Source organism: Phocoena sinus, chromosome 4, assembly GCF_008692025.1.
Source record: "Phocoena sinus isolate mPhoSin1 chromosome 4, mPhoSin1.pri, whole genome shotgun sequence".
Taxonomy (NCBI): Eukaryota; Metazoa; Chordata; class Mammalia; order Artiodactyla; family Phocoenidae; genus Phocoena; species Phocoena sinus.
In genome coordinates this window covers 48,732,348-48,804,436 of record NC_045766.1, presented here as the reverse complement: position 1 = coordinate 48,804,436, position 72,089 = coordinate 48,732,348, and the positions used below count along the sequence as shown (strand labels likewise).

The 72,089-nt window shown below is 37.4% G+C and overlaps 2 protein-coding genes across 4 annotated transcripts; both read left to right on the top strand.

Annotated features, from left to right (window-relative positions):
- The first annotated feature begins 22,865 nt into the window (after window positions 1-22,865).
- Window positions 22,866-40,342, top strand: EIF5A2 (eukaryotic translation initiation factor 5A2). 3 transcript variants are annotated; one of them, XM_032631362.1, is made up of 6 exons: window positions 22,866-22,972; window positions 23,655-23,854; window positions 24,397-24,501; window positions 34,943-35,074; window positions 35,661-35,752; window positions 36,549-40,342. In XM_032631362.1, the coding sequence occupies exons 2-5, from the start codon at window positions 23,690-23,692 to the stop codon at window positions 35,718-35,720; spliced, it is 462 nt and encodes a 153-aa protein (XP_032487253.1). In that variant the 5' UTR covers window positions 22,866-22,972; window positions 23,655-23,689; the 3' UTR covers window positions 35,721-35,752; window positions 36,549-40,342. The 3 variants fall into 3 exon arrangements, with proteins under 3 accessions (XP_032487253.1, XP_032487251.1, XP_032487252.1); XM_032631360.1 differs by having other exon boundaries at window positions 35,661-40,342; XM_032631361.1 differs by having other exon boundaries at window positions 22,876-22,972; window positions 23,684-23,854; window positions 35,661-40,342.
- A 10,986-nt stretch (window positions 40,343-51,328) lies between these two features.
- On the top strand, window positions 51,329-55,910 carry RPL22L1 (ribosomal protein L22 like 1). The gene is made up of 4 exons (XM_032631666.1): window positions 51,329-51,430; window positions 53,118-53,210; window positions 53,368-53,489; window positions 54,840-55,910. The coding sequence occupies exons 1-4, from the start codon at window positions 51,422-51,424 to the stop codon at window positions 54,982-54,984; spliced, it is 369 nt and encodes a 122-aa protein (XP_032487557.1). The 5' UTR covers window positions 51,329-51,421; the 3' UTR covers window positions 54,985-55,910.
- The last annotated feature ends 16,179 nt before the right edge of the window (window positions 55,911-72,089 follow it).

The window sequence follows — 72,089 nt, the reverse complement described above, 5'->3', positions numbered from 1 at the left end:
CATAATAATGCAAGAAAGAGTGAACACTGGCAAAATTTAAAAGCTGGATTTATAGTCTGTGACCCCTCCCACCCAAATTTTTCCTAAATAAATATCCAATTAATTGCCAACAGACTGTTGACCTGTTTATTTAGCTATATTTGAAAAGCACGAGCACCACCTGGTGACAATAACTCAGATTGCCCCCCCAAACGTCCTGAATTCCATCTTTTTTCTTTCAATTTTTCATATGAAAACATTTCACACATACATAAAAGTTGAAAGAATACTAAAATAAACACCCCTATACCACCGTATACCATCATCTTTATTTACCAGTTTTTAATGTTTTGTCACATTGGCTTTAGCTCTTTCTATATGTGTATATATGCTAAGCCCTTTGAAGGTAAACTGTAGACACTGAAACACTTCAACTCCAAAATCTTCTGCATGAAGTTTCTAAGAAAAGAATATCCTCTACATAAACATAATACCATCACCTTACCTGAAAAATTAACAATACTTTTACATCATCATATAATATGCTATTCAAATTTCACAAAAAATGTTTTCAAGTTTGTATTTCTTAATCTAAGATCTAATCAAGACTTATGTTTTGCACTTGATTATGTTTCTAAGTACTCTTTTAATCTAGAACAATTTTCACTACCTTTTTTTTTTTTTAACTTGCCATGACATTGCCAGTTTTTTAAAGCATCCAGGCCAGTTATCTTGTAGAATGTCCCACATTCTGGATTTGTCTTATTATTACCCTCAAGATTAGATTCACATTTAATATTTTGACAAGAATACATCATAGATGACTTTGTGTATTTTTTATTGCATCACTCCAGGAAACATAATATCCGGTTGTCCTACCATTGGTGTTGCTAAGTTTCATCACTTGGTTAAGTAGTGACTGCAAAATACACCCTACGTAAGTAATCTCATGAGTGGGGTGTTACTTTGAGGCCATATGACTATCTTGACCTTAAAATTTTAGCCAAAGGTTTAACATACAATGACAATCCTTACTTGAATCAGTTTATTATACTTGGAATTGCAAAATGATGATATTCTATCATCCTTTTTTTTTCTTTTTTTTTTTTTTCCGCGGTACACGGGCCTCTCACTGTTGTGGCCTCTCCCGTTGCGGAGCACAGGCTCCAGACGCGCAGGCTCAGCGGCCATGGCTCACGGGCCCAGCCGGTCCGCAGTATGTGGGATCTTCCCGGACTGGGGGACGAACCCGTGTCCCCTGCATCGGCAGGCGGCCTCTCAACCACTGAGCCACCAAGGAAGCCCTATCATTCTTTTGACATATATTAAACAGAAACAAATTAACCTAACTATACATCAATCTGATAAAATAACAAAGGAGAAAATAATTGAGATTCAAGTAGATTTTGACCAAGTACTCTGTACATCCTTAGTGTATTATATTCTAAAGACAAAAGGAACTGAAAAAGAGATCTTAAACTTTACTTAGTTAATACATTATTAGTAATTATACAGGTATTATAATTCTGAAACTTTTTAATGTAATTGTAGAATAAAGCAAATAAGCAAGTATATTCATGAAATTAGGAAAAAAGATTTCACTGTAAGATAAAAGAGATACACAAATAAAATAAAATCAAGTATGGAAAAATGTTATAATGTTCCATTAGAATTAGAAATATCAATATCACCTCACAATTTAAGAAAAAATTACTTCTTGGTTCTGTCCACTAATCATTTAAACAATGGAATTACAGTATTAACAGCATACCTAGCACCCAGATCTTGGTTTTTCATATGCTTACTAGTCATTTGAATTTCTTCCTTTGTGAAGTGTCTGCTCAAATCTTTTCTCTGTTTTTATTTTTGTTTGTGTCTTATGATGGACTTCTTTCTATGTTCTGAATACGAGTTCATTATCAGATATATGTTTCGTGAATATTTTCTCCCATTCTATGGCTGTATTATTTATTTTCTTTTCTTATTTATTTATTTATTTTTGGCTGCATTGGGTCTTCGTTGCTGCGCGGGCTTTCTGTAGTTGCAGCTAGCGGGGGTTACTCTTCAGTTTTCTTTTGGTCTAATAGTCCTCTCAATTATTGAGAGAAGCAGGCTAAAGTATCCCATTATGATCATGGATTAAACTTTTTTTCCTTTTACTTCCATGAAATTTTGCTTTATATTTTTTGAGGCTATGTTAATAGGGGGAAAATATTTTGTAACATTATACCTTCCTGGTGGATTAAAACTTCTGTCACTGTGAAGTGGTCCTCTATCTCAGTGATGTTCTTTAATATTTTCATGATACATCATTTTTGTTTATTTATATTTAATCTTTTTGTATCCTTATATTTTATTTTTATTTATTTTATTTTTGGCTGTGTTATGTCTTTGTTGCTGCTCACGGGCTTTCTCTACTTGCAGTGAGCGGGGGTTTCTCTTGTTGCGGAGCACAGGCTCTAGGTGCCCAGGCTTCAGTAGCTGTGGCTCGCGGCCTCTAGAGCACAGGCTCAGTAGTTGTGGCGCACGGGCTTAGTTGCTCCACGGCATGTGGGATCTTCCCGGACCAGGGCTCGAACCCACGTCCCCTGCATTGGCAAGTGGATTCTTAACCACTGCACCACCAGGGAAGTCCCTGTATTATTTATTTTCTTAATGAGCAGTTTTTAATTATGATGAAGTGCAATTCATACATTTTTATTCTTTTATAATTACGCTTTTATGTGTCCTTCCCAAAAAACCTTTGCCTACCAGTAAGTCACAGATATTCTTCTTATATTCTCTTCTAAAAGCTTTATAATTTTACTTTTTATGTATAAGTCTATAGTCTATGTAAAATAAAATTTTGGATGTACATCTTTTGTTAAATACCATCAAGTGCTTAATCATCTCCAACTTTATTTAGATATTTCACATTTGTTGACAACCATAAAACAAACATGAAATGTCAAAATAAATTTTTAGGAACATAAGTTTTTTCCTTTTTTAAAATTTTATTTTATTTTATTTTATTTTAATTTTTTTTAAGTTTCGGGGGCTCTGGGATGAGCACGGCCGCCGCTCCACCTCCCTCCGCCGCCATTTACTGCACCCCGGCCCCCGACGCGACCGCACTGACACTGACAGCCTTTCCTTTTTTTTAAAATTGTAGTTGACATACAGTATATCAGTTTTAGTTGTACAACGTAGTAATTTGACATTTATATGCATTACAAATTGATCACCACAATATGTCTAATAACCATCTATCACCATACAGTATTATTGACTACATTCCCTATGCTGTACATTACATCCCCATGACTAGTTTATAACTGGAAGTTTGTGCCTCTTAATCCCCTTCACCTATCTCCCTCACCCACCAACCCCCCTCCCATCTGGAGATCATCAATTTGTTTTCTGTATTTGTAAGTCTGTTTCTGTTTTGTTTGTTTGTTTTATTTTTTAGATTCCACATATAAGTGAAACTATACAGCATTTGTTTTTCTCTGTCTAAACTTACTTCATTTAGCATAATGCCCTGAAGTTCCATCCATGTTGTCACAAATGGCAAGATTTCATTCTTTTTTATGGCTGAATGGTATTTCATTGTAAATATATACCACATCTATTTTTATCTAAAGTGAGTCTCTTCTCAGCATATCCATGGGTCTTGTTTTTTTTATCTATTCAGCCACCCTATGTCTTTTGATTGGAATATTTAGTCCATTGACATTTAAAGTAATTATTGATAGGTATATTTATTGCCGTTTTGTTCATTGTTTTCTGGTTGTTCTGTAGTTTTTCTCTGTTCCTTTCTTCTTCTCCTGTTCTCTCCTGCTGTGATTTGATGACTTTGTTTAGTGTTGTCTGTATTCTTTCTCTCTCTCTCTTTTCTTCTTTTCGTATCTATCATAGGGATTTGGTTTGTGGTTACCATGAGGGTCATGTATAGCAACCTATGTATACAATAGTCTATTTTAAGTTGATGGTTGCTTAAGTAGCACTTTAGTGCCTCTCTTATAGATAGCATAGAGTTGGGTCTTGCTTTTTTTTTATCCAATTTGATCATCTCTGCATGTAAGTTGGAGTGTTTCTAGGTGCCTTATTATAATAATGAAATGTAATTATTAATATAGTTTAAGTCTATCATTTCACTATTTTGCTTTCTACTTGTGCTACCTGGTTTTTGTTCCTCCATTCTTCCTTTTCCCTTTTTTTTAGTGAAATATTTTAATTTAAAAAATTTAATTTACCTGCTGCTTTTTAGTTATACTTCTTTGCCTTAAATATTTAGTAGTCACTATAGAGATTACAATATACATCCTTAAATTTTCTCAGTCTACTTAGAGTTAATATTACTCCACATAAAATGTGGTAACTATGCAATCAGTTGGTTCATAAAACCTCTCATCCTTTAGGCTATAGTTGTAATATGTAATGCATTATATTTACATATGTTATAAACTACAAAAGAGTATTATAATGTTTGCTTTAAACAGTTATATGTACTTTAAATATGTGCTTATGTGTACATATATTGAATATATGTATACCTGTGTATATGTATATTTTAAAATAAGAGGAAAAAATAATCTTGTGTTTACATACGTATTACCTTTTCTGATGCTACTATTCCTTTCTGAAAATCTGAGTTTCTTTCTGGTTTTATTTCCCTTCAGCCTACAGAACTTCCTTTCACATTTCTGCATTAAGTTTTCAGTGGTTACTATAGGGATTACAATATACATCCTTAACTTTTCTTGATCTACTTAGGTCTGCATGTAAAAAATTCTATTTTACCTTCATTTCTCAAGAACATTTTTACTAGAGAGAGAATTCTAGTATGACAGTGTTTTTCTTTTATTCCTTTAAAAATTTTGATCTAGACTTCTGCCTCCAGTCAAAATTTTGTAAAAAGGATGAGATTTACTCTCTGCCTTAATGACAACAACAATGAAAACCACCCAGACAAAATACATCAAACAACAGTTTTCAAGGTATTAGAGAGTAGAAAACAGAGAACAGTAGTCCTCAACAGACAGAAAACAAACAAGGGAAACTAAGGGAAAAAGTCAGAGCCCAGCAGTCTTCCTAAGTTGAGAAGATGGAGCTGAGAGTACAAAGAGGCCACAGCAGCTAGAGTTCAAAGGACAAAATATTGGAGAAGAGAATGCTGCACAGAGAAAGAGCCCCAGAGATCCCATTGAGGATTCCCATCGGTATTCAGTGCATGTGTGTAGGGAAACTACCTGAAGCCATGGAAAGAACCATATGAAAGGATTAAAGGAAAAAAACTGCCTGAAACTTACATAGACCTGGGAATAGTGACTGTTCCCACCAGCCAGACTGCAAAAATTTTGTAATTCAGGGGCACTGGGTAAAGCACTCAGGAAGGTGCTGTCTCAGTAGTGGGAATAATTAGCTCTAGACTGAGCACTGCTCTGACCCAGGTAGTAAATCATGAGAGCAAGGCTTAAAATGATCAAATTGTTTCCAAGTAACTTAATTGCATCCCAGAGAAAAACTCACGAAGGTTTACAGGACCTAACAAGGAAAAGTTTACAATGTCTGGCATCCAATCAGAGATTACCAGTCATGCATAGGAGCAGGAAAACACAACACATAAAAAGGAAAATAATCAATCGCTAGAAAGAGACTCAGAACTGATAAAGATGCTATAATTAGCATAGACATTCAAACAGTTTTTACAACTGAATTCCATATGTTCAAAAAGTTGAGTAGACACTTAGAAATACAAAAAAGATCCAAATCAAACTTAGGATCACTGTGATGAATTTCAATGAATGGGATTAATGGCAGATTTGACATTGTAGAAGAAAGATTAATGAATTTGAAGGAATAGCAACAGAAACTAAAATGAAACATACAGAAAAAAAGAATATATATATACACACACACACACATGCACACACACACAGTGTATACACGAGTTAGTATGCATACATTTATTTCCTAGTTTTGCCTAAAGCCTAAAAGCAGCAAGCGTACCTAATAGAAACAAGATCCTGATTTGTAAATAAATACCATTTGATTCTAGGGCCAAGCAGGAAAAATAGAAGATAAGCCTGGTGCATCCTATATCCCAGAAAGTGAGGAAGTACTTGTTTTTAAAAAAAGTACATGGGGGCATGTCAAAAGGACATAGGCTCTCAATAGCCAAAGCTGGAAAAATTTAAATTACAAAATAGTGATATTGTTGATTATATACCAAAGAAAAAAATAAATATCCATGAGTCCATATTGATGAAAATAAGCAAACAAATAGAAGTGACAAATCTTTACAGAAGAATTTCAAGTAATAAGTTAAGAAGGGATGAGGGAAATAGAAAATCACCATTAGAATACCACAGTAATAATTGTTGCAGGCAAGATCCACAGACGAATGCTATAGTTTGTAGGAGAAGCTTTAAGAAGAAACCAAAGTGCATAGCCTTGAAATATCTACCCCAATGTATTTATTAATAATTGTGGTGCATTTTTAACATATGTCCATAAATTCTTTGATATTTCTCCCACCAAGAGGTGGACATTAACTCCTCTTCTTGAGGATATGCTGGATTTAGTGATTTGCCTCCACTGAATGGAATATAGAAAACATGGCCTAAAATCTTCATTGTGTTTTCCATGGAAAAGGCAAGGCAGGGCAAGGGAAACTAGTTTGAATAATGTCAATAGGCTCTGAGCTATAGGATGTCTGGTACCTGGCCTTGGGTGATTTTAGGCAGGGGAAATATTGGATTGGTATATGAGAGCTAGATAAAGGAGGTGGCTCAGGGTATGCACCCAGATTGGTTCCAAGGTTTATAAAATGATTTTCATGTGCCTGTGAATGTTGAATCACAGTGGAGATGCAAAGAAGTTTGGCCATTCACTTGGCTCTGTGATTAATGGATGCCAAATAGATGAATACAGAATCTAAGAAAACACAGAACAGAAAACATCACATAAACTCATACTGAGGAACATTTTTCAAAATACCTTGAGCAGTACTCTTCAAAACTAAATCATGAAAAACAAGGAAACACTGAGAAACTGTTACATATTAGAGGAAACTAATGAAATAGAATGGTGTGATATCCAGAATTGGATCTTGGAACAGAAAAAGAAAATCAATGGAAAAATTGATGGAATCTCAATAAAATTTCTACTTTAGTAATAATATTGTACTAATGTTAATTTCTTAGTTTAGATAAATGTATAGATAATATGGTTATGTAAGATATAAATATCAGGGGAAACTCAGCGAAGGGTATATGGGAACTCTTTATTCTATCTTTGTAACACTTCTATAAATCTAAAATTCATTCAAAGTAGAAAGCTTACATATAAAAAAGTAAAATAAATTTCTCTTGACTTCACATCTGACCTTGTTATTATATTTCTCTCCTTTTCTTAGCAAAAATCTCTGGAGAAAACTTTCTAATCTTGAATTTTTTTCTAACGTCTCCGTTGGTAGTGTGTGTGTGTGTGTGTGTGTGTGTGTGTGTGTGTGTGTGGTACACGGGCCTCTCACTGTTGTGGCCTCTCCTGTTGCGGAGCACAGGCTCCGGACGCGCAGACCCAGCGGCCATGGCTCACGGGTCTAGCCGCTCCGCGGCATGTGGGATCTTCCCGGACCGGGGCACGAACTCGTGTCCCCTGCATCGGCAGGCGGACTCTCAACCACTGCACCACCAGGGAAGCCCCCGTACATAACATTTTTTAAAACTATATTTTCCTCCCAATAGTAAGAAGAGTGGCATTGTTTTGTATTTTTGCAAACCTCTCTAATTTTAGACTTAATAGAAGATAGCTGGATCCGTTTATCTGCTTCTGCATTCAGTCTGTTACAGTATCACATGTCACGGAGCCTCTGGAAAACTTCACTACATACTGTGAGAAAATGAGAATGAAAAAGGCAAATAATGTAGGAATTTTGTTGTGGTATTTTTATGAAGATAGCTTTGATTCTGCAGACCCCTGGAAAGGGTTTGGGGACTTTCAAGGATCCCCAGACCATACTTTGAGAATCTCTACACTATATTATTCCTTATATTCTGATGTCTTTTATTTTTTAATTTATTTTGTATTCTTTGTTCTTTTTATAAATTATTTTGGTTATTCTAGGTCCTTGGAATGTCCAATAAAATTTTAGAATAAGTTTGTCACTTTCTATACAAAAACCTACTGGAATTTTTATTAGGATTGCATTTAACCTATAGATCAATTTAGGAAGTACAGACATCTTAACAATATTGTGTCTTCCAATCCATGAGCATGGTATATGCCTCCAATTATTTAAGTCTTCTTTAGCTTATCTCCAGAATATTTTTATTATTTTATAGTCTTCAACATATAGGTCTTATACCTATTTTATTTATAAGTAAGTATTCATTTTTTTGATGCTATTATAAATGGTTCCCTTTTTAAAAATATTTAATTTCTAGTTGTTTGTCACTAACATGGAAATATAATTGATTTTCCTATTGGCCTTGTACCCTCACTTATTAATTATAGTAAACTCATGTAGTCCTCTTTTTATATATTATGTGGAATTTTCAACTAGACGATCATGATATCATGAATAAAGTAACTTCTGATCTGTATACTTTTTCTTATCTTATTGCACTGGGTAGGATCTCCAATACAATGTTGAATATAAGTGACTATAGTGGACATCCTTGTCTTGTTCCTGTTCTTAGAGGACATGGTAGGCAGAATTCTAAAAATGTCCCCCAAGATTCCCATCCCCTGATTATTCAATCAAATACAAGCATACCTTGGTTTATTGTGCCTCATTTTATTACCCTTTGCAGATATTGCACTTTTTACAAATTGAAGGTTTGTGGCAACACTGTTGAGCAAGTCTATTGGTGTCATTTTTCTAACAGCCTTGCTCACTTCATGTCTCTATGTCACATTTTGATAATTCTTGCAATATTTCAAACTTTTAATTATTATTATATTTGTTATGGTGATGTGTAATCAGTGATCTTTGATGTTACTACAACTTGCTGAGGGCTCAGATGATGGTTGGAATTTTTTAGCAATGAAGTATTTTTTAATTAAGGTATGCACATTTTTTAAGATGTAGTGCTATTGCACACTTACTAGACTATAGTATAGTGTAAATATAACTTTTACATACACTGGGAAATCAAAAAAATTTGTGTGACTTGCTTTATTGTGATATTCACTTTATTGCAGTGGTCTGGGACCAACCCTACAATATCTCCAAGGTATGTATGCATGTCTGTACTAACCTAGGTACTGCTGTGTAGGACTCTGAAGATGGAATTAAGGTTACTAATCAGCTTAACCTTAAATTAGGAAGATTATTCTGTTGGGCCCAATGTAATTACATATGCCTTTAAAAGTAGAAGAAGGCAGAAAAGTCAGTCAGAGAGATGCTGAAGGAGCAGTAGATGAAAGACGAAGAAGAATGGGTGGTCAAAGAGATTCAAAGCATAAGAAGGACTTGACTTGCCATTGCTGGCCTCTCACTGTTGTGGCCTCTCCCGTTGCGGAGCACAGGCTCCGGACGCGCAGGCTCAGCGGCCATGGCTCACGGGCCCAGCCGCTCCGCGGCATGTGGGATCTTCCCGGACCGGGGCACAAACCCGTGTCCCCTGCATCGGCAGGCGGACTCTCAACCACTGCGCCACCAGGGAAGCCCCGCCATTGCTGGTTTTGAAGATGGAGAAAGGGAGCCATGAGCCAAGGAACACAAGTGACCTCTACAAGCTGAGAACAATCTCCATCTGACAGCCATCAAAGAAATAGGGACTCCAGTACTAAAACTGCATAGAACTGAATTCTGCCAACTGAATGAGCCTGGAAGTGGATTCATCCTTAGAGCCTCCAGAAAAAAACACAGCTCTACTGAAACCTTGAATTTGGTCTGCTAAAATCCAGAGAAAAAACTGTGCAGAGCCACACTGTGCATGTACTTCTGATGTACAGAACTGTATGATTTTTAAATGGGTGTTATTTTAGGGCACTAAATTTGTGGCAATTTGTTACTGCATAATAGAAAAGAAATACAGAGAGAATACATTCAGTCTTTCACTGTTGAATATGATGTTAGTTGTCCACCCCCACCCCACAGGTGTCCTTTATTGGGTTGAAGAAGTTCCTTTACATTTTTAGTTTGCTGTTTCTCTCAGGAAAGGGTATTGAATTTTGTCAAATGCTTTTTCTGCATCCATTAAGATAAGCATATGTTTTTCAACATTTTTCTGTTAATTTGGTTAATTATATTGATTTTTTTCTATGCCTTTTTTATTAATATTCAGGAAAGTCATGATAATAAATGGAGTTTTTCATGTTAGGCATACAAAGGAGTATGCTTACAAAAGGACCCTCACTATGGTATGGCAAAATTATTTATGCTGAGTGGATGAGTATTAATCCCTACTTTTTATCTTTTCTTAAGTAACAGCTTTATTGAGGTATAATTCATATACCATATAATTCCTCCTTTAAAGTACACCATTCAGTGATTTTTAGTATATTCAGAGTTGTACAACCATCATATTATCTATTTTCAGTACATTTTCATCACCCCAAAGAAAACCCTGTGCCTATTAGCATTCATTTCTCATTCTCCCCTCCACCCAGGCCCTGGCAACCACTAATCTATTGTCTGATTCTATGTATTTGCCTATTCTAGGCATTTCACATAAATGAAGTCATTCAATATGGAGCCTTTGTGGCTGGCTTTTTTTCATGTAGCAAATCTTTAAGGCTTATCCACATTTACTATTTATATTGGGTTGATCAAAAAGTTCCTTCTTTTTAAGTAAAAATAAAAGACACATTTTTCATTTTCACCAGGAAGTTTATGGAACAAAATATTCACCATTTTGTTCCACTACCTTCTGCCATTTTTCAGGCAACTTCATAATTTCATCTTCCCAAAACTTTGTATCTTTTTGAACAAAGAACTGCCAGGTGCTTTTTTACAACTTCCAGGGAATTGAAATTTTTTCCATTAAGAGAATTTTGTAAAGACCAAAATAAATGGAAATCTGAAGGTGCAATGTCTGGTGAATACAGCAGATGAATCAGAACTTCCCAGCCAAGCTGTAACAGTTTTTGCCTGGTCATCAAAGAAACATTGGGTCTTGCGTTATCGTGATGGAAGATTATGCATTTTCTGTTGACTAATTCTGGACATTTTTCGTCAAGTGCTGCCTTCAGTTGGTCTAACTGGGAGCAGTACTTGTTGGAATTAATCATTTGGTTTTCCAGAAGGAGCTCATAATAGACGACTCCCTTCCAATCCCACCATATACACATTACCTTCTTTAGATGAAGACCAGCCTTTGGTGTGGTTGGTGGTGGTTCTCTTTCGTTCCACAGCATTGTACAGTATCCACTTTTCACTGCCCGTCACAATTTGTTTTAAAAATGGAACGTTTTTGTTACATTTAAGTAGAAAATCGCATGTGGAAATACGGTCAATAAGGTTTCTTTTGTTTAACTTATGTGGAACCCAAACATCAAAGCAATTAATATAACCAAGCTGGTGCAAACAATTTTCAATGCTTGATTTGGATATTTTGAGTATGTCGGCTATCTCCTACATGGTATAACGCTGATTGTTCTCAGTTAATGTCTTGATTTGATCACTATCAACTTTACCTTGTCTACCTGACAGTGGAGCATCATCCAGTGAGAAATCTCCAGCACAAAACTTCTCAAACAACTTTTGACACGTTCGATCAGTCACAGCACCTTTTCCCCACACTGCACAAATCTTTTTTGCATTTCAGTTGCATTTTTACCTTTCTTAAAATAATAAAGCACAATATTCTGAAAATATTGCTTTTTTTCTTCCATCTTCAATATTAAAATGGCTACTCAAAAATTCACCAATTTTGATGTTTTTTTTTTTAATGCATGCTGATATGACAGCTGTCACAATACAGTCTAACAAAATTGTTTCAAATGAAGTTAAAGACAACTAAGTGCTACTAGAGCCATCTTATGGAAAAAAACTGAACGAACATTTTGGCCAACCAATACTTCATTCCTTTTTTATTGTTGAATACTCCATTATATATAATAGCATATTTTGCTTATCCATTCATCAGCTGATGAACAATTGTTTCCAGTTTTTACTATGATGAATAATGCTGTTATGAACATTAATGTACAAGTTTTTGGGGGGCGATGTACATTTTCAGTTCTCTTGGGGATATAACTAGGTGTAGAACTGTTAGGTCACATGCTGTCTCTATGTTTGATATTTTGAGAAACTGCCAAACTGTTTTCCAAAGCAGCTGCGCTATTTTACTATCCCACCAGCAATGTATGAAGGTTCCAATTTTTCTACATCCTTGCCAACCATTGTTATTGTCTGCATTTTTATTTCAGCCATCCTAGTGGGTATAAAGTGGTATCTCATTGTGGTTTTGATATGCATTTCCCTAATAACTAGTGATGTTGATAATCTTTTTATGTGCTTAATGGCCATTTCTATATCTTTTTTTTTTTTTTTTTTTTTTTTGCGGTACGCGGGCCTCTCACTGTTGTAGCCTCTCCCGTTGCGGGGCACGGGCTCCGGACGCGCAGGCTCAGCAGCCATGGCTCAAAGGCCCAGCCACTCCGTGGCATGTGGGATCTTCCCGGACCGGGGCACGAACCCGCGTCCCCTGCATCGGCAGGGGGACTCTCAACCACGGCGCCACCAGGGAAGCCCTCTATATCTTCTTTGGAGAAACATTTTGTCAATTTTTTAAATTGGGTTATTTGTCTGTTTATTTTTGAGTTGTAAGTGATCTTTATATATTCCATATACAAATTCCTTATCAAATATATGATTTGCAAATATTTTCTCCCATTGCATGGTTTTCTTTTCACTTTCTTGATGGTGTCCTTTGAAGTACAAATGTTTTTAATACTGATGAAGTCCAATTTATCTGTCTCTTTTTCTTTTATTCCTTGTGCTGTTGGTGCCACATCTAAGAAACCATCACCTAATTCAATGTCATGAAAATCCATTTACTCCTACATTTGTTGATTTTTAAATATTGAACAGCCTTTGCATTCCCAAAGTGAAACCCTCTTGACTTCTTGATCATGATGTTATTACCCTTTCATATATATATGGTGAATTCAACTTCCTAATATTTTGTTAAGGATTTTGACATCTATTTTCATAAGGAATATTAGATTATAATTTTCTTGTAATTGTCAGGAGTTGGAAACAGGGTTATGTTGGCCTCAAAAAATGATTTGTGGAATGTACTTTTCTCTAATATCTAAAAGAGTTTGTGTGAAATTGGTGCTATTTCTTTCTTAAAATTTTGATAGAATTCAGCAGAAAACGTCTGGATTTCTTTCTGGAAATATTTTTGATGATGAGTTCAATTTTTAAAAATAGATGTAGGGCTATTCTGATTTTCTGTTTCACCTTGCATCCATGTTGCATGGTTTTAAGGATGTGTTCATTTCACCTAATTTGTTAAAATTATTGCCATAAGTTGTTCATTGTACTTCTATATTACCCATTTATTTTGAAGAATCTATGGCACTAGCCCTTCTTTCATTCCTGATGTTGGTCATTTGTGTATTCTCTTTTTTTGTTGTTTAGAACTCTATCTAGGGTTCAGCATTGGCTATTTTCTCTATTTTTAAAGTACCTCATTGATCCTGTGTTTGTATTTATTCTTTCATGCCTTTTACTTACTCTAGATCATGGATTTGTGAACTACAACCCACAGGACAAATCTAGCCAACCTCTCACAAATTGCTGAGAGAGGTATTTAAAAATACCCAACTGTGATTGTGAACCTGTCTATGTTTCCACTTAGTTCTATTAGTTTTTGCTTCATGGATTTTTAAGCTCTGTTATTAGGCATATACACACTTAAATTACAGATTTTCCTAAAGATTCAATCTTTTTATCATTATGAAATGTCTCTTTTCCTTTGGTAATACTCTTTGTCTTGAGGTCTACTTTATCTGATATCAATATAGTCACTCCTACATTTTAATGCTAACTGTCTGAATGGCATCTAGTTTTTCATCCCTTTACATTCACTTGTATGTGTCTTTATTTTTAAATAGAGCATTTCTTTTTTTTTTTTTAGATGTTGGGGGTAGGAGTTTATTAGTTAATTAATTTATTTTTGGCTGTGTTGAGTCTTCGTTGCTGTGCGAGGGCTTTCTCTAGTTGTGGTGAGCGGGGGCCGCTCTTCATCGCGGTGTGTGGGCCTCTTACTATCATGGCCTCTCTTGTTGCAGAGCACAGGCTCCAGACACACAGGCTCAGTAGTTGTGGCTCACGGGCCTAGTTGCTCCGCGGCATGTGGGATCCTCCCAGACCACGGCTCGAACCCGTGTCCCCTGCATTAGCAGGCAGATTCTCAACCACTGTGCCACCAGGGAAGCCCTGGGTCTTTATTTTTAACGTATTTCTTGTAGATGGCATGTATTTTGTGATTCTCCAGTCTGACAATCTCTGCCTTTTAACTGGAATATTTAATCCATTTATATTTAATGCCGTTAGCATGTATTGTGTGATTCTCCAGTCTTACAATAGCTGCCTTTTAACTGGAATGTTTAATCCATTTATATTTAAAGTCATCATTGATAAGGTTAAATTTAGTTCTCTCTTTTTGCTATTTGTTTTCTATTTGCCCTATCTAATTATTTGACACTGATAATATATTTTTAATCTAACATATCCAAAATATCATTTCAACATGTAATCAGTATAAGAAATTATTAATGAGATATTTTACATTCTTTTAAAAACTTTATATTGAGGTATAATTGACAAAGTTGTAAGAAAATTAAAGTGTCCATCATGACGATCTGATACATGTATATGTTGTGAGATGATTCCTTCCATCTAGTTAATTGGCACATCCATCATGTCATACGTCATACATTTATCTTTTTTTTTTTAATATTCCATGTATAATGAAACCTAAATGCAGTAGTTTTCTTTCTACATCTGGCTTATTTCACTTAGCATGATGCCCTCAAGGTTTATCTATGTGTCAAAAGTGGCAGGATATCCTTCTTTTGCGTGACTGAATAATATTTTATTCATTATCCATTCACCCACTGACAAACACTTAGGTTATTTCCATACCTTGAATATGTGAATAATACTGCAATGAACATGGGAGTGCAGATATCTCTTCAGTATCCTGTTTTCATTTCCTTTGGGTATATCCACAAAAGTGGGATTGCTAGATCATATGGTAGTTCCATTTTTAATTTTTTGTGGCACCTCCATGATGTTTTCCACAGCAGCTGCACCATTTTACATTCCCCAAAACTGTGCACAAAGGTCCCCTTTTCTCCACATCCTGCTAACACTTGTTATCTCTTGTCTTTTTTATGATGGCCATTTTAACAAGTGTGAGGTGATACTCTAGTGATTCTGACTTGCATTTCCCTGATGATCAGTGATGTTAAGAATCTTTTTATGTACTTGTGGGCCATCTGTATGTCTTCTTTGGAAAAGTGTCTATTCTGTTCCTCTGCCTATTTTAAAATCAGTTTGTTTTGCTATGGAATTGTGTGGATTCTTTATATATTTTGGATACTAACCCCTTAACAGATGTATGATTTGCATACATATTTTTTCCATCCCACATGTTGTCTACTCTGTTCCTCTGCCTATTTTAAAATCAGATTGTTTGGGTTTTTTGCTATTGAATTGTGTGGATTCTTTATATATTTTGGATACTAACCCCTTATCAGATGTACAATTTGCATACATATTTTCTTCCATCCCATAGGTGGTCTTTTCATGTTGTTGATGGTTTCCTTTACTGTCCAGAAGCTTTTTAGTTTGATGTAGTCCTACTTGTTTATTTTTTCTTTTGTTATTTTTGCTTTTGATGAAATATACAAAAACAATCATTTCCAAGACCAACTTCAAGAAGATTACCCCCTATGTTTTCTTCTAGGAGTTCTATGGTTTTGGATCTTATGTTCACATCTTTAATCTATTTTGAGTTGATTTTTGTGTATGGTATAAGATAGGGGTCTAATTCCATTCTTTTGCATCTGGCTATCCAGTTTTTTTCAACACCATTTATTGAAGAGACTATCCTTTCCCCATTGTACATTCCTGGCTTCACTGTCATAACTTAATTGGCCATATAATATAGGTTATTTTCTGGGCTACTTTTCTAGTCCATTGATCTATGTGTCTGTTTTTGTACCAATACCATACCGTTTGGATTACTATAGCTTTGTAATATGGTTTGAAATCAGGAAACATGATGTCTCTGGCTTTGTTTTTCTTTCTTTAGATTATTTTGGCTATTTGGGATATTTCCACACAAATTTTAGGATTTTTTATTTATGTGAAAAATGCCATTGGAATTTTAACAGGAACTGTATTGAATCTGCAGATTGGTTTGGGTAGTATGGACATTTTAACAATACTAATTCTTCCAATCCATGAGCATGGAAAATATTTTATCTGTGTCTTCTTCAATTTCGAAGTCTTAGAGTTTTCCGTGTATATGTCTTTCACCTCCTTGGTTAAATTTATTCCTTAGAATTTTATTCTTTTTGATGCAATTATAAATGGGATTGTTTTATTATTTTATTAAAGTATAGTTGATTTACAATATTATGTTAGTTTCAGGTGTACAGCACAGATTCAGTATTTTTGCAGATTATACTCCATTATAGATTATTACAGGTAATGGGTATAATTCCCTGTGCTATATAGTATATCCTTGCTTATCTATTTTATGTACAGTAGTTTTTAATCTGTTAATCCCATACCCCAAATTTGTCCCTTCCCCACCACTTTGATAACCACAAGTTTGTTTTCTATATGTGAGTCAGTTTCTGTTTTGCATATACATTAATTTGTATTATTTTTTTAGATTCCACATATAAGTGATATTATACAGCATTTGTCTTCCTCTGTCTGACTTATTTCAATAAGCATTAATATTCTCTAGGTCCATCCATATTGCTGCAAATAGCAGTATTTCATTTTTATAGCTGTGTAATATTCCAGTGTGTGTGTGTGTGTGTGTGTGTGTGTGTGTGTGTGTGTGTAATGCCATTTGTCTCAATTCAACCACCTGTTGACAGACACTGGCTTGCTTTGGAGATTGTTGTTTTAGTTTCCCTTTTTGATAGTCCATTGTTAGAGTGTAGAAACACAACTGTTTTTGAATATGCATCCTGCAACTTTATTGAATTTGTCTACTAGTTCTAACAGTTTTTTTGGTGGAGTTTAGGGTTTTCTCCATGTAATATAATGCCACCTGCAAATAGAGACAATTTTACTTCTTCCTTTTCAATTTGAATGTCTTTTATTTCTATTTCTTGCCTAATTTCTCTGGTTAGAACTTCCAGTACTATGTCGAATAAAAGTAGCAAGAGTGGGCATCCTTGTCTCATTCCTGCTCTTAGAGGAAAAGCTTGTAGCTTTTTACCATTGAGTATATGTGACCTTTATTATATTGAGGTACATTCCCACTATAAACAGTTTGTTGAGAGTTTTTATCATGATGGATGTTGAATTTTGTCAAACGCTTTCTCTGTGTCTATTGAGATGATCACATGATTTTTATCTTTCATTTTGTTAATGTGATGTATCACATAGATTGATTTGCAGATGTTGAACCATCCTTACACCCCTGGAATAGATCTTTCTAATGTACTGAATTCATCTTGCTAATATTTTTGTGGAGGATTTTTGCACTATGTTATTTTCCTTTCTTGTAGTGTCCTTGTCTGGTTTTGGTTATCAGAGTAATGCAGGCCTCATAAAATGAGTCTAGATGTGATCCCTCCTCTTCAATATGTTGGGAAAGTTTATGAAGAATTGGAATTAATTCTTCTTAAATGTTTGGTATACTTCACCAGTGGAGCCATCTGGTTCTGGACTTTTCTTTGTTGGGAGGTTTTGATTACTGATTTAATCTCCTTACTAGTAATTGATCTGTTCAGATTTTCTATTTTTCATGATTCAGTCTTGGTAGGTTGTATGTTTCCAGTAATATATCCATTTTTTCTAGGTTGCCCAATTTGTCGGCATACAACTGTTCATAGTAGTCTCTCATGATTCTTTGTATTTCTGTGGTATCAGTTGTAATGTCTCCTCTTTTGTTTATAATTTTATTTGAGTTTTATCTTTTTCTTGGTAAGTGTAGCTAAAGCTTTGTCTATATTGTTCATCTTCTTTAAAAAACCTGCTTATTTTCACTGACCTTTTCTATTGTCCTTCTACCCTCTGTTTCATTTATTTCTGCTCTAATCTTTGTTATTTCCTCCCTCTAGTAACTTTAGGGTTTTTTTTCTGGATTCTTGAGGTGTAAACTTAGGCTGTTTACTTGGGATCTTCTTTTCTTCTTAATTAAGGCACTTATCAGTATAACTTCCTTCCTACGACTACACTTGTGGCATGACATAAGTTTGGGTATGTTGTGTTTCTATTTTCATTTGCCTCAAGATATTTGTTATTTTTCTTTCGATTTCTTCTGTGATCCATTGGTTGTTCAGTAGCATGTTTAATCTCCACATACTTGTTAATTTTCCAGTTTTACTGCAATTGATTTCTAGTTTCATACCACTGTGGTTGGAAATGTTGCTTGATATAATTTCAATTTTAAATTTATTAAGATTTGTTTTGTGGCCTTTGATGGATATGTTTATCCATCCTAAGGAATGGTCCACGTGTTCTTGAGGAGAATGTGTTTTCTGCTATCAGGTGGAATGTTTTGTAACTGTTAAGTCCATCGGGTCAAACGTGTAGTTTTTTTTGTTTTTGTTTTGTTTTTTTTGTGGTACACGGGCCTCTCACTTTTATGGCCTCTCCCGTTGCAGAGCACAGGCTCCGGATGCGCAGGCTCAGCGGCCATGGCCCACGAGCCCAGCCGCTCCGCGGCATGTGGGATCCTCCCGGACCAGGGCACAAACCCGTGTCCCCTGCGTCGACAGGCAGAGTCTCAACCACTGTGCCACCAGGGAAGCCCCAAACGTGTAGTTTTAGTCCAATGTCTCCTTATTTGTTTTCTGTCTGGATCATCTATCCACTGTGAAAGTGGGATATTGAAGTCCCCTACTATTATTGTATTGCTGTCTACTCCTCCCTTTAGGTCTGTTAATATTTGTCTTATATATTTAGGTGCTCCCATGCTGGGTGCATAAATATTTACCAATGTTAGTCCATTTTCTAGGATTGACTCTGATATCATTATATGACTTTCTTTTCCTCTTATTACAGTCTTCGTCTTAAAGTCTATTTTGTCTAAGTACAGCTACCCCAGATTTATTTTGGTTTCCATTTTCATGGAATATCTTTCTCCATCCCTTCACTTTCAGTCTGTGTCCTTAAAGCTGTGAGTCTCTTGCTTTAGCATTAATCACCATCTATATACTGATGATTCACATATGTCCATCTCTATTTAACATATAACTCTCTCCCACAGGAACTTAAACTTGATCTACCTAAAAGTGAACTCAATTTTCCCTGGAAACTTGTTTTTTCTCTTATATTTTCTATCTCAACAAATGGTGCCACCATCTTTCCAGTTTTTAATTTGACTCTTTCCTCTTCTTCACATCCTGTGTCTCCCTTCCCTTTTGACCCTCAACATTCAATTAATTATGACATTCTTTCCATTTTCTCTTACAATTCTCTTGAATCTGTCTTCTCTATATTTTCATAGCCACCACCTTTGTTCACCAACATTAACTATTTCTTCCTAATTGGTTTCATATTTCCAATATTTTCTCCCCTTTAAAAATTCTCCTTATCACAACCAGAATGGTCTTTCTAAATAAAAAATATGTTCTTGTCATTTTCTTATGTACCATTTCACTGTTTCTCTATTGCCTTTGGGAGAAAATCCAAATTCACCCATTTCTTATTAGAGTACACACCAGTCACACTAAACCATATGCAGTCCAGGATGATGCCACAATTCTGACACCTATAGGCCTTTGTACTCCCAATCCTTTTGCCTAAAATGACATTTCCAAACTCCTCCTCATTGCTTTCACTCATTTTTCAGATCTCAAATTAAGATATCACCCCCAGAGAAGTAATCTTTAAATCTTCTAGACCTGTGCTGTTCGATATGGTAGCCACCAGTCACACACAGCTATTGTGCACTTGAATATGGCTAGTCTTAATTGAGATGTAATCTATAGCAGATTTTGAAGGCTTAGTATAAGAAATGTAAAATTATCTTACTAATAATTTTTCTATTGGTGATATGTGAAATAATATTTTGAATGTATTGGCTTAAATAAAATATATTATTGAAATTAATTTCATCTTTTTTACTTTTTTATGTGGCTAAAATAAAACTCAAAATTACATGTTGCTTGCATTATACTTCAATTGGACAATACCTAGACCAGATGAGGACGACCAAGCCCTTTATTCCAGCACCCTGTAGTTATTTCTTTAGCAGTATTCTATCTGTTAAAATTGCTAGATGGTATCCTGCACTGGTCAGCAAGCATCTAATGAACAAGGGGCTATCTTGGTCCACAGAGTAATTCCAGTGCTGAGAGCGCTAAGCTAAAAAGTCAATCCTCATTTTTCATGGATTCCATATTTGTGAATATGCCTAGTCACTAAAATTTACTTGTAACCCCAAAATCAATACTCACTGTGCTTTCATGGTCATTTGTGGACATTCACAGAATAGCAGAAGATTTGAGTCATCCAATACACATTTTCCTAGCCAGGTCAAACAAGGCAATGCTCTGCCTTCTTGTTTGAGCTATCAAACTGTAAACAAGTGCTCTTTTCACAGTCTATTAGTGCCACTTTTCACATTTTTGTGACTTCTGTTGATGACTTGGCTATATAAAATGGTCCCCAAGCATAGTACTGAAGTGCTGTCTAGTGTTTCTAAGCACATGAAGGCTGTAATGTGCCTTACAGAGAACAAATATGTGTTAGATAAGCTTCCTTTCGGTATGAATTACAGTGCTGTTGGCTGTGAGTTAAATGTTAATGAACCAATATATATTAAATAAAGTGTCTTCAAACAGAAACACACATAAAGCAAGATTATATATTAGCTGACCAAAATGTTGTCATGCTCACAGGAACGTACTATGTACTTCCGCTAGTAGCAATAGTTCAGTATTTGCTAATTCAATGTTCCAGCAACTTTACTAGAATCAGCTATATTGAATGAATGACGCTGGATCATTCGACCAAATCCAAATCTTGTGTGAATGCAATATATGGTGGTATATAGGCAGCATGTGGTAGTATACGGTGGTAGCAGTGATTGTGGAGCCAAACTGCCTTAGAGTTCAATCCTGGCTCTCTGACTCGCTAGATGTGTAATTTGGGGCAAATTACTCAACTTTTCTCTGCCTTTTTCCACAACTGAAAATGTAGACTAAAGAGTAGTTGCTAATGGTTGCCGGGGGCTGGGTGTGGCGGGAGGGGACTGACCACAAAGAGGCACAAAGAAACTTCTGAAATGAGGGAAATATCCTATATCTTGTTTATAGGATTATAGTGGTAGTTACTTAGCTGCCTATGTTTTTCAAAACTCATAGAACTAAAAAGGGTAAATTCCACTTTGTATAAGTTATAACTTAGTAAATTTGAAGTTAAAAAAGGAGTAACAGTCAAAATTAAAGGAATAATGCACTACCTGCTTACATAAATACTCTTTAAATATTTGTAACTGTCCTAATAATAATAGGGAAAGGTTAGGTGGTGTAAGGAAAAGCAGAGTGGACTCATGAACCAGGGTTCTAATCTGGCTCTTTCACATATTAGGTAGAGGCTGAGCTCAGTTTAGAGAGTTCACTTACTTATTGTAAAGGTTAGATTAGACAATATGTGTGAAATACCTGTGAAAAAACTTAGAGCCACATAGGAAAGTGAGAAATGGGATTTTTCATGAGACAGCAATACAAAGTCACAGGGCCACATAAACTGGGGTAAAGGTCACCTCTCCAAGGTAGGAGAATGTGGTGGGTTGTGAAACCACTGAGAAAAGGAGAACGCATCTCTTTCTAAGAATCTCGATCCTAATCCTATTCAAGTCGCTATTGGCTCCACATTGATTCCAAGACAACCCAACTGGTCTAATGAGGTACGGACATACCTCAAACTTAAAGGAATGCCAATGCCAGGAGGAAGAGCTGTGTCTGGCAGAACATCTTTCGTCTGGACAATGCGGTAGGAGTCAGACACCCATTTGCCTCCAAAACTCCATAACAGCCTCTGATGTGAAGAGTTAGTTAGGTCATTTCACCGCTGCTTTTTAGGTCGTGGACGTCTCAGGAGTTCCCACCCCTGGGAGCACGGTGGATCCTGGCGGAGCGGCAACGGCAGTGGCTGCTGGAATCTCATCACGGGTGGCTAGGGTCCCCCACAAAACCCACAGCAGGAGCCACGTAATAAAATACTGCACTCGCGCTCTTCCTCGAGGAAGAAGCATGGTCTTCAACGCCAAGTATGCCTGCAAGTTGGGCCAGAAGTTGGAACACAAAGTTCCCTCCACAGTCACGAGGCACAACCGTTGAAGGCCCATGCGTCGCGAGTTCTGGCAGCCGTCACATGACAACCGCCACGCACCTGACGTCAAGGGCCACCGAGTGCGTGGCTTGGTTCCCATTAACTTCGACTGGGACCCGAACGTAACGAACCTAAAAGTTTGAGGGAGCAAGTTTCCTTGCCGGCTAGTTTACCCTCAGCAACCGAACTCCAGAAAGTGCTCTTCACGCCGGAAGTGCACTAATCCGCAGCACGTGGGGTTGCCAGGGCGCTCTTCACGTGACTGGGAGGGGCCTCGGGAACCTTGTAGCCAATGATAGCGCGAGAGGGCGGTGCCTATGACGCGCCGGGACCTATCCCGGAAGTAGGGCTGATGTGGGGGCGGGAAAGGGCGGGGAGGCCGGGGTGTGGGAAGTGTGGCGGCCCCGCCCCGTGTCTTGGAACTGCCGAGGTCGCCACCGCTGCCGCCGCCGCAGCTGTGGGAGACTGGCGCGGTTACGCAGGCGAAAGGCGCTCTTTCCCTGCTGAAAGGTGAAGACTCTGGGAAAAGGTGGTGGGGCTGCGACCGGAGCGAGGCAGGGCCGGGGAAGGCGGCCGGAGCCGAGCCCCGACCGTGGAGAGGAGGAAGGATGGAAGGGGGACCGAGGCGAGCGCGGGACCCGCCAAGGCTCAGGCCCGTGAGGCGCCGGGCCGGGCCGGGGATTCCGGCAGGACAGGGGGCGTCTGAGAGGTCGAAGTGACGGCGCTGCGGGCTGGGGGGAGAAGTGCGCTCCCGCTGCCCGAGGGCCAGGTGCTGCTGGCCAGGTCCTGTTATCTCCATCCTTCGTGGGGACATGAGGCCTGGGCTGGGCCCCCCGCAGTGAGGATCCGGGCGGCGGCGGAGGGCCGGGAGGCGCGGCGCGGTGCGGGAAAGTCACCGGCTCCTCCTGCAGTGGGACGGTGGGGCCGGGATTTGCTGCCCCCAGCGCGGGTGAGCGCCCTGGGCGGGTATCCCCCCTCCTCAACGAGCTCTTCTGCGACTTCCCTCCCACCTCCCCACCGAAGGATGGAAAAGTTTGTAAGGCCGGAGTTAGAAAGTCCCCACTATTCTGGGTGGGTGTTCTATAAATGCAAAAATAATAGATCCATGATGCGTGGCTCGTAACCTCTCCGAAATGAGGCGTTTCCCTGCCTGCATGCCAGTTGTTAAAAAGCAAACAAACTTTTTGCATAGTACCCTCAGAAAAGCAACCATCTCCCCAGCCCACCATGGCGGACGAAATTGATTTCACTACTGGAGATGCTGGGGCTTCCAGCACTTACCCTATGCAGTGTTCGGCCCTGCGCAAAAACGGCTTCGTGGTGCTCAAAGGACGACCATGCAAAATAGTGGAGATGTCAACTTCCAAAACTGGCAAGCACGGTCATGCGAAGGTAAATGCCCTTCCAGGTCTTTCTTGGTGTTGGGATTTTGATCATTTGTATTCCATTACAGAAGATGAGGTTTCTGTAGTTATAAGTGTATAATGACACTCTTTTTTTTCTTCCCACAATTACTGGGTGATCAGCTATTTGAATACTGAAAGGTAACATTTCCTTCTTGGGCCCTTATAATGTTTCATTAACTGGGAACTGAAACTTTCCTGAATCCTAGTGACTTAGACAATCTATTCAGTTTACAAATGAGAAAACCTGTTCTAACATTCTAACGAACCTAAATTCATTGTTCTTAATCACTCTTATGATTGAATTACTAGACTATATGATATTGGGTCTTGATATGTCATCATACTGTTTAGTTGTTCACTGCTTCTCAGTTGTATGACCACTACATTTTTTTTTAAGAAAGTAAAATTAGATGACCTTGGAAGGAGAAAGAATCTGTCATAATCAGCTTTAGTATTATGCGTCTGTGTATGTAATGAGTGATATCTTGGCAAAGATTAAACAGTTTCCTGTTCTCCCGTCTCTATTAGGTTCACCTTGTTGGAATTGATATTTTCACGGGCAAAAAATATGAAGATATTTGCCCTTCTACTCACAACATGGATGTTCCAAATATTAAGAGAAATGATTATCAAGTAAGTTCTAATTTCCTTTAGAATGCTGCTTGTTTCCTGAAGGTGCAAATATTTTCTACGGTCCATTGTAATTTAATAAAACCCACAAGTAGTTTTGTAGGTTTTTCTAACCAATTGTTAAGTACCACTTATTTTAGAAATTGGAGAAATAGATAGTGCTATTTAACACTTGGTACCTTATCTAGGATGACTGCTAGTTTGCCACTTTTTAACATTCTTGCATTTTAAAAAATTTGAACACTTATTATTTCTCAAATCAAGTGACTCCATATTGTGAGTCCAATGTTTAGTAAAATTACTATTTTCCTTGTTGTAAATTATTTCTCTTTGTTGTAAATACTTTCCAGGTATTTCTTTTCCCTTACCAGACCTAAGACTCTCAAGAAATTGTTGGAATTCATGTTCCACCAACCAAATTTGTGTATATTAGTGAATGTGTGTCAGAATTTGGTATTCTTAAATAGGGAAATAAGTTGAAAACCATAAACACAAAGGATAAGGTGTATGGTCACTGAATATGGTGAAGAAAATACAAAAACTTCGTAATTGTTTTATTTGTATTCAGTGACCATGCTGTGACCTTTTGTTAAATTATAGGTATAAACTGCAAGTTTTAGTTCCAGTTATGCATTTGGATAAGTCATGTTTAATGATAGCGTTTTCTTGTTTGGAGTATTGATGGTAACCAAACCACTGACCTCATAGAATGTGGGAGCTCAGATTAATCATAACTAAAGTCTTTCTTGAAAGTCTGCAATTTCTTTATCAAGCATACTATATATAGAACTCTTTTCATTTTACATAGTGAAAAATACAAGTGTGACACTCGAATTCGTTTTACCCAATTTAAACTTGTTCCTTTCTATACCTCATATTGTGTTGTATAATTTTTAAAGAATGGCACCATTAACTGCAATTATCCAATGATTTCCTTTTACTTTTTGTCCATATGTAAACATATTTTTGCACAGTTTTAATCTAGTAAGCAGTTTTATGTTTTCATTTTCCCACTTACAAATGTTTTCTAGGTTGCTTTGAAGTCTTCATAGAAATTTGAATTGTCTTAGTATAATAATAGCAAGGTTTTTTTTAAGTCAGGCAGATCTGAGTTTTGATCTAGTTCTGCCACTTTCAAGCTGGGTGATGTTGGACAAATTACGCAACCTTTCTGAGCCTCAGTTTTCTCATCTACAAAGGAGGGATAATATGAAGATTAATGAGAAAATGTCCTCCATAATTCCCTCAAAGTAGTTTTTTTTTTTCTGCTTCCCCTTTTTCTGTATAAAAACTTCACTTAATCATTCCATTATCCTTGGAGCACCTAATTTAGACATGGCATATAGTGGATGCTCTATAAACATTTGTTAAATGCATACATGATTACTCAATGAGGTAAAGATAGTACAGCCAACTAAAGCTAAGCATAGAATTTTCTTTTGCCAAAAATAGATTTCTGTTTTCATCCTTAACGTGTGAATGCTTTGAATATTCAATATTCATTAATATTCATTCAGTATACAAAGCTTTTGCCCTTGAGTGTTTCAGAAAGATGGTATAAGTAGTTCAGATGACTACTACAGTGATCAAATTAGCCAGTCATTGATTGGAGCTCAAGATTTAACATAAAGGAAAATTTTGGTTTGGGTTTTATTTTGAGATAAAGCAGGACCTGGACTAGGATGAGGGGTATGAGATGAGTGAGGCCCTTGCCTCAAGCACAAAATTTTAAATAAAGACAGTACCAGAAACAATGCCAAGCCACACAGGGGCCTGATCCTGTCTAATATTTTGTTCATTATAGAATTTATTCTAATTTTTAAAAATATTACATTAACCTGATCACTGATGGGTGTGTGTGTGTGTGTGTGCGCGTGCCACCTTAAATTTTGCACCCAAGACAAGTGCCTCACCTGCCTCGCCGTAGTCCCAGCCTTTGGTATGTAGTCTGTGTTCCAGAGCGGATCAGAGAATGACTCAAGCCTAACAGTCTGGGTCCAGATCCTTGCTTTGGCACTTACTAACTGCATGACCTTGGTTGGCAAGTTATTTAATCTCTCACCTGCCTTTCTTTATAAAATAAGGATAAGAATAATAAACTCCTCATGGAATCACTGTGAGGTTTAATTAGTTAATTCTTAGAATAGTGCCTTGCAGAGTGAGCACTCAGTGATCACATCCCTTCATTATCAAGTCACCATAGAATACTTATTTCTGTTCATTAAAAAAAATTAGTTCCATGAGCCTTTCCAGTTATATTTATTGTCCTACAGTGGTCTTCACTCACCTTTCCAAGTGCCTTGATTAAATTTCTACTTATTATTTAGCTACCTGTAGTCCTTTGTATTTGCTGAATTCAGTATTTCAAGTTCCAGTTTGACAGTCAGCTAAAGTGAAATATATATATCTGTTCACTATAATAATTAAAAAGTAAGTCTTTGTTTAGGAAAAGAAATGTATCAATATTTATAATTTTAATTTTACATATTTTAACATAAGTTCAGAATGAAGGGAAAATTGTCTCCTGAATTCCATCCCAAGATGTAACTTGGATTGGAATTGCTAATTTCTATCACTTCTCCCAAAAGTAGTTATGGTTATCTGGGGCTCACTGATGGTGTAAAATACAAATACACCCAGACACCTTTGGGAATCCCCAGACTCTTAAATATAGAAGCACTTGTTCAAACTCTGGTACGCACTTGAGTCATATTTCTTTAGAAAGTTCTGTGTTCCTGTGCACTACACCACAAGTTGAATGCCTTTTCTGCATTTACTAAAGTTTAACCTGTCATTTAAAGACCACTTTTCAGAAGGAAAACTAATCACTACAGGACATGTTAAAGTGTATATTGTGCATCTTTGGATTATTGATGAATTGCCAAAACTGTGAATATTAAATCCTAGTATATTCTTCAAATAAGTGGTATGTCTTTTGGATATGGAGTTGAATTTTGTTGTTGCAACTAAAATAGAACGACAAAGAAAATAATGATGCTATGAATTCCTTGTGCCTAAAGTCTTTTTATAATTTATACCTGTTCTGTGGAATCTTTGTGTTCCCTGGTAAAAGCAGTCTTTCTTTGGAGTAGAAAACCTCTAAACCAGCAGATCCCAGTACTGCAGACACAAGAAACAGATATTTTGCTACAGTATCATTAAGGGTAATAGTGAGAAGAGTCTCCTACCTTTGGTTCCTAGACCTGTGTATTCTACCTATGGGAGAAATAGTACCATATATCGGAATATATTTAACCTGTAAAATAGCACCCAGGCCCAGAGTGTGTCATTCAGCAGGAGGCAAAGATGAGTCTTCAATAGGCAAATGCACACAGGCAAACTGTCTTAGAATGATGGAGGACATGGACCAGTGAATTCTCTGAGCATTGTCCTGTTGTCTTTTTATTTTGCCTGTTAAATGAATTTTTTAGCCAGAAATGATACTATGTGAGGTACTGACAGTAATGTGACAGTTTACAAATCCACACATGAGATTTTAGCAGAAGCACTGCAGGCAGCAAAGGCAGGTTTATATGTGGAGTAAGGATCTCTTACAGTGAGCACAAACTGCTGCCTCTTCCATGATGGAGGGCGTACAATGTTACCAGGTAGCTGGCTCTTCCCCCCGGGGAAATGGTGCCATAGCAGGGACTCTGTATTGGTCTCTGCTATGAGGTACCAGCAGTGGCTGTAGTCAGATCAGCCTTGGTGAGAGAAAACCAGTGTCATTGAGCCCATGCCACGGTGGCCAATTGTTCGTGAGCCTATTGAACAAGGACTGGGAAGACTACAAAAAGAAGCTAAATGACATTCACAGGTAGAATCATCTTGTCACCTAATTGTCTGCCTCCTCGGTAGCATGTCCCCTTGGTAAGCATTTATATGGACACATTCTCTAACTATTTGGAGAGGACCCTCTGCGTACCACTTTCCCAGACCTTATTGTCAGCAATTTTCCCATCTTTTTCTTTCAGTTTTGTTGACCTTCCATCCATACTCTTAGCCCTTGCCCATAATCAGTGTAAATCCAAACCTTTGGTTCTCTCTTCTTTCAAGTCCAGTACAGGAAGTTCTCATCCCCACTGTCTTTCAGGGCCACCTCTGAATAGTTTCATCAGACTACGCATAACCATCTAGAAACCATTCTGAATTTTGTTTTTCAGTCAGGTGGTAATAGGGAACTCCCCACAAAGTCATTGGTACAAGTTGCGGGAGAAATTGTGGATGTTGCAGAAGAAGGTGCTTCCAAGTCTCATACAACTTGTTGGTGCTTTCAGGGGCTGCTCAAGTTGATCTCACATATGCAGCTTCTACTTGATGATGGAGTTTTGCTGTGCATACCCAACTTTATGGCTTGGTGTGTCAGATAACACTCTAGTTGATGATAGTGTTATTTCCTTGTGTTGTCTGATAACAATGATCAAACATTCAGTTCCCCCCAGGGACCAGCAGCTCTAAAGAAGTAGTTTGAGAGTGCTGCGGGAAGAGGAAAAGGAAGAAGGAGAAAGGAGGAGGTCTTACCTAAAAGTCTGACTGTTTTGAAATAGATTGAGAAATAAAATTAAATTCAGGAATTAGGGCTAAGCCACCTGTAATGATGCTATTCCTTCTCCAGCCTTCTTCTGTTGTATACCAATAATACAAATACAAGCAAAAAAGTTCCCCCATAATTCTCCTTTTTCATGTTCTTTCTTACCAGACCACATCATGGATAGAATCTGCAGTCACTTACTCTCCCCATATCCTTCCTTTCAGTTCATGCTTTGCTTCCTCAGCTCCCTGTACCCCCAACTATTTAGTGGTTATAGTGCTCTTTCTAGAATTCTGATATACCATAGCATTTTTCCTTTTTTTTTTTTTTGTGGTACGCGGGCCTCTCACTGTTGTGGCCTCTCCCGTTGCGGAGCACAGGCTCCGGACGCGCAGGCTCAGCAGCCACGGCTCACGGGCCCAGCCGCTCCGCGGCATGTGGGATCTTCCCGGACCGGGGCACGAACCCATGTCCCCTGCATCAGCAGGCGGACTCTCAACCACTGCGCCACCAGGGAAGCCCCCATTTTTCTTTTTTACTTTTTATTGTGAACATTTTCAAAATCTGATGAACCTCACGTACCCATCATCCACCTTCCACAATTATCAGTACATAACCAATCTTGTTTCATCTGTACCCCACCATCTATTTTTATTTCCTGTACCCTCTACCTCTTGGTTATTTTGAAGCTAATCCCAGATATTATATCATTTATCATTTCATCTGCAAATATTTTGCTACGCATTTTTAAAAGGTATGGGCTGTAAAAAACAGAAAGCATACTGTGGCACCCCCAAAATTAGTAATTCCTTAATATCTTCAAATATCCAATCAATATCTACATTTTCCTAATTGTCTTTGTTTTTTTGTTTGCGTTTTGCTTTTTCAGATGTGATAGTTACTGTTTTTGTTTTACAGTTTTTCTAAATCAGGACCTAAATAAAAGTCCACGCATTGAAATTGGTTGAGGTATCTCTTAAATCTACTTTATAGGTTCTCCTCTCTCAGACATGCATTTGAGCCTCTCTTCCCTCTCTTTCCTCCCTTCCTTCTTTCTCCCTCTCTCTCTCTCTCTTCCCCTCCATTTTTGATGAAGAAACTAGATAAGTTTTTCTGTAGACTTCCGCGCAGTCTGTATTTTGCTAATTGCATTTCCTTTGTCCCATATATTTCCTGAAAATTGATAATTAGATGTACAGACTTGATCAGATCCAGTTTAGATTTTTATTTTCTTCTTCTTTTCTTTAACAAAAATTACTCCATAGGTGATATTCTGTGCAACCATCAAGTAAATGAGTCTGATGGTTTCTTTTTTTTTTTTTAATTTTTTTAAATTTATTTTTGGCTGCATTGAGTCTTCGTTGCTGTGTGTGGGCTTTCTCTAGTTGTGGTGAGCGGAGGCTACTCTGCGTTGCCGTGCGCAGGCTTCTCATTCTGGCTGCTCTTGTTGCAGAGCACAGGCTCTAGGCGCACGGACATCAGTAGTTATGGCACGTGGGCTGAGTAGTTGTGGCTTGTGAGCTCTAGAGCGCAGGCTCAGTAGTTGTGGCACGAGGGCTTAGTTGCTCTGCGGCATGTGAGACCTTCCTGGACCAGGGCTCAAACCCATGTCCCCTGCACTGGCAGGCAGATTCTTAACCACTGCGCCATGAGGGAAGCCCCTGATGGTTTCTTTTTTTGTGATGTTATTAGATATATAATTGCCTCAATCCATTAATTTATTAAAGGAGACAAAGTAATCATCTGTTACTTTTTTTTTCTTTAAAAGCCAGAACACTTCTATAAGAGAAGGTTTCCTTCAGCTTTTTTGTTTACCCTGTGGTACAGTGTATAATAGGAAAGCCAATATAAATACTTGATTCTTTCCCTCTAAGTACCAGTTTTCAAAATTAGCTGGTTTCCTGGCATCTACTGAAGATGACCAGTGAAATTTTTTTTTCACTATGAACTCAAGCATTTAAACACATTTATGTTTCAATCCATTGTAGTTATTATCATTATTGATTATCAAATTGTTCTTTCTTTATTCCAGACCTTATTCTGGTTAGCTCCTGAACCCCTTTGATATGGACCTAGTGGTCTTTAATAGCACCATGCTTTCTGATCTTGTATACTTCCTACTGTGGACCTGGAATTATCCATTTTCCCAGGAGCCCTATGGAGAGAAATAGCACCATACATTGGATTCTTTTCGTAGGAAATGACAGATACCACATTCTGGTACTATTATTTTGGGTGTATGGTATAATTTCAAATGTCATTCAGCAGCTTGCTATACCACTGCATGTCTGACTCCTCTATTACAAGTTTTCTGACTCTGCCCTCTCCTGTCTTCTTGCTTGCTATTAGCAAAATGATTGCTCTCTCTACCAAAGAAAAAAATTGTTCATAAACATCTCAAAGTTATCAAATAAGTAGATTGCTTACAGGTGAAGAATCAAAAGGAAATATTTAGAATTGACTTATAACTGTTTTCTTACCATCCTCTCCTTCCAGCTCTACAGCGTCAGAGAGGGCTTTGAGGGAAGATTGAAAAAGTTGCACAGAAATATGCTTGAAACACAAAAATGACACCGTTAGCTTTTTTTTTCAAGATTGAAAATTACAAAAGGGGAAGTGGTACCTTGAGTGAGGAAAAATCTTGCAGATACTACCTAAGCCAGGTGATCAAAGTTAATATCACCAGTAATAGGACATAGTGACATAATTTGCCTCTTGATGTGATACTCTGAGGACACATCATATATGTAGTAATCCTTCCAAAAATGCGCTAGCTGACTCATTAGAAAACAAACTCAAACTGAGCAACATTCTATAATACAGTGAACCTGTGCTCGTCAAAAATGTCAATGTCATGCAACACAAAGGGTCAGGAACTGTTCCAAATTAAGAGACTAAACTGACATGACAGCCAAATAAATACAAGGCATGATCCTGGAGTTGAAAGGGAAAAATTGTTATTGAAGACAATATTGGGACAATTGGCAACTTTGAATATGGACTATATATTGAATAATATGTTAGCAATATTGAATTTCCTGATTTTGAAAAATAAACTGTGGCTATGTAAGAATATGTCCTTGGGAAAAACACACTGAAGTATTATTGCTGAAGAGTCATGATGTTTGAAACTTACTCTCAAATGGTTCTGCAAAAATAAGAAAAGAATAAGAATGTGTATGGTATGCATTTTATATATTCCATATATACAGAGAGGGAAAAATAGCACATGTGGTTAAATGTTAACAAAGAGTAAATCTAGGTAAAAGATAAAGGATTTCATTGCATTATTTTTGCAACTTTTCTCAATATCTGAAAATTTTTAAATAATTTATTTAAGACCAAATAATTCACTTTTATTATTTAATTTTACTTTTCTGTAGCTTAGTTTATTTTTGAAATTTTAAATTTTATTTCTTATAGCAATTTATTTTAATATTTATAAATATATATTTTAGATGTTTTATAATATGTCTGTATCTTTTTGTATTTGAAATGCTTTATATTTCATCCCATGGCTTATTTAATTCCCTTTAAAAAATAAAATACCATATAAATACCAAAATATCAGTATTATTATTTGGTTTATGTGGTTCAGTCACTAGTGGAGTGGGAACCTTTAACTCTTGAAATTGACAAGTTCTACTTCAGGGAATTGTTAAAAGAGCTGAAATAAAAAAAGATGAGCCTGTGGTTAATTGTTTAAAAATTACACTTCTGTCTCAACTCAACCTCCTTGCTTCCCGCTTTTCTGCCAACTACCTCACAAATGTTTGAGTGACCAAAAGATTAATTAAAAGTGTTTGTGGTGGCTCAGTAGGATGGTTTTTTGTTTTTGAGATTGTAGACATGTGTAAAAACTGAAATCTCCGGTGGTAGGTGGGGTTTCTGTGGAAAGCCATTGCCAGAGTTGGTAGTGCCATAGAGGAGAGCTTTGAAACTCTACCTCTGTGGTATGCCTGTGTTATGTCATAGGGGCTAAAGGGGACCAGGGACCATGTCTTTAACTCTTTTTGTGTATGTCAATGGTAGCATCTGGTATGATGGGTGATTGCCTTTTATAAAACCTGTTAGACAAATGGGACCTAATGAAACTTAAAAGCTTCTGCACAGCAAAGGAAACCATAAACAAGACAAAAAGACAACTCCCAGGAAAAAAAAAGAAAAAAAAGAGAACTCCCAGAATGGGAGAAAATAATTACAAATGAATCAACAGACAAAGGATTAATCTCTAAAATATACAAACAGCTCATGCAGCTCAATATCACAAAAACAAACAATGCAATCAAAAAATGGGCAGAAGACTTAAATAGACATTTCTCCAAAGAAGACATACAGATGGCCAAGAGGCACATGAAAAGATGCTCAACATCGCTAATTATTAGAGAAAAGCAAATCCAAACTACAGTGAGGTATCTCCTCACACCGGTCAAAATGGCCATCATCACAAAATCTACAACAATAAATGCTGGAGAGGGTATGGAGAAAAGGGAACCCTCTTGCACTGTTGGTGGGAACGTAAATTGATACAGCCACTATGGAGAACAGTATGGAGGTTCCTTAAAAAACTAAAAATAGAATTACCATATGACCCAGCAATCCCACTACTGGGCATATACCCAGAGAAAACTATAACTCAAAAAGACACATGCACCCCAATGTTCATTGCAGCACTATTTACAATAGCCAGGTCATGGAAGCAACCTAAAGGCCCATTGACAGATGAATGGATGAAGAAGATGTGGTACATGTATACAATGGAATATTACTCAGCCACAGAAAGGAACAAAATTGGGTCATTTGTAGAGATGTGGATGGACCTAGAGACTGTCATACAGAGTGAAATAAGTCAGAAAGAGAAAACTAAATATCATATATTAACGCATATACGTGGAATCTAGAAAAATGGTACAGATGAACCTGTTTGCAAGACAGAAATAGAGACACAGATGTAGAGAACAAATGTACGGACACCAATTGGGGAAAGGGCAGGTGGGATGAATTGGGAGATTGGGATTGACATATATATACTAACTAATATGTATAAAATAGGTAACTAATGAGAACCTGCTGTATAGCACAGGGAACTCCACTTCGTTGTACAGTAGAAACTAACACAACATTGTAAAGCAATAATACCCCAGTTAAAAAAAAAACTTAAAATTCTAGGCACACTGATGGTATACATGCTTTTAGAATAAATTAATGTGGCCTGGCTGTTTCCTCATACCTGTAATGAAAGAAATTCAATGATATCAATACTGTGCTTTTTTGCAGGTTAAGTTGATGACTGGTTTTGTTTCATTAATGTCATCAACAAGCTAATGTTTTTCTTTTTTAAAAAATCTAGTGTTGTTAGCAGTGAGCTGGAGACCAAAAATTTTCCACTTCAGTTTGTTCATAATCAAATTATAAAACACATTGTTTGTAATTATGAAAAACTGAAAATAACTTTTATGCCCATTAATACAAAAAATGGTTAAATCAGTTACAGTATAACTTTGCAGTTGTGAAGTGATTAGAGAGACTAAGGTAGGTTCATATTTTCCAAAACAGAAATTTCTAAGATATATTAAGTGAAAACAACTTGCTGAAAAATACTTATAATATCTCATTTATTTTTTTAAAGCAACTATATATTGTGTACATAACTTCAGGATACTCTATAAAAAAGCCTAAACTGTTTAATAACCTAGAGATTTGCGGGAGGGGAGAGTGCAGGAAGGAATGAACTTATATTTTTTTGTCTGTACCTATTTTATGCTTTTGTATGTGTAGCATTCTTAAGCACCAAAAATGTATTAATGTATTACTGTGTACTTATAAAAATTAATATAATTGGCAATTTATGTAAAAATTACAAAGGAGTGGGTGTCATCTAATCAATGCAAATGATATAATTTCTTTCAATAGCTGATATGCATTCAGGATGGTTACCTTTCCCTGCTGACAGAAACTGGTGAAGTTCGTGAGGATCTTAAGCTGCCAGAAGGTGAACTAGGCAAAGAAATAGAAGGAAAATATAATGCAGGTGAAGATGTACAGGTAAAGACCTATGGAGAGATTTTTTTTTTAAATCATTTTATAAAAACTTTGACCTAAACTAGTTAGCATAAAATACTATATGTGAAATACAGCTTTTAAATACTGCTGAAATGTTGAAAATAATCTCTAGAACTAGGCAGTTTTCCCATGATACCTTTTACCATGGCCATTACCAAAGAAGGTATCAAAGTTCATTTTTTACTACATAGACACTGTCAATCCCGAATTTGTTTTGAAGATCAGCCTGAACTATTCTTAAGGATGAGAAAGGATGTTATGGGAATACTAAAGACTGAAGGTGGCTTACTTTATCTTGTTATAACTCTCAGAAGTATAACGTCTAATAAGTATTGAAACATTTATAGTTTTTATTCTCCTGTTCCCTGGAAGTTTTCTTAAAAACCACAATTTGAGAAATTTAGCTTTAGAAAACTAAAAAAAAGTAGATTATTTGATCTTGGAATACCTCTTTACAAAATCAATATGTATAAAATATCCACAAATATCCAATGTATGATGAATTAACTATATCTTATATATGTATTGCCTTTTGAATACATTTTTGCCTGCATTTTTTTCCTTCTAGGTGTCTGTCATGTGTGCAATGAGTGAAGAATGTGCTGTAGCCATAAAGCCCTGCAAATAAATGGGAACATCAGGCATGAGCAAAATGTTTAGGTCTGGATCAACTGCAGATCTAAAGTTTGGTTCCAAGTTGTCACCAAAGCTATGGCGTTCATAAGCAACCTCATTTCTTTTTTAATTGTTTTGAAATTGTGCTGAGTTAGTTTTGCAGGCAATTCGTAATTTAAAAAAATGATCAAGATGTATAATTCTTTTTTTTAAATTTTGTAGGTGTCTTTCCTATAACTTTCCTGTGGTTTTCAGTGTGTAAGTCTAAGAAACAGACAAGATAGCTTCAGCAGATGTGATTTGTCTGAGCAAATCGTTCCTAAATTTTAGTTAAATGATAAATAAACCAGGGTTTTAAATCAAACAATGTAGCATCTAGTGGTATTGAAGCACCACATTTAAGTTGAATTGCTCTGCATTAATTTCAAACTTAATATCATAGAATAAGTAGATTATGGATTGGAATTGTCAGAGTTTCAGCATGGGTGTGGCAAGTACAGATCCTTAAACAAAAATCATGTTATCAAAAAGTGCCAGTTATCTTAGTAACCATGTGCAGCCCACCTGTATTACCTCAGTCATTCTGTTCTTTGCCAAATTGCTGGTACACTTAATATAACCTATATTATGGTGGTTTTAGTACTTTCTTGTGGTTGACAGAGGCATTAAACTGTTTTGTGATTGTTAGCAAGTCATATTGTAAGGAAGACACAAAGGACAGTGGCAAAGGATGTTGGTTAAAGCTATAGGTTTTTATTTGTGGCCTTTGTATTCAACATAAAAATAGGAAGTTTCCATTTGTGTTTTTGCCTTTAACTCTTGTTTTCTCTCTTTATTTAAGGGAGTGACCTGCTTTACAGGATACTATGCAGCACTTTTTATCAATTATGTTGAATAAATGTTGGTATTTGTAGTAGTCACTCCTTTTCAGCCATTTTTAAGTAGACTTTTTTGACATCAAAATATTGTTAGACAAAACTGGAAATTCTTACTTTAAATTGATTTGGAACATTTGTTAAATTTATGTATGTTTTTTCTAACATGAAAGTGAATCATAGAAGAAAAGTCACTTTATGTGATAATTATTATTTAACTTAAGAAGTATATGTATTTTATCTGATTGTCATGTGACTTAATTCAGTTACTGGTGTGAAATATATCTAGGAAAGAATTCTATAAACAATTATTTTAAAAAGTATTTTAGGTGATTCCGCTACATTTCTGTTTAGCCTTTTGGATCATATATCTCTATATTTCCAGAATTCTAGGCATTGTCACAGGGTTTGTGAGGACCTTTGACTCAACACCAGTCATTATATTGCAGTGAAACTTAGAACAAAATCACCATTTCAGTAATAACTTCATTCTCTAAGACTCATTATGAGACCTCTCCCATCATACTTTGACTTCTAAAAGGCCTTTGTACCTATCATCTAGAGGAAAATATGTGTGATGCTGTAACTGGTCTACTCAGTGACCGGAAGTAGCATTAGGAACAGAAGATGCCAAAGTTTTAGTTACTTAATTTGCACACACTTTTAAATCTTGTATTGGCCTCAGCAAACCCATTTGGAGAAGAAGCAAGATACTTTAAGGAAATGCAAGAGGAATTCTAAAGCACAAGAAATATTGAGGTTGTAGTTAATCATTTTTAGTATAACATTTTAGTTTTTGCCCATCCAAAGCACAGTTAGTAACTAGACTAAATTCTTTCCAGTATTCCATTTAAATATCTACTACATACTGCTCTAGTTTTTTAGTACTCTGTAATATGTATCTTACTTGTGACTGGTTGGCATTGTTACCCACAGGAGCTCCAAAAAGTTATCAGTCTGTGTTACTTGCTGGTCATTCATATGACCCCAGTTAACCACACTGATGTTCTGGTTTAGTATTAATTCTGGATTGGCATGCCCTTGTTCTTCATAATTTGTCAAACTTCACATAAATATATTTTCAATTGTGAGGTAAGTGTATATAAATTATAATAATGCATCTGTACCTTCATATCTTGAATGGCAAAAGCTATTTATGCTTAAATATTTCATTTTAAGTACTATAATGAGTATAAATACTCTTCTGTCATATAATTAATTATAAGTATAGATTTTAAAGATACGGGACTGTTTATTTTCACATAAGTCAGTACATGTTTCTCTAGAACAATATATTTCATTTAGAAAAGCTTTATAAATTGTATTAAAAGGAAGCAGGAAACATATTTTTTAACAGAACAGAAGTGACTTCATTCTTTTTTGACATCAGAAATGTTAAAAGTTGATTCCTAGTATTTGTTGTACTTTTTTGTAGCAAATGTGTTAAATGTCAAAGTTACCATATACAGAATGTAGACTGTCACATTGATAGATTATACAGTGATACCTTTTTGTCTGTAGGCATTTCACCAATTTATATACAATATTATAGTAACAAGTGGAATATTTGTTTCTTTCTAGAACAACATATTTTATTTCTACTGTGAAGACTTTGTTTTACCTTATTTGCTACAAAGTTGTATACCCTCTGAAATAGATCAAATTATTGCTACTTTGACTTAGCATTTGCATCATAAACATAATTATGATGTTTCTTTCATGCTCCCCTCCAAGGGCTGTCAGTCACTTGAAATTATTGCTAACCATGCTCTTGAATATGTTTCCATTTACGGTACAAAATTCTGTACCAATGCTTTATAACAATTATCAGAACTCTCCTGCAGCCAGAGCATGAAATCTTTACTAGGAGATGCTGCAGTAAAATGTTTAGGCTATAAAATCTGGGGACACAACTTTTCATTATAGCACAGTTAGTGTGCATGTTTGCTCTTTTTACAACGTCATTCCAACTCTTAAAAGTACTGTAGTCTGGTAGTGCCTCAAATGTTGGTAACTGGTTTTTTTTTTTTAATTTACAGCTTTTCCAGAATTTGTTTTTGTACTTTAAAGTTTCTCAATTAGATTACTTCTAGTTGAACTGTAATTTGAATGCATTGTTCTCAGGGCTGTTTGTGCTAAGTGCTGAAGTTTCATTATTTCAAAGCTAACTGCCTGAAAGTATATTGCAAATTTTTCCCAAATTATAATAGAGTGATACATACAAACAAAAATCCATAATATCAACATACTTAAACCATATACTAAATATTCAAGAAAAAAATGATAACATTAGTAACATCTATACTGGAATCTTGCCATATTTTTTTTCATTTTAGAGAAGAATTTGGTAGTCTTATCTTAGACCCTTATCCTTAATGATATATCTGAAAGCATTCCTTTGGCCTGGAACCCAGAGATAGTTTTAGAGCCAAACTTTGATGTGATTCTCAAACATACTTAGGGACAACAGAACAAAAATTCATAGTACTTTTTTGGATACACTAAAATGTTTACATATTGAATTCTGTAATATGAACTAGGAACAAATTTATTATGAGAAAATATGGCTCTTAAGCAGAAAATGTATGAACTATAAGCATATTTCCATAAACAGTATATTATATTGAACTGGCAACAGCTTAAAATTTTCTGATATCATCTAAGCAAAATACTTCATAGTTTTCAAGCCTTTTTTTTTTCCTACCATTCAGACAAGTAATAGGCAACAAAAGCTTAAGAAAAATTTATTGTGGAAAATCTTAAAATTGAGAAAATTCAATCTATTAACTTTATTAAATTTTTTTCTCTGAATTGGGTATATGGCATTATTTGATTTTAGCAGGGAACATTTGGATTTAGCTTACGGAACACAGATGTTCTGTGGGAACATGACTTGAAGTTCTATATAATGTTTTTTCGTTAAATAACCATCTGAACATCAAGGTAACTACCAAGTGAGGTCAAGTGCCTGAAAAGTGCTGTATACATCTAATTAGCATGTTTTCCTTTCATGAAAGATGCATCTTATAGCAATGCATATCAGGCTTTCACCTTCTAAAAACATACTTGCCAAACTTTACCATCCACCACTATCTGTCTCCTTAGAACAGGTCGAAACCTATTTTACAATTGAGAGAGATTGCTTTATTTATATAAAGTCCCTAAAACTGTGTCTTGATATTGGTAGACTTAAGTTTATCTTAGTTCAAGATTGCACATTTTTAAAGCTCTGGATATAAACTTTATTCAGTGATGACTATACAGCTTGTCATAAGTCATAGTTGTGATCATTCTTGAAAGGAATTCTTTATTGTGGTTAATATCTACTATAAATAAGCACTCTTGTGCTTGTTACAAAGTATAGTGCAAATTACTGGCTCTATACTGTTTTTGTCCTCCTCTCCAAAAAGAAAATATTTGAAATGGCATTGTCTAATCCAGTGGCACTTTATTAGTAATACATTTTATTTGTCATAGGTATAAGAGAACTCATGCTTTTACCTGCAGAGACTTACATGTTTTAGCTAAAACTTTAAAATTGTAAGATATCTAGTATGGGTATTATTATAATCATGTATTTTACATTTCAAAAATGGGTAAAATTAAAATATTAAGCCTTTGTCGATATTAAAATAATTGTGAAATCCTTTAAAATATAGATGGTAAACTTAGCAATTATAATTTTTGTTACATTAAAATATATTTGTCTGTTAACATCATCAGTTATATTAAATAAAAATAAAGTTAATTTAACAGCTTACACTATTCTTGTATATATACATTCCTAGAAACATTTTCATACGAGAACTTAATTTGTATATTACTGTTAAAAGAAAATCTAACTTGTATTTTTATATTTTAGGTTCTTACTATACAGCACCCTAGCTTTACAGCTGAGAATGTTAATTTCTAGATTTTAGTTCCAGATTTAGGTACATTTCTTTTAATCTTTAAATTTTTAATAGTTTTTAAGAATACATAAAATACATGGTTCAAAATTCTATAGGTACAAGAATAAATACATCTTCCCATCTTCGTCCTCTTTCTGTGCATTCTTCCAGAGATACACAATGCAAGAGAGTTTAGTGGTCCCTTCCCCACCCCTGATCTCCCAGGATCTGAAGTGTTCCTCCTTTACGAGAGTTGCTGTTCTCTTTCCACAGCGATGTGAATGGTGTGATGAGTCCCTGAAGCAAACTCTTCACCCTTTTCCCAATCCTCACCATATCTAATCAACACCATCTGGACAGATTCATCCTCACGGGCTCAGCAGTTTCTTCCTTTTATACACTGTACTATTCTAGAACATCTCTGTCACTTCCTGACTTGTGGACCATACCAAGACTTCCAGTGTAGTTGTCACCTCGTATCCATGATCAGTATCACGGTTACCCATAATCTTCCATATCCAGCAAGCATAATTGGGCAGTGGGAGAAGCACCAAATTAAAGTCTTCCACCCCTCAGCCTCACTCTTTTTTGCCACTTGCAAATACCAGTAGCTTGTTTCCCAGAAGTAGGCATGAGAAGGGTAAAAGAAGAGTGAAAAGGGACTAATTGTATGTTATGTATCAGCCTGTCTGAGTTTCTTCTTCCTGCCACCCCAACCTCATATTTAAACATTCTATCCAAACAGGAGGTGTCCTATGGAATTGCCACTTTAAAAACCCTACTGCTTGTCTAAAGTGTGTGTTCCACTGGGAGCTTAAAGTATCCATTGCCACAGTACATTCAGCAGGATCAGTTACAATCACTGGATGTGTATCAGCTCAAAAGAACCCACCTACAAGGTTTCATCAATCCATTTTCCAATTTGAGAGTTATTTCTGAGTCCATTCGAAATAATTTACCGCCACCCACGGGTACTACCCGGCATCACAATGACTTGTGTTCCAGTGTTTAGGAGGGCCCCAAAGGCTTGGCGACCACGTTTGCTATCAGATTCGCAACAAAGATCCTAACTGGGAGAATGGAGGTTTATCTACCTAATAATGATAGTGTGTCTGCCTTTTTTGGTTCACAGTTTATGTGTGTGTTTCACTTAAATTATTGTCACTCTAGTTCGTTTTAATTCCTATACATTCAGTGAGGTAAATCTTGGAGAAAAAAATATATACATGGAACCTTCAGAAAAAAAAGGACATTTAGGACACAAAACAGTTTCTATAAAGTGGAAATATTAAAAATAACACCCTGATACCAGTCCTAAGTGAAATTAAAACTAGATGTAGGCTTTGTACCTTGTTAAATTTATTTCAAAATTTTTTAAATTAAAAAAAAACTAGAAAATAAAAAGACTCTTCTACCTGGAAATTTTAAAACCTATTATGTAATTCTACGATGAAAGGGGTACTACAAAGAATTCCTGAAAGATAATGAAAACACTATATATCAGAATCCATGTAAAGCAGTATAGATGAAAATTTGTAGCCTTAACACCTATATCAATAAAAATGAAAGAATGAACATAAATGAATTAAATTCCTAAATCAAATAACTAGGGGAAAAAACCAGCAAAAATAAACCAAAAGGGAGCACAAGGGAAGAAATGATAAAGATACAAACAGAATTAAGTGAATAGAAAAATAGCAAATTAAATAAAATTCTGGTTTCTTGAAAAATTAACAAACCACTGGCTAATTTAAGGTAAATAAAGGAAGAAAACACAAATGTAAAAAATGAGAAATGACAAGGAGTGACTAATGCAGAGAAAATAAAAATAAATTCTATGCAGATAAATTTGAAAACCGAAATGATATAATTTTTAAGGAAAATATGGTTATTAGAATCAACCTCAGTAGAAACAGAAAGTTTAAACAGAACAATTTAAATAAAAGAAATAGAGAAACTGTTCACAAAAAACAAACCAACAGCCAAAAACCAAAACCAGGCAAATTGTTTCACTGGAGAATTTTACCAAACTTTTAGAGACCAGATGGTTTCAAAGTTACATAGATTGCTTTAGAGCATAGAAAATCAGAACTTCTACATTATTTTTACAAAACAAATATAACATTGATACCTAAACTTCATAAAGTTAACCAAAATAAATACGAATGCTTATGCAAATATCCTAATATTCTATACTAGTAGTGATAGTCTCAAACCCCACATGAAGAAAATGATACCCATGCCCACATGGAGTTTATATCAGAGATGCAGGAATAACTCAATATTATGAAATCTATTAATTCACTCCCGTAGAAACAGGTTAATATCTAGGAAATCTCTCTTAATAGTATTCACTATATTATGAGTCTACAGAGATAGGTCATATTATTTTCTCCATAGATACTGAAAAAAACTGGACAAAACAATACCCATCCTTAAAACATCTCCCGGAAAACAAAGAACAGAAATCAACAGGTGAGGCTTCCCTGGTGGCGCAGTGGTTGAGAGTCCGCCTGCCGATTCAGGGGACACGGGTTCGTGCCCCGGTCCAGGAAGATCCCACATGCCGCGGAGCGGCTGGGTCTGTGAGCCATGGCCGCTGAGCCTGCGCGTCCGGAGCCTGTGCTCCGCAATGGGAGAGGCCACAACAGTGAGAGACCCGCGTACCGCAAAAAAAAAAAAAAAAAAAAAAAAAAAAAATAAGAAAGCAGGTGGATGAATAACATAAATATATCTACATTTATACATGATAACATGGTATATATAACATTTTATGTGTGTATGTGTGTGCATGCCCACGTGTGTGTGTGTTTATAAAATTGTAAAAGCTAGGCTTTTACCTAATGGAAAAACACGAAAGGCATTCTCAGTAAGGTCAAGAACTAGCTAGGCAAGAATGCCCACTATCTTGACCACTATTATATTGTTCTGAAAGTATTAGCCAATACTATCGGACAATAGAAAACAGTTAAGACACATTAGACTTGTAAAAGTAAGAGAAAAAACTTTTCTATTTTCAGATGATCTGATAGTATACCTGGAAAATCCCAGGTAATGAATGATAAACTCAAAAAATAAAATTATTCATCAAAGTAGCAGGATATAAGATTAACATGCAAAAATCAATAGTTTTTATAAACAAAAATAATAACCAATTAGAAGATAAAATGGAAGGAAAACCTCATTTACAGTAGCAACAAAAGGATGAAATATAATGAAGAAACATACAAAGAAATGTTCAAAACGTATATGAGGAAAACTATAAAACACTCCAGAAAGACACAAAGTTGACTTAAACAAATGGAAAGACATTCCTTATTCTTGGCTGATATTTCAATGTTATTGAGATGCTAGTTCTACCTCTTTTGGTTTATAAATTTAATGCAGCCCCCTCAAAAATACAAGCTTTTTTATGGAGTTAAGCAAGTTGCTAAAAAGTTCATATGGAAATATAAACATGCAAGAAATAGCTAAGAAAATACTGAAAAGAAAGAGCTATGAGTGGGGACTAGCATTACCAGAAATTAAAACTGCTACAAAGTCTCTATAATGAAAAGAGTGAGGTACTGGCAAATGAAAAGGCAAACCAATAGAGTGGAATATAAAGTCTAGAAATAGACCCAAATACATACAGAAATTTAGTATTTGATAAAAGTGGTATTGCAAACCACTTGGCAAATATTAATTTAGCTAAATTGTGCTGGGACAATTGGGAAAAAATAAATCTGGAAAACATAAAATGAATTCCATACAACATACACTCCAAATGAAGCAGTGGTCCAAATTGAAACAATAAACTAAGTCCTAGAAGGCAGTATGGGTGAATTTCTCCATAACTTGACTTCTTTTCAACTATGACTGAAAATGCAGATATAATAAAAAGATTTATAGATATACTGTAAAGAAAAAATAATAAATGGAGCAAAATGCTAACAATAGGTAAAAATCTAAAGGATATATAGACACACATATATTTATATATCCTTTATCCAGATTTTTATGCATTTGTATTTATATGTTTATAACGTATGTGTGTGCGTTTTGAACTATTTTTACAGTTTTCAGTAAGTTTGAAATAATTTATAAATAAAAAGTTTTTTAAATTTCAAAAAAGTGTGCATAGTACCAACCAATATTTACAAATGTGTGTAATTACTTGTGTAATCCAAATGATATAGATATACAAATACACATTCACAAACATTCAAGCCCCAAAGCATTAAATAGCTATTTCTAAGCAGGTGGGATTTTAGATATTTTTATGCATTATCTTTTTTGCTTCTCTATATTTCCTTTCATGAGCATTTCTTTCAGCATAAGAGGATAATAATTTTGTTATTTAAAAGTTCCTCAAGCATTGTCTATAGTAGTGAAAAGTGGAAATACTCCAAATGGACACAAACAGGTGAATGACTAAGCTAAAAATGACAAGTAATAAAATTAAGCAATGAAAAAAGATACTTGCTCTCATTTTAAAGGCTGATCAACTATTCAGAATTCCTGTGGCACTGTGTAACGAGAAAATCTTACTTCTGAAACTGCAATTGTTAAAAATAATTTAAAAATTACTTAGGTTTTTCTAAATACATACTGAGAGAAGAGATGAATTGAAGCAAGTATACATTTTCTTAATCATAGGTTTTAATGCTTTCCTATCAAATTAGTAAAGGGCAAGCAGCGACTTCAGTTCCTATTTCCCCTGCCTGATACCCTTAACTTGCATTTATGAGTATCTAACGAAGAACATTCTTAAGTTGGAGGAGTTAGAAGCAATATTCGTCAGTAGTAATAAGTTTCTCCTCAGCACTTGACTGTTGTTTGCACAGAAGGGCTATAGCACATCCTTTGTCAAAGCTGTGCAGTTTACTTCCATAGGACTGTTTGTCTGCAATGTCATTTGAGGATTTTTTTTGGAGATGGGTAGTGCAATGCCTCGTGACACTCAACATGCTCCATTTTGTAGCACATGGTGCAGACAGAAAAAATTCCATAAAAAAAACGATGAAATGGTATTTTTCCTACATATACAAAATCTTTTTTTTTTTTAATACAATGCTTGAATGGTGGTAACATTGAATACTGGTAGGTTTGGATAAAGGGAAATTTACAGATTCCAGTTTCATAAATAAGCTTCTAGCAAATAAAGTGAGTTTTAATAATAAGTAAATTTCAGATATGCAGAATACCGTCTACTTTCTATGTTACAGTGTGATCCTTTGTGATGTTAACAGTCCTGAGGTCTTCCAAAAGAGAACGCTGTAAGACTGAGGTACACCATCTGATCCTGTAAGATATTTTGTGTGATGCACAAACCCAGTACAGACACAGAGCTGCAGGAAAAGAAGATGTATGAAATACAAATGCACCATGACAGAAAACTCTGTTCAGAGCCTGTTTGCCTAAATGTCATAACATTGTGTGTGTGTGTGTGTGTGTGTGTGTGTGTGGTTTAAAATACGTATTGGTACTTACATGGATAAATGTTTATTAGACTATTACAAACATTCATTAAAATATCTATAATCTTTCCAGTACAAAATAGTAGTGTGGATTTTAAAGTTTTACGTTGACTGCAAGGTTTATGTTTTTGCAGGTGTACATGGATTTGCATATTAGAAAAATAATTAGAAAAAAAATGATGGTTGTGAGAACTTTTTCCCCACTGTTCTTAAGTGCCATTTTGTCATAAATGGCAAAAACACACACTTGTGTGTGCTTATTTCTGGGCTCTCTCTTCTATTGGTCTGTAAGTCTAACCGTGAAACAATATCCAATTGTTTTAATTATAGTATCCTTAAAATAATCTTAATCTATAGAGCAAGTCCTCCCACTTTATTTTTCCTTCTTCAAGTATATTCTGGCTATTCTGGTATCTGTGTTTCCATACAAATTTTCAAATTGGTTTCAAGAGAGAGGGAAGGAAGGATGGATAGATGGATGGACGGAAAGAAGGGGAAAAAGGAGAGAGAAAGAGGAGGGAGGGAGGGAGGAAGGAAGGAAGGAAGGAAGGAAAGAAACATCTGTTAAGTTACTGTTTGTGATCACATTGAACCTATAATTCAGTTTGGAGAGAATTGACATCTTTATTATATTGGTTCTTCCAGTCAAGGCACAATGAATGTCTACTTATTTAGTCTTCTTTAATTTTTCTCAATTATATTTTATAGTTCTGTGTAGAGGTCTTGTACATTTTTTATTTTTTCATAGGTATTTGATATATTTATGTTATTGAAAATATCTTCTTTACTTTTCATCTTCTAATGTATTGCTGGTTTATAGATATGCAATTGAGTTTTATACCTAAACTTTGTATCCAGCAATCCTGATAATTCACATATTAATTCTGATAATTTATCTGCAGATTATTTTAAATTTTGTACACATGCAATTGCATATCCACTGGAAATAATGGCCCAACTTGCTGCATAACAGTTTGCTGGATATGGTTTTATTAATAAGATATCTGTGATTATAGTATATTAAAATAAATATTTCTACTAATATAAACAAGTTGATGACTGAAAGAGTTTGTGTAAACTTGGTGTCTTAGCCTTCATACATTCGGTTTATTTGGGGAAATGATCCCAGGTAACAGAAATAAGGAACCAGGAAGTGGGAAAGAGCAAAAGCAAACAGGAGTGTGCTGGGGACAAGTGAGGCTTAATCCTGCTGGGATCTTCCATGCAATGATGTAGAATGTACTTCTTTTTTTTTTTTTTTAATTTATTTATTTATTTATTTATTTATTTTTGGCTGCGTTGGGTCTTCGTTTCTGAACGCAGGCTTTCTCTAGTTGCGGCGAGCGGGGGCTACTCTTCGTTGCGGTGCGTGGGCTTCTCAACGCGGTGGCTTCGCTTCGCCTGTTGTGGAGCACGGGTTCTAGGGTGTGCGGGCTTCAGTAGCTGTGGCTCACGGGCTCCAGAGCGCAGACTCAGTAGTTGTGGCACACGGGCTTAGTTGCTCCGCGGCATGTGGGATCTTCCGGGACCAGGGCTTGAACCCGTGTTCCCTGCATTGGCAGGTGGGTTCTTAACCACTGCGCCACCAGGGAAGCCCTAGAATGTACTTCTGAACTGTCCACTCAAGAGAAAGAAGAAGGGAGTGGCAATTTGGAGCAGGTGCAACTTGGCAGTGTCTCCCCATATATTTTTCACCTTTTATCTCTATGGCTTCTCTGAGGAGAGGCGTGGGAATCTCCCTACTAACACTCATTTACACATGTACAACCTGGAAATACAAGGCAGTTAACACCCCATGTATAACCATTGACTAGTGGGGGACAGGAAACTGTGGATAAATGCTCCCTTCTTCTGGATTAAAAGGGAAGCTGACCAAGTGTGAGTTTGGGCATAAAAGGTGTCTGTTAAAATTAGCATTATTTTTTCCTCAGATGTGTGGTAGCACTCACTGGTGAAGCTATATGGGTGTTTTTCTTGTGGGAAGGTTTTAATTACAAATTCAATTTAGTTAAAAGATAGAGGACTATCAGATAGTGTGTTTTTTCTTGTGTAAATTCTAAGTTGTATTTTTTGGTATTCATTTCTTCTAATTGGGCATACAGTAATTTAAACTATTCTCATTTTTAATTGTAATGTAACATATACATATATAGAAAAGCACACAGATTATAAACTTACAGCTTGATGAATTTTCACAAACTACACACACTCATGTAACCGCCACCAAGATCAAGAAACAGAACATTACTAGCACCCTAAGCCCACAAAATAAACATGTTATTTTTTTATACAGTAGGTGTTTGTTTAGATTCACTCACAAGTTAGCCATTTTCTTTGCTCACTATTTCTTTTGGCCCATAGGCCTTCTTTCTAGGATTCTTTTCCTTTATCCTGAAGTATATTTTTCAGAGCTCCTTTCCTGGGGGTCTGCTGATAGCAGATTTTCCGCTGTGTTATCTAAAAATGTCTTAAATGCATCTTTACTCTTGAAAGATAGTTTTATACTTTTTAGTTCTAGGGAGACAGCTATTTTCTCTTAGCACTTTGAAGATAATAATCCTCTGCTTCTGGCTTCCATTATTGCTTATGTGAAGTCAGCTGTTAATACAACCCCTGTTAGTAAATATTTTGGTTTTACTTTCGGGATGCTTTCAAAATAATTTTGCGTTTGTGTTTTGAAGTTTCACTACAAGTGTTTAGGTGTGCGTTTCTTTTCAGTCATCCTGCTTGAGGTCTATTGGGCTTCCTGAATCTAAGAATTCAGCTGTTATTTCTCTAAATTTTCCCTTTCCTCCATCTCCTCTATTGTGTCCTTTTAGATCTCCCATTTGACATAACTGGAACATTCTTACTCTGACATCCTTGTCCCTTAACCTGCCTGTTATATTTTCTATCTCTTTGCTTTTCTATGTTTTATTCTAAGTAATTTCCCATTCACTAATTTTCTCTGCAGTTGTTGTCTACTCTTCTGTTTAACTCATCCACTTTTCTAATTAAAGATCTTCTATTTTTAATTTCTAGAAGTTCTACTTTGTTCTTTTCTTTTATTATTATTTTTTTTTTGCGGTACGCGGGCCTCTCACTGTTGCGGCCTCTCCCGTTGCGGAGCACAGGCTACGGACACGCAGGCTCAGCGGCCATGGCTCACGGGCCCAGCCGCTCCGCGGCATGTGGGATCTTCCCGGACCGGGGCACGAACCCGTGTCCCCTGCATCGGCAGGCGGACCCTCAACCACTGCGCCACCAGGGAAGGCCTGTTCTTTTTTTTAAAAAAAAAAATCCTGGCCAATTTCGACTGTCCCTGGTTCCCTTATCGTATTTTAAATAGTTTAACTTTTAAATATATTAAAGACACTTATTTGCATTTGCTTCTGCCTGGCACTACCAAGCCAAGCATATTTTTAAACTACATTTTTAGGCTGGAGCTTTCTCATGCTAGTTGAGCAGACCTAATTCTAGCCCTAAACTTTTATGAGCATGAGGACTGGTCATTTCTGTCTCCAAAAAAATTCTTTTACTTTTCCACCAACTTAACCATACATTAGAAATTATTGATAAAACTATATTTTAGCCAGTTTTTTAAGGTGGCTACACATGGGAGGGTTTCTCTGTGAATCTAATCTGCCATATCCTTCTATATTTTATTTTACTGCTCTATTCAGGCTCCATTATCATATAGATCCAATGACTGAAGTTTATAATATATCAGAAATGTATCTATCATATATTATAGGATCTTATGTTTGAATTGCAGAAAAGACAACTTCCCTTCATTGTTTTAAATTGTCTTGGCTCTTTTTAGACACCTATTATTTCATATGTTTTAGAATCTATTGTCAAAATAAAAAATATCTATGGGGTGTTGATAGGCATTGTATATATATATATATATATATATATATATATATACATACATATATATACATGGAGAGAGAGAGAGAGAGAGAGAGAGAGACAGGGAGAGAGACTCTGTGTGTGTAAAATTTGGTTATTTACAATATTTAACCTTACTATCTAATCTGCCCATTTGCAGTTAATATATTTTTTAGGGGTTTTTTTTCCTAATTAAGAGGAGTTTTTTTCGGTTATAGCTTCTATTTAGTTATTTGGGGATTACTAGTTATTTTGAAACACATGTTGTTTTTAATACCCACTTTGTACAAATGGCTTAATAGTTCTTAAGGATTTTTTGTCATGACATGGAAGGCTGCCAAAAACAAGCAACAAAGTAATAAGTGCCTCAATTAATGGCTTATTTTCAAAACATCCAATAGTACAAGGATCATTTCTGCTTTTCAGCCTGGGCAGCCCTCAAGGAGAAAATGCCAATGGCTCTTCTCTCCCCTTAATGTTTGGAAAACAAATGAAGTCATGGTGGTTCTTAAGGCAAACAAGCAAAAAATCTTGAAACGGATTTCTTCTAGGAATTCAACATCTCTTTTTAGAACCTACACGTTGTATGCTTCATTAAAGTATAGTTCTCACTATTACTAATCAGTGTCATAAAGGAAATACACAGCTGTCACTCTCTAGGGTCACCCTCCAAATTAACATCAAAAGTCCACCCCATCTGCTACCCCTGGTCCCCCGCATGACAGTTTAACCTCACCAAAAAATATTGCAAAACGCTGAGAGGCATGCCACTTTTCTGAAACGACGTCAACTGACAATCCTTCAAAACTCAAAAATGACTTCTTTTTTCCTTTTGTCATCAAGACTATCACCACTGCACATCCATCCTGGTGTGTCTTTTACATTTTAGTAGTTAGGTCTCAGCAAACATTCCTTGAATATTAACTGCGAGGCATTTTGGATGAAAGTCAGGAGTCCTAGGATTAACTCTAAAACCTATAAAATAGAATAAATTACACACAATGTGTGAACAAGTGAGCACTATGTATTCTTCGCTGAAAGGTTTTTTTGGGGTTGTTTTTTCGTTTTGGGGTTTTTTTTCCCCTCAAGAACCAAGTTTGTTTTGGCTCCCTGAAACACTGATTTCCCTCAACAGTTATTTAGAAAACAAGACTTAAAAACATATATACAGAAATAATTTTTTTTGCTGGAAGATTATAATTGCAATATAAGACAGGAGATCCCAAAGGAACCTGAGACATTGCCTTGCCCTGATTGGAAAAAAGATCCAGGCGATTAGTGAAAAATGTTTCCTGTATCCCTCGGGTGTGTGCATCTGGAGCGGCCTCCCAGCAAGCAACCGCAGAGACCTCTGTGGTCAACCAGCGTTTGTCGTCACCAGCGTAAAATCGTGAATGGTTTCAGCTACCGCTGCTGGTGGACGCTCAGGAAAAGTGACTGCCTACTGCACTCCAGGCTACGCCCCCGGTTTCCTGGGTTACTAGCCTCCGCGCTCCTCCCAAGTCCTCTTCCGGGAGGCGGCGATCTTACGATCTCGGCGCGTGACGCAGCACGCTTTGGTATAAATGTGTGCCGCCGGCCTTCGCTTTTTCTCTGATCGCGCTGCCGGCGTGCAAGATGGCTGTGGTGAGTGACGTTGGTCTCGCTGGGAGTATATTACTCCAATGTAGATGATTTTTGCAGCTGGCGAGCTGGGAGCGTCAAAGTCTAGGTCGAGGAAGGGTAAAAATGGAGACTTGGGTCAGGAACACAACCAGGATGTTAAGATTATAAGTTTCTGACTCCTGGCAACTGCCATGTGGTCTGGAGGAGTTCGAGCTGGGCCCAGAATTGGGTTAGGATGGGCGGTCGTGGGAGCGCAGGGAAGGAGGAAGCACGACGGTGGACGGGGCTAGTGGGACAGAATTTGGGCCATTGCTTTTCTCCCTCGTGCCTGGTAACGCCGATGATAACCTGTTTATTTGCACTAGGAAGCAAATGTGGGTAATTGGTTAGGCCCGGTCGAATGGCCTTGCCAGGGCGGAGGGGCACCCGAGACACTCAACTCCCGGGATAGCCGCGGTTGCAGAAGTTTCAGAGAACTTTAAAACTAAGTTGGGGAAGAAATTTCTTCATTATCTCATAACGAGTTTTTTTTTTTAAAGGTGAAAGCCACGACTCTTAAGCAAATAGAAAAGGAACATGCTTCAGAGACTTTATTTATTAATAAGGGGACCAGTAATACGTTAAAGCCGGTCCAAAGAACATTTGATGTTAGGGTAAAATTGCTGGGTTAAATACGAAAGTAGATAATGTCCAAAGCCCTCTGGGCTTATCTCTCCCCCCAGATAAATGACTTGCCTGTCCGAAGTTAACCGATGCCCCAACAAAGGTATAAATTGCCCAGTCAAGGCCAGTTCCTAGTCTTCTCTTTTACCAGTTCCAAGTTCGGGATAAATTTTTTTGGCACAAAGTATGCCACTGCCTAAGAAAGCGAACTGGCTTTAGTGCTTGGTATCCATTTGGTTGGATTTTACGTGTAGCCTTATTCCGCGGTATTGGCCTAAAAGTTTTGGGTATGGAAAACTTAAGTAATACATGTTTAAAAAAAAAATTACCAGATTAAAGGTATCTCTCCCCTTTCCTTTCCTCACCCATAACAGCATTAAGGATTGAATTCCCTACACATTAGTGGGCAGAATATCCTGTTCTGGCAGGCGGCTGAGCTTGGACTAGGTGGTACACTACCTGTTTCCCCATATGCAGTGGGGATGGCAGTACTAAAGTAGTGCCTTTAGTAATTTAAAATTGAACATCTGTGGTCTGGAAAATATCAATAATAGAAGCCCACAAAACTTAAGTCTTGATAACTTGAACAAAATGGGCCTGGTTAGCGGTTCAAACCAAGCTAGGTGGGTATTTTTTAGTTTTAACTTGTAGTAGAAAGTAGATTGATTCTCTTATTCTTTTCCATTTGCAAAATAGGATTCTTTGGAATCTTCTGATGAAGGAAACTAGTAGTAGCTCAGCATATACTTTGCGCTTTCTTGAGCTTTGCCCTTGTGAGGCACTTACGTGGTGAACAGGGGAAATTTCCATCGGATTTCATGAAACTTGATTTTAACCAAGTTAATGAGTGTACTCCCCCTACACATAGCCTGGTTTAAAAAAAGTTAGGGTATATCTGATAAGTATTAAGCAATTTTTTTAGAATTTTGCACCATTTCATGTATATAGCCTCATTGTACAATACTGCACTGATACAGATCTTTGATTTTGTGTATAAAGTGAATAAATTCTTGTAGAGAGCCATAATTATATTAACTTTCTGTAGAAGAAAGACAAGAAGCCTAAGAAGTCAACCTGGAAGTTTAATTTGGACCTTACTCATCCAGTAGAAGATGGAATTTTTGATTCTGGAAATTTTGTAAGTATCACTCAATTCAGCTTGTTTTTTATCATCTTAAAAATGAATTGAGTATGTAATATTTGATTTTAACCTAAGCTCTGTTCCTAGGGTACCTTCCCTAGTGAATATCTAGGGTTTTCTTCCCTAGTGTGGCATTTTTTCTGTTTTAAAATAGGAACAGTTTCTACGGGAGAAGGTTAAAGTGAATGGAAAAACTGGAAATCTTGGGAATGTCGTTCACATTGAACGCTTCAAGAGTAAAATCACAGTTGCTTCTGAGAAACAGTTCTCTAAAAGGTTGGTATTTGTTTTCCATGGTATTTTGTTTTAACAATGTTGGGTGCTTTAATATTAGAATACGTTTGAAGAAACATATCTGTTGTGTAACTTGGGAGTAGTGTCCCAACTTTCTTAGTCTTGGTTGTCTAGTAGAAGCAGCCAATCAAAGGTAAAGTCTTTAACGTTGATGTTGCAGCCAGTTTTCGTTCATTCAGTTTACTTGGCAAATAGTAGATAATACATGGCAGCACTGTTGCAGGACTGAGTAGCCTGGCAGTGAACCAAGCAGACTAAGTACCCACTACCAAGGAACTTAAATTCTAGAGTGGAGAAGAGAGATAATGAAATGCAATATTAAGTAGTTGATAAGTGCTGTGTACGTGCATAAAGAAGGTTGGTGTATAAAGTGGTCAGGGGAAGCTTCATCTAAATGAAATGCAGTAGTGAGCCATGCAAATTAAGGAATTGATTGTTGTGGCTGAGGAAGATTGATGGTGGAAACTGAAGACTTAGGAGCCTACTGTGATAGGAAATGGTGGCTTGGATTAAGGTGGTAGCAGTGCATGTTAGCTGTGGTCATGAATTAATCACTAGGTATTTGGAGATGAAGTATCTGTCTTCAAGGATCTTATAGACATGCAGATAATTGTTATAAATGCAGTACTGTAACTGTTACATTGAAGGTAGAGATTGGTAAAGCAAGAATTTGCAGAGAACCTGAGAATAAGCTTAGCGTTGCCAGTGGAATGAAGTATTTCTAACAGGGAGCAACATTAACAAAGGGCAGGGAGGCTTGAGACGAATGCTTGCGAGTTCAGGATTGCTGTAAAATGTAAACGGTGAGAATGGCTGGAATGGTGAAATTAGGCCTGCTGTAAGCTTTTTTATAAGGACTGAGCCATATGCTAGTTGCAAGACTGGATAATCTTAAACTTGTGAATTGGATTCAGCGCTGTTGATGGTTTGCCTCTTGTTTATCCAAGGTGGGATTAAGGTTAGGGAGGTTGATAGTAGGGAAGAGAATGTTGACATTTTAGTACATAACATTTGAAGAATAAGATCGTATATTGTTTAAAAAATCTAATGTGGCAGTAAGACTGAAGAGGAAACTACTATTATGCTCTTAAGCATAAAGTTTATTTGGGGAGGGGAGAAATAAGGGTTTTGATAGGGCATAAACTGATTTTAATTGGGGTTGAGATGCTGCCATATTTATATCCCTAGCAACCTTGCTAATGCTTAATACAAATGAAAGGAAAGATTGTGGAGGGAACTGGGAACACAGAAGACGAATATGACAGTGCATATTTTATATAATAAGCCTTTACACAGCAGGTATTTTATGAAATTCATGTCTTTATTTTAAAGGTATTTGAAATACCTCACCAAGAAGTACCTTAAGAAGAACAATCTTCGTGATTGGCTTCGTGTGGTTGCGTCCGACAAGGAGACTTATGAACTTCGTTACTTCCAGATTAGTCAAGATGAAGATGGATCTGAGTCTGAGGACTAGATGAAGCCATCCCTTTCAGGGCTTTGCTTGCTAACAAAACAAATGAAGTATACAAGAGAAACATCTGGAAATGGACCTTCAGTTTATCAGTGAATAAAAAACATTACTCTGTATGTTAAGCATTCATCTCTTTGATTTAAGTGTATGCTGTTTATATGGTGCTGGCTTTCCTTTAATACTTTTTTTTGTTTGTTTTTCTTTCGTCGGCACGGGCCTCTCACTGTTGTGGCCTCTTCGGTTCCGGAGTACAGGCTCCGGATGCACAGGCCCAGCGGCCATGGCCCACGGGCCCAGCCGCTCCGGGGCACGTGGGATCCTCCCGGACCGGGGCACGAACCCGTGTCCCCTGCATCAGCAGGCGGACTCTCAACCACTGCGCCACCAGGGAAGCCCCCCTTTAATACTTTTTTTAAAAAAAATTTATTGGAGTATAGTTGATTTACAATGTTTTGTTGGTTTCGGGTATACAGCAAAGTGAATCAGTTATACACATGCACTCCTTTTCTTTTTTAAGATTCTTTTCCCATATAGGCCATTACAGAGTGTTGAGTAGAGTTCCCTGTGCTATACAGCAGGTTCTTATTAGTTACCTGTTTTATGTATAGTAGTGTGTACATGTCAGTCCCAATCTCCCAGTTTATCCCCACCCCCCACCCCCGCTGCCCTTATCCCCTGGTAACCATAAGTTTGTATTCTACATTTGTTACTCTACTTCTGTTTTGTAAATAAGTTCTTTGGTACTCATCTGTTGTTTTTTTTTAAAACTTTCTGTAAGCAGTATTTAAATAGCCTATAGCTAGTGGAATTTCTTCCAGGATTTCTGGAGTGTACTACTTTTACAAATGTCCTTGAGTTAAAGTATACAGTGAAAAAATGAAGCACAATTTTGGGTATAACTTTATATAATAAAGTATTTCAATTCTCTTGACAGTCTCAAATATCGTCGTACAGTTTATAAATGAAATCCTGAGTGCCTAGAACAGTTCTGGCACATAGGTGCTCAATATTGAATCACTCCTGCCCTTTGCTTCAAAGGAGCAACTTTCCTAATTAGCCTAAAGGCTCTATGAGTTGAGCATAGTACTGCTCTAAACCAGCTTGCCTATTAGAGGTCTCTGTCCAGATGCCTTGTGGGCACTAGAAACGCAAAACCTTCAAATCTGAACTCATTATCTTGCCCAGTACACTGTGTCTGTGTTCCTTGTCTGAATAATAATTCACTCAGCCAGTTGGAATCCTCTCTCTCCTCTCAGCACCCCCTCCTGATCATGCTAAAAATGGTGGTCTTCTGTTGCATAAAACTTTATAGTAGATAGACCCTTTATCCCAAGTAAAGCAACCTTTGAGAGCTCTAAGCAGCATGGTTTGTCAAAATCCAAATTGTAGATGAGAATTATGGGAGCCATATAAGTTTACTTTTCCATTGGTCCCAAGGTAGTATTAGTACCTCAGGCATGGGCTGTGAGTCCTGATAGTAGAATCATGTTGCCAGATCTTGAGTATACCGACCTAATACAGATGAATATAATTGGTTTTGGGAGTGTTAAAAGTTTTAATTCTCTTACTAAGACCTTGTTTTAAGTACTCACCAATGTTACACAGCAACTCCCTAACTGCCCCATTTGAATTGTTCATGTTTTTCACCAATAGTTACTGACATCCTACTATGTGCTTGCTCTTGAGCATTGTGGATGCAATGGAGAAAAAACAGCCTGTTTCCAGGTATGGTGAGGGAAACTGTCCAAATAATCATGTAAAATACAACAAAGAAGAGGGGTTTTAAAAAGGAATTTGATGCAGTCAAGGAAAGTAACAGGGTGTTTGAGCTGACCTAGAACAGGCCAGGTAATCTCTGGGTAAACAGAAAAGGGTGTTCTAGCCAGAGGGAACAGCATAGGTAAAATTCTTGGGACATTGAGGATCTGGTTGGCATCCAGTGCATCTGGAATGGAATGATTGGTTATGAGAAGAATCTGGAAAGGTAAGCAGAAACCAGCACATGCAGGACAGAAGTTGATGCTTGCCTTTAATCGAGAGAAATGGTAAGCTACTGAATTTTTTTTTTTTTTTTTTTTTTTTTTTTATGCGTTACGCGGGCCTCTCACTGCTGTGGCCCCTCCCGTTGCGGAGGACAGGCTCCGGACGCGCAGGCCCAGCGGCCATGGCTCACGGGCCCAGCCGCTCCGCGGCATGTGGGATCCTCCCAGACCGGGGCACGAACCCGTGTCCCCTGCATCGGCAGGCAGACTCTCAACCACTGCGCCACCAGGGAAGCCCTAAGCTACTGAATTTTAAGTGGAGTGTAATGAGATAAGCGTTTTGAAAAAGATCTGTGTCTGCATTACGAAAAATGGTTTTCAGTGGCAGTCATTGGATGCAGGGAGACAGGAGGCTTATGGCTGTATCTGTGATGGTAGGTAAGAGGTGTTGGAGATGGGAGAAGTAGATTTTAGAGATTTTTCAGAGGATAAAATTTGTGGGACTTGGTGATGGACATTGGTGGAAAGGGAGAAATGTCAAGGATGACATACAGTGGGCTTAGATGGTGGCATTTGCCAAGTTTGGTAACATTGGAAGAAGGCAAGAGTAGGTTTAGGCCATGCTGAATTTGAGGTCCAGAAGGTGTCAAGCATGAAGTTGAATATAGCGTAGGTTTAGAGCTCAGAGGAAGGATCTAGGTGAAGATACCTGCTAGTCTTGTGCACCTGGGTACTAAACAGTGGGCATGGGTGAAGCTGCCTATAGAGAGCGCAGAGTGAGGATCAAGTGTTGCAAACACCAGCTGCCTCCTTAATTTCTCCCCTAGAGTAATCTTTCAGAAACACAGTTAATTTAGCATTTGATGTGTGCTGGGACCTGGGTACACTCTGCCAGGTAAGATATGCATGCCTTTAAGGAGTTGGCAGGTTAGTTGAGACAAGCGCATTCATTTAACAGATTTATTGAGAGCAACTGCTTGCTGGCATTGGGGATACTGCAGTACAAAATAGAAACATTTGTCTTCGTGAAGCTTATACTCCAGTGGAGGAAGACAAAGCAAAATGTATGGTATATGGTGGTAAATGTTACGAAGGAAAATCAGACATAAGGGATGTAGGGAGGGAGGCATGTTGAATTTGTCTATAGGGTCAGGAAAGGCTTTACTGAGAAGGGCTCAATTGAGGAAAGAGCTAGTGGATCCAACTAGATACCTGGGGGAGAAGCATCCAGACACAATAACAGAACAAAGGCTCTGAGGCAGGAGTGTCTCTGCTACATTCAAGGAGCAACAAAGGGGCTGCTGAGCTGAGTGTGTGGTGGAGAGTCTAAGGATGAGGTAAAACTAGAAAGGTGAAGGGGTATGTGTGTTGCGGGGTGGGCGGTGATAGGGGAGGATGTGCCAAGCGTAGCAGATTAAAACAGTCAACAGTTTCTGAGGATGGGGAGTCTAAGGAGCAGCTTACCAGGGTGGTCCTCGTTCAGGGTTTCACGATATTGCTGTCAAGCTGTGGGCCTCGGCTGCAGTCATGCAAAAGTTAACAAACTACTGCCTCTTTTTGTAAATAAAGTTTTATTGGAACACAGCCATGCCCATTATTTTTTGTTTGCGTACAACGGTAGAGTTGAGTAGTTTGCAGTAGGGACCATATGACCTGCAAGGACTAAACTATTTACTGCCTGGCCCTTTAAGAAAAACTTTCCTTTAGGCTTAACTGGAGCTCAAGGATCAGCTTCTAAGCTCCCTCCCAAGGGTGATGGTAGGAAAATTGAGTTCCTTGCCAGGTGGGCTCTACATGGACCTGTTCATGACATGGCAGCTGGTTTTTACCCAGAATGAGTGATTCATGGGAGAGAGAAAGCAGCCAAGGTGGCAACTGCAGTGTCTGTAACCTAATCTCAGAAATAACATGCCATCACTTCTGCTTTATTCTATTGAGCACACAGGGCTACCTTGGAACAGAGTGGGAGGGGATTACATAAGAGTTCAAATACCAGGAGGTGGAGCTCATTGGGGTCACCTTCAGGCTGGCTACTACAGGGGATGGCAAGTAGGGGGAGCTTTGTAGACCATTGAAAGGGCTTCACCTATTTTTCTGAGTTCTGTGAGGAGCTACTGAGAGACTTGAGCAGAGAAGTGTCATGATCTGACATTTTAAATGAATGATTATAGTGAAGTATTTTGTTAGTCTATGATAAGTTTCAGAAATTCAGAGAATCTCAGACTAGGCATTCTGGGTAGGTGACTTCACAGTTTGGAAGTTGACTTTATTTTGAAGGGCTGAGTCTCGGATTGCCTTACAGGGTCTCTGCATCAACCGGAAATTGGCTTGTTTTTAACATTATTGTTTTTATTTATTTTTAACTTTTTATTTATTATGGAGAAAGAGAAAACTTATTTACTCTGTGTTCCTATCTACTCCCCACACCCCCAGATTATTTTAAAGCAAATTCCCAACATATCATTCTACCCATAAACTTCTGTTTGTTTCTCTAAACTTTAGTATCTAAAAGATAAGGACTCTTTAAAGCTAACTACCATACCATTATCACACCTATAACAAATTAACAATATTTTCTTATATTATTCATTGTCAAATCAGTGTTTAAATTTCCCCAAATAACTTTTTAACTGTGCATTTCAGGGTTGTAGTTAAATAATGGCTCTTAAACCTCCTTTAATCTAGAGTTTTTCTGTTTCTGTCTCTCTCTCTGCCTCTCTCCCTCTCTCCCTCTCTCCCTCTTCCTTTCCCAATTTATTTGTTGACCAAACTGGGTCATTTGCCCTGTAGAATTTCCCACAATCTGCATTTTCATGATTCCTCGCCTCCCAGCCTCAGTAGTGTCATTTAACATATTCCTCTGTCCACTGTGTTTCCTGTGAATTGCTAGTTTGTTCTAGAAGCTTGATCAAATATTAGACTGAAGTTTGATTTGGGGGGGCTAGAATACTTACAGGTGTCATTGTGCACATCTGTTAAGAAGTGTATGATGTTTGATTTCCTCTTGTCACATTAGTACCACTGAAACCACTGCCTAGGTTCATTATTTCCCTAGAGGTGTCCAAATGGTGATACTCTATCATTCTTTTAAAATTTATGGGCTGAAATACCCTAGAAGAAGTGCCCCTCATCAAACCCAAGCTACAACTATAAGAAAGATAGGATAAGTGCTTGCTTCTTTTCTTTTATGTATTACTTTTCAAGTTAATTTCCAAGCAGATTGCTTCTAAAGGTGATCAATGAGGGGTTTTGTTTCTTTGGTTTTTTTGTTTGTTTTGTTTTATTTTAGTGTCATACTGAACCTATGGTGTAAAAGTATTGAATATTTGGTATGTTCTAATCCATTGTAATTACTTTTATTGACTCAAATGGTTCCATTTTGACCAATGAGAGCCTCTTCAAATTGGCTCCTGAGTTTTTTTTTGACATGACCTCAGTAGTGTTTTATTTCTTCCATGGTTTCTGACATAACATGTTCCAGGCTCTTCCAGATTTCCTTCCCCAGATCTGGAATCATCCATTTCTCTAAAGAGCTCTGGATCATGTTCCAGGTGTCAGAGGTGCTCATTGCTACTGGTTTGATCATTGTTTCTAGACATATTCAGTGGACAGAGAAAGGAAATATATTTTTGTTTTTCAAGACAGTATAGTATACTTAATGAGTTTATACTGATGCTTCCAATTCAAATTCAGGATGACAGGGTTTTTACGTCATCTATTGCACAGACATATTTCCTTTTTCCACGCTGAAAATTTCAGTGACGCCAACACCAGTACTCGTTTGCTTTACCTTACAGTCCACACATAATAGTCTCAAAAAGGCAATACCAGCATTACTACCTATAATATAATACTTTACAGTTTAAGATTGTTTCACAGTTCTTTTTGTCCTTATGGTTTACCCACTAGGAATGAACAAAGTCCTATGTTTTAAAGTCACTGGAGATGATTCATCTCTCCATGGCTGTGGCACAGACTTGATACACAGGTTCATTTATTTCATTTTTCTTTTGATTTTTAAAGTTTGCTTAAAATCTTTTTATGTTTTATAATTCTGGAAGATATTTACAAGTTTCCAAGGTCCAAAACAAAGTATGTTTAAAGAAGTCTAGCTCCTGTATTAGTCCCCTCCATTCAGTTTCATCCCTTCCCTTACAGGTAGCTATTTAAAAAGGATATTTTGGTTTATCTGTCCTTTTTTTTTTTCTTTTTTTTTGGCTGCGTTGGGTCTTCGTTGCTGCGCCTGGGCTTTCTCTAGTTGCGCCAAGTGGGGACTACTCTTCGTTGCGGTGCGTGGGCTTCTCATTGCGGTGGCTTCTCTTGTTGAGAAGCATGGGCTTTAGGCATGCAGGCTTCAGTAGTTGTGGCACGCAGGCTCAGTAGTTGTGGTGCGCGGGCTCTAGAGTGCAGGCTCAGTAGTTTTGGCGCACGGGCTTAGTTGCTCCGCAGCATGTGGGATCTTCTCCGACCAGGGCTTGAACCCGTGTCCCCTGCACTGGCAGATGGATTCTTAACCACTGCACCACCAGGGAATCCTCCATCCATTTTTAAAAAGATATGCACCATTAGCTAAATGATAGCTTACTGTACTCACTTTTCTCCACATTACTTTTACTTCACGTAATAGTATTGTGGAGTCATCACTCCCACGTGGATGCACTGAACTTTATCCAACCAGTTCTCCATGGATGGGCATTTGAGTTGTTCCAAGCTTTTGCTACTATAAATAGTGCTGCAATGAGCCTCATGCACATGCCTTTTCGTATTGTTGCCATCAAATCTTTGGAGTGGATTTCCAGAAGTGAGACTCTTAGGTCAAAAGATAAATGAACGTATAATTTCACTATATATTGCCAAATTTTCCTCCATGAGGGTTTTACCATTTTACCCTCCTGCTGGCCTTCCCACCAGCAACATATGGAAATGTCCATGGACTCACTAACAGATTTTGTCGTCCAGTTTGGGTATTTTTGTCTGATGGGTAAGACATTGTTTTCAGGATAGTTTAATTTGCATTTCTCTTATGAGTGAGGTTGAGTGTAATTAGTTAAAGACCATTTGCATTTCTTTTTCTGTGGGCTGCTTGTTTATAGCTCTAGGATATTTATGGGATTCTTGGTCTTTTTATTCTTTCTTTTTTTTTTAAAGTTATTTATTTTTGGCTGCGTCAGGTCTTAGGTGCTGCACGCGGGCTCTTCGTTGTGGTGCATGGACTTTTCTCTAGTTGTGGCGCGGGCTCCAGAGCCTGTGGGCTCTGTAGTTTGTGGCACGCAGGCTCTAGGTGAGGTGCGTGAGCTCAGTAGTTGTGGTGTGCGAGCTTAGTTGCTGTGCAGCATGTGGGATCTTAGTTCCCTGACCAGGGATCGAACCCACGTCCCCTGTGTTGGAAGGTGGATTCTTTACCACTGGACCACCAGGGAAGTCCCTTATTCTTTAATTTTAGAAGCTCACTCTATGTTAAGGTTATTAAACTCTTGCCTATGATATAAGTTGCACATTTTCTTTTTAATTTGAATCTTTTCCTTATATTTATGGTATGTTTTATCTTATCTTGTTGAAGTGTTATTTTTCTGCAATTGAATCCTAATCTTTTCCTCATTGTTTCAGAATTTTTGAGTCAAGGTTGGGAAAGTTTTCCCTTTTTCCAGGTTATAGAAGAATTCATTCATGTTTTCTTCTAGTGCTTGTATGGTTTTATTTTTAAAATTTAGGTCTCTGTTCTATTTAGAATTTATCCTGGTTTACAATTTGAGAAGTAGATGTAACTTTACCTTTTTTTTCCCCATGTGGCTACCCATTTATACCATTACCCCTGATTAAGAAGTGCTCAGGAAGTTTTGGGCTTCCCTGGTGGCGCAGTGGTTGAGAACCCGACTGCCAGTGCAGGGGACACGGGTTCAAGCCCTGGTCTGGGAGGATCCCACATGCCGCGGAGCACCTGGGCCCGTGCACCACAACTACTGAACCTGAGCTCTAGAGCCCGCAAGCCACAACTACTGAAGCCCGCGCACCTGGAGCCCGTGCTCCACAACGGGAGAGGCCACCGCAGTGAGAAGCCCACACATCGTGATGAGGAGTGGCCCCCGCTTGCCACAACTGGAGAGAGCCCGCACACAGCGGCAAAGACACAACGCAGCCAAAAATAAATAATTAAAAAAAAAAAAAAGTGCTCAGGAAGTTTTGATTAGCATTAATTTTCCTACTTGTCTGGAAATCCTTGTTTGTGGTTATGCTGAAGTGATGGAGAGTCTACATTTATAGCTTTGGTGTGCTGTTCTTTTACCAGCTGGATGATTTAAATGCCAGAAAGGCCATTTTTAAATAATGTTTTGCAGTTTATAAAGGAATTTCTCTTCTCCTTTGACCCTTCAGCAGCCCTGTGTGATAGAACATTACTTTCCCCATTTTGTATGTGAGCATATGACCACTGGCTTTCCCAGGATCACATTCCTTCCACCTCTCAGTCCTCAACCCAGTGGTCCTCCTGCCCTAGGGCCGTGCCACTTCTTCAGCACACAAGGCCATGGTGAGGCTGAGATGTAGTGGGGGAACACTAATCTGGGGGTCACAAATCCTGCCTCTGCTGCCTACAAGCTGTGTCTCCTTGGACACACCTCTTTGTCCCCCTGGGCCTCAGTTTCCCCATATGTATGCAAATAAATGGTTGAAAATAGATCAGTGTTTGTCAGACTTCAGTAATGCCTGCCTCCTTTTGATAGATACAGATACCTCATGTTTCCCTGCCCCAGTTCTGATTGCCTTCCCCATGATATGACTCATGTATAAATATCCCCACCAACCAAGGTTTTTTTTGGCTTTCCATTCCAAAACACAACGAAGTAAAGTCCCTCTTTGACTTTTCCAAATATAAACTTATAATGTCGAATACATTTTTTAAGGCACACAAGCTCCTTGAGATATTCCCCCCTCCCGCCATGATGAGGCACTCTCTAAAGCTTTTTCCTGCCTTAGAGTTATAGGATTCAAAGAGCCAGACTGGGAATCAGGGATGTGCCATCTCAATTTTGATTGATTGGATATGTTTTCTGCCAAGGGAGGGAATCAGTGACATAGACTGCTCTTTCCCTATCTCTGAGGTTGGATGGTGTCCACATATGTCATAAATGTCAGGTCATTGATTACTGTTCTTCCAGGCCCTGTCCTGAGAGCTGTACTCTCAGAAGTACAGTGTTCTCTGTATTCAAGGAGCCCACAGTTCTAATGGGGGAAGCGACTTTACAGTTTCAGTTAAGTGTGGTTAGTGCCAAAATAGGGATATCACAAGATGCTTTGGAAGCACCTATACCATAATGAGGGGGAAAGGGAGTCCATGAAAGCCTCCTGGAAAAGGTGACTGACTCTGAGCTATATATATATATTTTTTGTTTGTTTTTCCGGTACGCGGGCCTCTCACTGCTGTTGCCTCTCCCGCTGCGGAGCACAGGCCCTGGACGCGCAGGCCCAGCGGCCATGGCTCACGGGCCCAGCCGCTCCGCGGCATGTGGGATCTTCCCAGACCGGGGCACGAACCCTGTCCCCCGCATCGGCAGGCGGACTCTCAACCACTGCGCCACCAGGGAAGCCCTCTAAGCTATCTTTAAGGAAGAGTGGGAATTAATGGGGCAGGGAGAAGGAGGAAGGGATTCTAGGCTGAGGAAGGATGGTGATGATGGCGATAACCCATAGAGGGCCATCTGTTTCACAGTCTTTTACATACAACATTTCATTTGATCTCTACAGCCATCCTTCAAGTTAGCTATTATTTCCCTTTTACAAGTCAGAAAACCAAGGGCTTAGAGTGACAAACTGTCTACCTGTGGTCGCACAGCTAATAAACTCCAGGTCTGTCTGACTTCAATGGTCATTCTGTGTAAAAGATTTTAGTGTAAAAATGTTTCTAAACTTCTCTCTCTGCCGGGCAGTTCTTTCTCATAGTGATACACATTCAACTGGTTCCATTCAGCTGCTTAGGAGAACCAATATTTTGTTTTGTTTTGTTTACTGCTTCAGACCCACAAACTGGCTTAAAGCGGTTGTCTGGCACATACCTTTGTTGCAATGAAGTCAATCATGGGAGCTGGCCCACTGCTTTCTAGAAGCAGCATGGAAGATTCCATATTTCATCACTCCTACACTTTTCTTCTAGGCATGCAACAAGCTTTTACAGTGACACTTTTTCTCTTTCCTTTCAGCGGAGATCCCAAAAACTGAGAACAAAGTTAAATGTGTCAAATTTTCCCACTTCCAAAGTAAGGTGCTTATAGTCTCTGTAGAGCTTGCAAAGGAGGTGCTCAGATTCCAGTTTTACAAGCCTTAGTTCACTACCTACGTCCAGGACCTATGAGAAGTTGAAGACTCCCGGGTGTTTGACTCATCCTTGAGAAATTAAGGCCCACGGTAGTGGCCGGAGCAGTTTACCTACAGCAGAGCAATGAGAAATGCATGTCCACAGATGCAAGGATGAACAAATGTTTCTCTGGACCAAATGTGGTCCATGAAGAAGGACCAGGCCTGGGTTAAATTTTTGTCTGCTTAAGAGGGCTACTTGGGAGAGAGAGGGGACCCCAAACAAAAAGAATCTGTGTAGAATGAACCACCAAGTACTCAGAGGCTACAAGTGGTAAGTGAAAGTTATAAGAAAGAGCATTGCCCATGCCACAAATGTTGTAGATAAAGATTCTCAGTGATAAATCTTTGAGAAATTCAGATATGTATTGTCCACTGAAATGGAAACATACAACATAAAAGTTATGAGTTAAGTTTCATTCATGGGCCTTCCTGAGGACTATAGCCCAGGAAACAGCCTCTCAGACAGCTTTGAGGAACTGCTCTGATGTAAAGGAGGAACCAGGATATATGTGACGGTTTTTGCTGTAAAAAAACATGTAGTCAAATGTCAAAAGATTATTGCTATTCACAAAGAACAGACATCTCAAATTAATGATTTTAGTGCTTTTCTATGTATGGGAAGGTGCAAGAAGCTGGGTTCATTGAAATGATTCCTTAGATGTGCATCTTAACTATGTAGGGCCAGTATACCAAAGCACAGAATATTTCCTGTTTTTCTCCATCCTGAATTCCCCTAAGGGCGACTGCAGTGGCTAATGGCTTAACCCCTGTAGAACTGGGATGGTGGACATCATTCTTTGTTTACAGTATCCATTGAGATAAAGAATAAGGCTTGAACTTTCTTCTTGTCCAGAGAAACATGCCACCAAACCGTTGCTCTTAAGTCTGACCTTTCTACCCTTTCCTTTTCTCTGCCAGCCCCTCCATTTCCAGCCCGACCCAGGAAGAACCAGAGGCAGCTACTGAAGTTGGATGAGGGGCACACTTGGAATTTCCTAGCACACAAACTGATACCACCACCTTTTCTTTCTGCTTAAGCTGCACTATAGGCATTCTGACCCTCTGACAGAATTTTTGGTTTACTCATTATCCTCCCTCACTAGACTGTGAATACCTCAAGGTCAAGTTTTTCTCTGTGTGCCTTTCTATGTAAAGAAATCTATATAACTACAGATGAATCCCAAGCCAGATCATAGACAGGACCTTTCATTCATAAATGTGGAAGGATCAACTAAAGATGACCCAAAATGAATAAAACAGCAAAGATAAAACAACTGGATGAACAAATGGAAACAACTGGTCTAGATAGAGAAATGCAAGGAAATGATGAAAGTTTCCCTGAGCCTAAGGAAACTTGGATCTTCATATTAAAAAGTCTTACTGTAAGCCAGGCAGAATGAAGGGAAAAGCTCATACTTAGACACACCTTGAAGAAATTTTAGAACTCCAAAGTATAAAGAAAAAATCCTAAAAGCTTCCAGAGAGAAGACAAAACGAAACAGTTTACCTACAACAAAAATAATTTTGAAAGGGACTTTTTCAGGGTATTATTAAATTTAGCAGCAGGCAAAAAAAAAAAAAAAAGCAAACATCATTTAGGGCTTCCCTGGCAGCGCAGTGGTTGAGAGTCCACCTGCCGATGCAGGGGACAGGGGTTCGTGTCCCGGTCCGGGAGGATCCCACATGCCGCGGAGCGGCTGGGCCCGTGAGCCATGGCCGCTGAGCCTGCACGTCCGGAGCCTGTGCTCCGTAACGGGAGAAGCCACAACAGTGAGAGGCCCGCGTACCGCAAAAAAAAAAAAAATAAATAAATTATATATATATATATATATATATATATATATATATATATATACAGCATTTCCCAAGCATACTGCATCATAGAGCACTTTTATTTACCAACTCAAGAAAACACATCGAGTCTCTAGGTCGGTCTGCTGGCTTACAAAAAATACAGTGGATGAAGATGTGTTAAACAACACCAGGATGATTTAACCAGCCATATGCAGAATGTGAGAAATTCTAAGATAAATGACCAGTTTCTTCAACAACAAAGAAGTAGCATTAACCAAAAGGGATGGGACTTTTACAGAATAAAAAGGTTTAAGAGAAAAATCAACCAAATATAATATGTGGACCTTTCTGGATCATGATTCAAACAAATCAAATGTAAACAGACATTTTTGAGATAAGCAAAAAAAAACTGAACATGAACTGGGTATTAAAAAATTTAAGCATTAAATATTTAAAATTCTAATTATTGTTAATTTTATTGAGTGTGATAATGGTATTACAGTTATGCTTTTAAATGTTTTATTATTAATGGTATTATGGTATATGTTGAATATCAGTCTAAATAAAGAGGTAAACTGAGGCAGGCTCGAGTTGTTAGAAATTGAGTTCATTTGGAAATAGCAGGAGAATTGCAAGCTGGGACACACCAAGCTACAGGTGAGTCTGTTGAGGTTTTGGGGCAGGTGGTATTCATGGGCAAAAAGTGCAAAGAGTGGGGAGTTCAGCCAGAGTTCAGGCAGTAAGTTCATAGAAAATGGGGAGGGATTCTTGGTGGATGTTCATTGGTCAGGAGATAAGTTTCGGGAAATCAGTCTTTCCGTTCTTAAGTTTTATTTTCCTGAGGGTGCATGCCTGAGAGTCTCCATTTCACATCCTCCCGTTCCACTTTAGGCTGAAATCTTTTCTCAAGAGATACGTACTGAAATATTTACAGGTAAAATTTTTAAATGGCTGGGATTGTCTTTTAAATGTACATTAGCAGCGCTCTTTTTCTTGATATGTGTTTTTGTTACTTGCTTATGTTAACTTCATGAAAATTTGTTGTCCTTCACACTTAAGATTTGTACATTTCTTTATATGTAAGTTCTTTTTACAAAACTTTAGGGAATTCCCTGGCAGTCCAGAGGTTAGGACTCCCCGCTTCCACTGCAGGGGGCATGGGTTCAATCCCTGGTCGGGGAACTAAAGCTCCCACATGCCACGTGGCATGGCCAAAAATAAATAAATAAATTAAATTAAATTAAATTAAAAATTTTACAAAGCATTGAATTTATTAGATTTTTGATTTACAGAAAATACATATAGATGGTTTAAAAAATCGGTTTATAAGGAAAGGGTATACAATGAAAATTATGTCTTCCTCCCCCTGACCCATTTCTTCTCTCAGAGGCAATAGCTATTACCAGCATTCATCTGGAGGTATTTTTATATGTGTACAAGTATGTGTGTACAAGCATGTCTTGGAGATAATTCTATGTCAGTATATATAGATTTTCTAACTTTTAATAGTTACATGTATTTCATTGTATGCATTACACTTGTAACCTAGTGCTGGACATTTAGGTGGCTTACAGTTTTGGTGACTCTACATGGTGCTTGTGTGACTGTCCTTGCCTATAGGTTTTAGTACTCATGGGTTTTGAAATGTTAATAGATGTTGCCAAGTTGTCCTCCAAGATGTTTGTATTAATTTATTTCTGTTTCCACCCACCGGTATGTATCAGAGGGCTGCAGTTTAAAAGTATATTGGTGCATAAATAGTAATGCCCTCAAGAGGGAGATATTTTCAAAATAAATGGACCATTTTCTAACAGTTCTTATTCAAGTACCTTAAACAAGGAGGGCATGGCTTGTTTGTTTATAAAATTAGTACTGAGAAACGTCAACTGAAGTACTTCCGGAGTGAAAGGTTTTCTCTTCTAAATGGTGTGATAAATAAATATAAATTTTGGAAAAATAAAATAAAAATAAAATCAGTAAGAAAACTCTGAATTATCCTTACTTAACAAGAAGACTAATGAGATAAACACAAAATTTTGAAGGAATGGACTTTGATGCCTTTTCTCTCTGACCTTAACCTTGCTATTGGGTAGATCTTGCTGTTGTCTGGTTCAAAACAAATGCACATAAGCCTTATGTGGCAGGCCTAGTTATAGGATTGCATCTTGTGTTAGGTGATGCAGGGAGGGTTTAAAATAAGCAACTGGCTCAAGTTTGGGTGCTATCAGAAGTAGGAATAATTCTGTGATTGGGTTTCTTTCTGAATCTTACCTAGGAGGTAGGAAGAATTAATTGGGGCTAAAACTGTAATAATAAAGTAACAACAGTTCCTTATATTAGCCAGAAAATGGGAATATTTGATCCTTTCTGAGGTTTGGAAAGTGTTGTTGTTTTTGCCTTTGCTCAGACATGATTACTAAATTGCCTTATTTTTTGTCTTGCTCTCTCATGGTCACAGAGTGACTTTGTCTGATGCTAATATTTTATGAATTTTTTAATGTTTTACAGAATACCTTTGTCAGCCTGTGAGTGCCAGGCCAGCTCCTGACTGTTTTTCTCTTTTTCAAGAGGTAAGACTCATGAAGTTGCAAAGGACATAAAACCTCAACCAAATTGACTTAAGCAGAAAGGTAAGTCCAGGGCTATACTGTTTATATTACATATATATTGTATTTTTATAGATGAAGTAATTGAGGCTCAGAGTGATTGAGTAGCTGAGCTTGAGTCTGAACAGTCTGATTCTACGAACTTTTTTTGTTCCATTACTGCCAGGCGCTAAAGTATGAATGAGCAGAAGGAAATGGAGCTACCCACATGGCGTGAATGGATGGAAATGGGAAGTAGGAAGGGAAAAGTTTGGATAGTTAGGTTGGGGTGAGAGTAAGGAACAAAATGAAATGGAGATGTGTGTTTTAAGGCAGAGCAATGAAATGATGAAGGCCATGTTTTAGGAAATTTAGTCTGAAAATAACATGCAGAATGTATTATTAGTTGGGAGAGAATGAAGGCTGGGAAAATAGCCCCCCTCAAAAAAAAATTAGCTAAGAGACACTAGTAGTTACCTGGGCAGGAGGCATTGAGGGTTTGGTTTGAGAAGAAGGAATAGGTGGATCCCAGAGATCCCAATTTCGTTTATTTAGTCCAAATCTAAGGGAAAGAGCAGATCTTGCAAAAACTATGACTAAGTACCTTTGGGTCCTATCTGGTTTCAAAAAACAAAGCGGCACAGAAAAGCATGTGTGTGTGTGTGTGTCTGTGGCCTACACATACTTTATAGTTTTACTAACGCTCATGGAAGTATTCCTAGCTCCATGAAGGGGTGTAATTGGATGTTTTTTTCCATTAGATGGAGCTATATCTTTGTTACAGGAGAATTTATGAATTTTTATAAAAGGAATGCTTGATAGGTAATGAACTTTAATGTGGAACAGGGAAGAACTACATATTAAAATGGTTTTTAGAGTAACCATTTTATTTATAATTTTTGAAATATCTTGAGTTGTTAACATGGGTGCCTTTGCATGGGTCTTATATTTTACATACTCTGTTCATATAAAGCATGTTTAATAAAACTTTGTTTCTTGTGACTCCCTTCAAAAGGGCCCAAACCAAACCCTACCCCCGGAACAGTAGTACCTGTAATAGTATTTCAGTTAGGATATTTCTCGATACAAGTCCACAATCACTTGTTTGAAATTCTGAAATTCAAAAAGCCAGAGTTTGCAAATAAAAAACCAGGAAACTCAGTTGAATTTGAATTCTAGATAAATACCGAATAACTTCTCTAGCACAAGTGTGTTCCATGCAATATTTGGGACATATGCTAAAAAATTATTTGTTGTTTATCTGAAATTCAAATTCATCTGGACATTCTGTATCTTATCTTGTAACCCATTCTGAAAACCAAAGGTTTTTGTAACTTACTTGGTTGGAAAATGTCACCTAGATTGATGTGAGGCTATTCATACTCTTTACCTCACATAGTGCAAATATTTGTATGAATAACTGCAGAAATATTAATATGTTTGATTATGGATACTGCCTCAACTTCACTGGGAGTGCTACATAATATATGATATTTGTAACATATTATTGTTTCAAAATCAGAAAAGTACTGAATTTTAACATACAGTTGTCTCCAAGGCTTTTAGAAAAGAGATCATGAAACTGTGATAAGTTTTATTTTATTTTAGTAAGCAAGAAAAATAAGTATGCAAAAAATTATTTCTGGGGGCTTCCCTGGTGGCACAGTGGTTAAGAATCCGCCTGCCAATGCAGGGGACACGGGTTCGAGCCCTGGTCCGGGAGGACCCCACATGCCGCGGAGCAACTAAGCTCGTGCACCACAACTACTGAGCCTGCGCTCTAGAGGCCGTGAGCCACAACTACTGAGCCTGCATGCCACAACTACTGAAGCCCGTGGGCCTAGAGCCCGTGCTCCGCAACAAGAGAAGCCACCGCAATGAGAAGCCCGTGCACCGCAACAAAGAGTAGCCCCCACTTGCCGCAACTAGAGAAAGCCCGCGCTCAGCAACAAAGACCCAACACAACCAAAAATAAATAAATTAAATAAATACATTTTTAAAAATTATTTCTGAAGGTACTGTAAGAAAATTTTTTTTAATCCAAAATTAGTTCATCATAGGTAATATGACTGAGAATAAACTAATTGCTTTTGAAAAGAGTGTCTTGGTTTTCTCTGCTTCAAAAAAGTCAGAAAAGTAATGTAGAGAGCAGGGCATCTCCAATTCAAACTGAAAAAACAACTGAGAAATCATTTAGTCATCCCCAGCCCAAACAAAATTACCTCAGATTCTGAAAGAGAGGTGGCCGTCTTCCCGTTCCTTCAAACAAAAGAAACCTTATGGAGGGACACTGCCGAATTTCCTTGGCATTATATTCCAGAATGTTGTTACTTTGCTACTTAGGAAATGCTTTCTAATTTGTCTTAAGTCTGTCTGCTTTCATCAGATATTTGATAGA

Coding starts and splice junctions, on each gene's coding strand:
- EIF5A2 (XM_032631362.1), top strand. CDS start 23,690: ATGGCGGACGAAATTGATTTCACTACTGGAGATGCTGGGGCTTCCAGC. Junction 24,502..34,942: donor TTAAGAGAAATGATTATCAA/GTAAGTTCTAAT, acceptor TTCTTTCAATAG/CTGATATGCATTCAGGATGG. Junction 35,075..35,660: donor ATGCAGGTGAAGATGTACAG/GTAAAGACCTAT, acceptor TTTTCCTTCTAG/GTGTCTGTCATGTGTGCAAT.
- RPL22L1 (XM_032631666.1), top strand. Junction 53,211..53,367: donor TTTTTGATTCTGGAAATTTT/GTAAGTATCACT, acceptor GTTTTAAAATAG/GAACAGTTTCTACGGGAGAA. Junction 53,490..54,839: donor GAGAAACAGTTCTCTAAAAG/GTTGGTATTTGT, acceptor TTTATTTTAAAG/GTATTTGAAATACCTCACCA.